The sequence below is a fragment of the Dendrobates tinctorius genome, unplaced genomic scaffold (genome assembly GCF_039654945.1).
Source record: "Dendrobates tinctorius isolate UK_male_01 unplaced genomic scaffold, ASM3965494v1 ptg000084l, whole genome shotgun sequence".
Lineage (NCBI taxonomy): Eukaryota > Metazoa > Chordata > Amphibia > Anura > Dendrobatidae > Dendrobates > Dendrobates tinctorius.
Genome location: NW_027361752.1, coordinates 33,457,816 through 33,529,904, shown reverse-complemented (window position 1 = coordinate 33,529,904; position 72,089 = coordinate 33,457,816).

The following is a 72,089-nucleotide window of genomic DNA, read 5'->3' as shown; positions in this document are numbered from 1 at the left end:
TAGCGGTATAGTACAATGAAAAATACTTCACTTCTTACATCACATGACTGATATCCATTTTAAATTCTCCAATAGCTCCAAAAACGGACAGTATATTACTCCATACAGTATTATGGCCACCACATAGTGCGCTATACAGAGTAATGAGGCCCATATATTTCTCCATACAGAATCATTGGACCCATATAATGTTTGAAACAGCATATGATGAGCTCCACATAATGCTACAGTATATGTTGGTCCCCATGGATGAAGCTCCACTGTGTTATTGGCCCAAATAATGCTCCAAATATAATGGGCCCCATTTCTAATGCTCCAGCGCATAATGGGCCCTGTAAATGCTGCGCCAGTGTCTGATGTCCACCTTTGGAATGCTCCAGTGTATGGTGTGCCTCATATATCTATTAAATAAGTCTCCTCGCTAGGGAATCCCTATACTAATCTGGACTCCTCGTCGTCCCCATCTTCCATCTCACTGCACTTGGACTGTTTAGGCAGAGGGCGTACAGACGTGATGTCATCGCGCTCTCTGACCAGAATGTCACTGTCAGGAAACGCGGAAGACGTCACGGCGGTGGAGCAGGGAGAGGTAAGTATTTCAACTTTGCAAGTGCTGTGATCCTGAGCAAGCAGGGGAGCCCACTCGTTGGTGACGGCACCGGCACAGGGCCCCTCATAGTACGCCGGTGTGTCTGACGGCGGATGTGCACCCCCACCGTCAGAGACACTTGATTCTACAATGAGGGACCTTGTGCCAGTGCCGTTGCCAAACAGTGTGCCCATCCACCTGTTCAGGGCACTGGCACTCGCATGGGTGCGTGCGCCAGGTGCTGACCACGGCCCTGTGGGGGGAGGCAGCCCTGTTAGGGAGGTGGAAAAATTGGCATATGTTGATGTTGGACATTCAGCAGCTGCAAATTGAGTAATTGGAGAAGTCTGCGGAAGAGGAGGACAAAAGCAAGCCATTTTTCTGGCAACCTACGTGTCAGCAGGGGAGGGTGGGACAAAATCCTTTGAAACCCATGCATGGTTCATTTTAATGAAGGTTAGATCATCAACATTTTGGGTCCACAGACGGGTCCTTTTTTCTGTCAGGATTGATCCAGCAGCACTGAAGACTTGTTCAGGTAACACACTAGCAGCAGGGCAAGCGAGTTCCTGTAAGACATATTGTGCCAATTCAGGCCCAGGTGTCAAGTTTACTGGCCCAATAGTCAAAGGTGAGGGAGAACATCGATATGGAAGGAGAAGTAGTTTGTTACCATAGTTGACAACTGCTGTCTCCTGTCACTTTTGATCGATGCAGTATTACCAGTCGTGTGAGCGGTATTTGAAAAATCAGTCCACAAAATGGTCATGAAAGCCCTGTGTCCAACGCCACTTCGACTGTGTGCACCACGAACACCTCTTTCATGTTGCCCCCTACGGCTTGTTGGAAAAACATCACCGCTGCTGTGTGCTGGGAATGCCTCAAACAAATGGTTTACCAGAGTTGCTTGTTTGTTAGCCAATATTAGCTCTAGGTTCTCCTGTGGCATGATGTTTTGGAATTTGCCTTTATAGCGTGGATCCAGGATGCTGGCCAACCAGTAGTCGTCATCTCTCATCATTTTGGCAATGTGGGGGTCCCTTTTTAGGATCTGCAAGGCATAATCAGACATGTGGGCCAATGTTCCAGGTGTCAATGATGCACTGCGAGTGCTGGGTGGAGGAGCACTTTCTGGCAAATCCACATCCAGAGGAGACTTAATAGCTGTCTACAAATATCTAAAGGGCTGTCACATTGTAGAAGGATCAACTTTATTTTCATTTGCACAAGGAAAGACTAGAAGCAATGGGATGAAACTGAATGGGAGGAGACACAGATTAGATATTAGAAAAAACTTTTTGACAGTTAGAGTGATCAATGAGTGGAACAAGCTGCCACGAGAAGTGGTGAGTTCTCCTTCAATGGAAGTCTTCAAACAGAGGCTGGACAGACATCTGACTGGGATGATTTAGCGAATCCTGCTTTGAGCAGGGGGTTGGACCAATGGCCCAGGAGGTCCCTTCCAACTCTACTATTCTATGATTCTATGATTCTATGTAGCTATTCCCTGTCTTGCTGGCCTCTACCTTCAGATGATCAATGGCTAACATTTTTAATGAACGTCAACTTACAAGCGGATGCAGTGGTGCTTTATGATCACCTTTCACAGTTGTGATAGTCACAGACGTGTGACATTCCTGCCACCATTTTTCAATGTCTCCTCTCATGCCAATCCAATACAATCGCCTACAGCCTGTGGCTTCTGTCTTTGGCACTCCAAAATGACCAGACACATCATGATAGATAGTGAGGACCATGTGTACATCTCTCCCTGTGATCACAGTTTGATGGAGACGAGTCTCCACAGACACAGTAATTGAGGGTCTGCATCGCCTCTGCAACATCTACCGGGAGGTTTTCCCGCGATGAGTAATTCCCAAATTTCTGATAACACTCGAATTTCCGTCTGTACTTGTATCCATGTAGATTACAGTAGCGGTGAGTCTGGACTGGCTTACTGAGATTGAAATGTATATGAAGATTTAAAAGTACCACAACTGTTATGAATGAGTCACCGTAGGAGGCACAAACAGAAATACTAGCTAAGTCCAGAAAACCAGAGAAGTTGGCAGCTATCGGATTGCAGACCCCTGAACCTATCAACAACAACTAGCAGTAGCCGTGGGGGGTTCCTACGGTGCCCTAGACCCCTCGATCACAGCCGGAGAACTAAATAGCCTAAAGACAGAAAGGGAAATCTAAACTGCCCCAGAGCAGACCCCAAAGCAAAAGGCAGCCCCCAACATATAATGACGGTGAAGCAAGATGAAAAAACACTCACACAGATAGAAAGGTAGGCTGAGCAAATGATGGGGCCCAAGCTAACTAAATAGGACAGGATAGAAAAGCTGCTGTCTGCAATCCGCCAAAACCCTATCAAAACAAGAGCCAACAGACTGATAGGGAAAAAAGCCCTGAAGACGCTAGGCTTCAAAAAGACTATATCAGTACTCAGGTATTTTCAGAAGACAGAGCAAAAAGGAATTCAGCTCACCCCAGCAGGGAATGGCAGAAATCCAGAAAAACAAGGCAAAACAAAACCAAAACACAAATGCAAAAAGCAGAGCAGAAAACTTAGCTTTTGAGGAGCAGGAATCAGACTGGTCTCCTAGAATCCCTCTGAGAAATCACCAGCAAGGCAGAAGGGCGTCGGCTGCCTTATATCCAGTCAGCAATTCCAGTCACCCAGTCATCATCATCCTGCTCATGTGCTTGGTAATCAGCCTCACTACCTTCCTTCACCAGAAGAGGGAGTTCATCAGACCTCAATGGTGAACGGGAAAATGAACTCACAACACACAACACTGTATACTGTTGTACTCTTTGACTACCTTTCCCTTTTTCTACTTGTTAAATTCTGGTGTAATGCATACTGAGCCTGTGAGTGTCTGTGTCTGACTCCGGAAGTATAGATGGAAATTTACAATTACCCCTAGACTGGATACACCTGGTATGTGCTGATACAGTACCTTTGTTCCAAATTTTGTATTATGGTATCATCCCTAGTAACTGAGTGTGTGTGGTTTACGCCTTCTATATATACGGTGAATCTGAGATACCAATTTTTACCCTGTACTCGATACAGCTTGTATCTTGTTATACAGTACCTTTGTTCGACATTTAGTATTATGGTCAAATCCATACTGAGTAAGCGTCTGAGACTGACTACGGGACTATGTTTACGGAGATTTCAATTGTACCCTATAATATATATACTTGCTATCTTGTTATCCAGTAAGTTTTTTACAACATTTTTTATTATGGTCAAACCCAGACTGAGTGAGCATCTGAGGGTGACTCCGGAAATATAAACCGAGATTTCAAATTTGCCCAACACTGTATACAGGTGTATGCTTGTGTTACATTACCCATTTACAGCTTTTCTTATTCTTGTGTACTCCATACTGGGCCTGAGAGCATTTGTGTCTGCCTCCTGAAATGCATACGGAGATTCAGAATGTTTACACTATACTATATTTACCTTGTATCTGGTGATACTGTACCCTTTTTCACCTTTTTATTTTATTGGGTAATCCATACTGAGCCTGTGAGCGTCTGTGTATGACTCATGAAATATATACGGAGATTTACTGTTATCCCTAGACTGTATAGAGCTGTACGCTTCTGATACAGGACCATATATCTGCTGGTATTTTGGGTCAATTTTCTAAAACATGAGGAAGTATGGTGAAAGAGGATGCGGACGTGGGCGTGGGGGGCCACCTGGTACTGATGGTAGTGGTGGTGCATCTGCAGGTAGTGCCAAAAACACAATATCAGCTAAGGCAGGAGGTGTTGAGCCTGCATCATGGTGTAGCTCTGGAAGGCCTGTAAGGCTCCGTTTTATGGGAGTAGGTTGACTGCTTTTAAAGCCGGAGCATCAGGAACTGTTTTTGGCTTACATTGCTGAAACAGCCTCCAGCTCTATCGCCTCCTCTTCTTAAGTTTAAAAAAAATGCAAGGACTGAGTCGAAAGTACAGGCTTCTGGTCAGGAGCAATCACTTTCCTTGTGTCCTTCACCCACAACAAAAGTGAAGGATGAGGCAGCACACACTTCAGATTACTCCATGGAGCTCTTTTCACATACCATGCCTGGGTTAATTAAAAATGGGGTCAATCATATACTGGAGCATTCCAAATGGGGGACATCTGACACTGGAGCATCATCCATGAGGCCCATCATATAATGGAGCATTCCAAATGGGGAAGATCAGACACTGTAGCAGCATCTATGGGGCACATGATACACTGGAGCATTAGAAATGAGGCCCATTATATATGGAGCATTATTTGGGCCCATAAGACAGTGGAGCATCATCCATGGGGACCATCATATACTGTAGCATTATGTTGAGGTCATCATATACTGTATGGAACATTACTCAAAGCAAAAAATGCCTAGTAGACAAGCAGCTTCAGAAAATATACATCCAAAACAAGCAAGGAAGCAATGCCTAGAAGTTCAAACTTTATTGAGACATGATTAATCATAAAATCACTTCATGGAAAACATGCCCCTTGATAAAGCTACCGCGAAACACACGTCGGGGTCCTCCTGCCCGCACCATAAGGTAAATATGCCCTGATAGCAACGCTGTTTCTCTTAATTACTAGCTTGGAGATCTGTACTGGGTTTTATACTGTTTCTTTTTGCACATGCTCATACTGCTTTATCTAGCCCAGTATTCAGCTATCTCCAGCTTGCTCCTATGGTTGAAATTTTTCATGGTTATATTCTTATATGCCTATAGTGATCATGTAATTATGATTTACGCACTTATGTACTTTATTAGCCCAAATTTGGCTTTTATTTAATTACAAAGGCTTTTTTTCATATGACTATTTTATAACAAACACCTATAGGAGCATATTTGTGTATATATCTATGCTGTTTACCCAACGGTGCAGTTACTGTTTGTTGTGTCACTCCATTTTATTCTTATCATGTTTTCCATGAAGTGATTTTATGATTAATCATGTCTCAATAAAGTTTGAACTTTTAGGCATTGCTTCCTTGCTTGTTTTGGATGTATGGAACATTATATGTGACCAATTGTTCTGTATGGAGAAATATATGGGCCTCATTATTCTGTATGGCTCACTATGTGGTGGCCATAATACTGTATGGAGTAATATACTGTCCTTTTTTGAGCTATTGTACAATTTAAAATAGATCAGTCATGTCATGTAAGCAGTGAAATATTTGTCATAGTACTATACCTATATTTCTGTGCCGTATCGGAGCATCATGAGTTGTGGTATGTGTTAAAGGGGCACTCTTTTCCCCAGTGCACATGAAAACCTGGAGCCAGCCCTATCCCCCCACAACTTTATCCAAATAACCCCCAGTTTTCAGTGTGTAACTTTTATTATAAAGTAAATTAAGGTTGACAAGCTTCAGGAATAAGAATTGATGTTTTTGGCATTGAAATGGGCACTGTAGGTGCGTTTCCTGTCCTCCACTCCCTGCCGACTTTGCTTCCCCATTGACTTGTATTGGGTTTCGTGTTTCTGTTGCACCCCTGACTTTTACCTATAGTCGGCCGATTTAGTTCGACCCGACTTTTGAGAAAGTCGGGTTTCATGAAACCCGACTCGACCCTAAAAATGTCAAAGTCGCTCATCTCTACCTGCAATCATATTGTCTGTACTGTCCATCAGTCTCCTGTTCAGGCTAGCCAGTGACCTTGATTACATCTACCTGCATCACTGAGCCTGAGCTCTGGCATCGGCAGCTGCAGTCCCAGCACCTGCCTAGGAGTGGTACCTGGCAGCTACTTGCAGCCCAGTCCGTCTCCACCATCAGGAGCTTCAGCGAACACCAGGTAGCCGCTTTTAACTACACCTCTTGCTAGGAAGGTCCGGCCCTGTGGCACATTGGGTCTACGAACACATGCGGCACCTGTGGGCGTGACACTTGGAAGGGACAGAGTTGAGCTAGTGTTCGCCCGATAGCTAAGTTGCATGGCCACTTGTTAAGAGTCCCTGCTTACCTAGGTTATGAAAACCACAGGCACAAAGTTCCTGTGTAAAAGCATCATCAGATATAATAAAAATTTCCATCAAACATTAGTAGCGCAGAGCGATCCAAACTCATGTGTGCTAATTTTCCTGTCTCTGCTAAAAAGCACAAATTGAAACAGAACAGACAGTAAACTTTTGTAAGTCCCTTGGCTTATGTACGAAGTGGTCACATGTGACCCATTTCCATAAAACTGCCACCAACACCAATGAGACCGCAAGCCGCTCCTGGCTGCACTATCACATATGATATGCTCACTGATCTAGCCAGGATTAATACTCCAAACTTGAAAACTTTAGTCAGGTAGTTTGGCAACTTACAATATGACAGCTGTGTGTGGATTACGGCTCCATCAGAGGAAAGCTCATGTTTGTCAGGACTGTAAAAATGTTTGCATACCACCCGTCCCAGCCTGACATTAATTGCTGCAGGAAATTTAGCTTTTAAGCTTCCAAAATGAGGTTCTGAATGTGAAAAACCTTGAAAAAATATGTTGTTAATTCCATTTGACTACATGGAATAGATCTGTTTACCAAAACCCTTGTGGATGTTGTCAGGTTCTTGTAAATGTTGTTTCCTCCATAAATAACGGACATTACGGTACCAGATTACTAACAAGGCGCGTGTTGGATTTATGTGTCGAATGGAATTGCCTCACTTTTTTTAAAGTCAAGGAAGCTTTGATAAAGGAGATGAAAAATATCTTGTTGTTTTGGGTCTACATCAACTTTATAAACCTTCTGCAGCCTGATCCTACTGTCTTGTCCACCGTCGTCTTTCTAACTCACTGATACTAGAAGAGGAGGCAGATGGAAGAGAATAACATATGACTGCAGGATCAGACTACACAGTCTTTGTTTGTAGTCTATGACCATGAAAAAACATAGTTTCTACTTTTTTATGTTGCTTTTTAACACCGGGAACTATAGACCTCACAATAACCATTGCAACTACACTGTCTGTAAACACAGACAGACATGGTGTCTGCAAAAAAATATGTCTGTTTTGAGACTATCAGATGGGGAACCATGATTTAAGGGAATTGGGCCACCTTGGTCTAAAGGGTAGTAGTGCGATTGCAACCTCTCTACCACAATGGTTATAGCCATGTCTATAGTCACAGTTTGTCTATACTTTTACTAGTAATACTTGTCGATAGTAGTCCTAGGAGCTTAAGATTCTTCACTAGAGTTGAGCGACTTTTGGTTTTTTAGGGTCGCGTTTCGTTTCGTGAAACCCGACTTTTCCAAAAGTCGGGTCGAGCAAGATCGTCCGATTATAGGGAAAAGTCGGGGTCGTCCCGAAACACGAAACCCAATGTAAGTCAATGGGGAATAAAAGTCGACAGTGAGAGGAGGACAGGAAACACACCAACAGTGCCCATTTGAATGCCAAAAGCATCAATTCTTCTTACTTAAGCTTGTCAACCTTAATTAACTTCATAATACAAGTTACGCACTGAAAAATGGGGGTTATTTGGCTACAGACTGTGGGGGGGGGGGGCTGGCTCCAGGTTTTCATGTGCCCTGGGCGAAAGAGCGCCCGTTTAACACATACCACAACTCATCATGCTCCGATACGGCAGAGAAATAGCGGTATAGTACAATGAAAAATACCTCACTTTTTACATCTCATGACGAGGCCCATCTATTTCTCCATACAGAATCATTGGTCCCATATAATGTTTGAAACAGTATATGATGAGCCCCACATAATGCTACAGTATATGTTGGTCCCCATGGATGAAGCTCTACTGTCTTATGGGCCCAAATAATGCTCCAAACATAATGGGCCCCATTTCTAATGCTCTAGTGTATAATGGGCCCTGTAAATGCTGCTCCAGTGTCTGATGTCCACCTTTGGAATGTTCCAGTGTATGGTGGGCCCCATCTATCATTCTCAGACGGTGTTAGGCCCAGTATGGATTGCACGTGATTGCACAAAGGTTAGAAAGGGTACCGTATCCCCAGATAACATGTATGGATAGCGTACACATTCAAAATATATGTCTCAGGAGGCAGGCTCAGACGGTGTTAGGCCCAGTATGGATTGCACGTGATTGCACAAAGGTTAGAAAGGGTACCGTATCCCCAGATAACATGTATGGATAGCGTACACATTCAAAATATATGTCTCAGGAGGCAGGCTCAGACGGTGTTAGGCCCAGTATGGATTGCACGTGATTGCACAAAGGTTAGAAAGGGTACCGTATCCCCGGATAACATGTATGGATAGCGTACACATTCAAAATATATGTCTCAGGAGGCAGGCTCAGACGGTGTTAGGCCCAGTATGGATTGCACGTGATTGCACAAAGGTTAGAAAGGGTACCGTATCCCCAGATAACATGTATGGATAGCGTACACATTCAAAATATATGTCTCAGGAGGCAGGCTCAGACGGTGTTAGGCCCAGTATGGATTGCACGTGATTGCACAAAGGTTAGAAAGGGTACCGTATCCCCGGATAACATGTATGGATAGCGTACACATTCAAAATATATGTTTCAGGAGGCAGGCTCAGACGGTGTTAGGCCCAGTATGGATTGCACGTGATTGCACAAAGGTTAGAAAGGGTACCGTATCCCCGGATAACATGTATGGATAGCGTACACATTCAAAATATATGTCTCAGGAGGCAGGCTCAGACGGTGTTAGGCCCAGTATGGATTGCACGTGATTGCACAAAGGTTAGAAAGGGTACCGTATCCCCAGATAACATGTATGGATAGCGTACACATTCAAAATATATGTCTATACATCAGGAGGCAGGCTCAGACGGTGTTAAGCCCAGTATGGATTGCACGTGATTGCACAAAGGTTAGAAAGGGTACCGTATCCCCGGATAACATGTATGGATAGCGTACACATTCAAAATATATGTCTCAGGAGGCAGGCTCAGACGGTGTTAGGCCCAGTATGAATTGCACGTGATTGCACAAAGGTTAGAAAGGGTACAGTATCCCCAGATAACATGTATGGATAGCGTACACATTCAAAATATATGTCTATACATCAGGAGGCAGGCTCAGACGGTGTTAGGCCCAGTATGGATTGCACGTGATTGCACAAAGGTTAGAAAGGGTACCGTATCCCCGGATAACATGTATGGATAGCGTAGACATTCAAAATATATGTCTCAGGAGGCAGGCTCAGACGGTGTTAGGCCCAGTATGGATTGCACGTGATTGCACAAAGGTTAGAAAGGGTACCGTTTCCCCGGATAACATGTATGGATAGCGTACACATTCAAAATATATGTCTCAGGAGGCAGGCTCAGACGGTGTTAGGCCCAGTATGGATTGCACGTGACTGCACAAAGGTTAGAAAGGGTACCGTATCCCCGGATAACATGTATGGATAGCGTACACATTCAAAATATATGTCTCAGGAGGCAGGCTCAGACGGTGTTAGGCCCAGTATGGATTGCACGTGATTGCACAAAGGTTAGAAAGAGTACCGTTTCCCCGGATAACATGTATGGATAGCGTACACATTCAAAATATATGTCTCAGGAGGCAGGCTCAGACGGTGTTAGGCCCAGTATGGATTGCACGTGATTGCACAAAGGTTAGAAAGGGTACCGTATCCCCGGATAACATGTATGGATAGCGTACACATTCAAAATATATGTCTATACATCAGGAGGCAGGCTCAGACGGTGTCAGGCACAGTATGGATTTGACGGCCCAGATTACACAGCGGAGGAGCAGGGAGAGGTAAAGATTGCAAATGCTGGGGCCCTGCCCAAGCAAGGGGGGCCCACTCGTGGGCGTCGGTACTGGCACTGGGCCCCTCATAGTACAGCGGTGTGTCTGACGGCGGGTGTGCACCACCGTCAGAGACACTTGATTGCACTATGAGGGACCCTGTGCCAGTGCCCGCGCCCAAGAGTCGGCCTACCCACCTGTCCAGGGCAACGGCACTCGCACGGTGTCGTGCGCTAGGTGGTGACCCCGGCCATGGGGGGGGAGGCAGCACAGTTAGGGAGTTTTAGAAAGTGGCATATGTTGATGTTGGACATTCAGCTGATGCAAAAGGCGAAATAGGTGAAGTACCAGGAAGAGGTGGACCAAAGCAAGCCATTTTTCTGTCACCCTATGTGTCATCAGGGGAAGGTGGGACAAAATCCTTGGAAACCCTTGCGTGGTTCATTTTAATGAAGGTTAGATCATCCACATTTTGGGTTGACAGACGGGTCCTTTTTTCTGTCAGGATTGATCCAGCTGCACTGAAGACTCTTTCCGATAGCATACTTGCAGCTGGGCAAGCGAGCTCCTGTAAGGCATATTGGGCCAATTCAGGCCAGGTGTCCAGTTTAGCGGCCCAATAGTCAAAAAGGAATGACCTGTGTGGGAGAACATCGATATGGGAGGAAAAGTAGTTTGTAACCATAGTTGACAACTGCTGTCTCCTGTCACTTTCCATCGATGCAGTATTACCAGTTGTGTGAGCGGTATTTGAAAAATCAGTCCACAACATTGTCATGAAACCCCTGTCTCCAACGCCACTTCTGCTGTGTGCACCATGAACACCTCTGCCAAGCTGCCCCCAGCCCGTACGGCTCGTGTGAGAACCATCACCGCTGCTGTGTGCTGGGAATGCCTCAAGCAACCGATTTACCAGAGTTGCTTGTTTATTAGCCAATATTAGGTCAAGGTTCTCCTGTGGCATGATGTTTTGTAATTTGCCTTTATAGCGTGGATCCAGGATGCTGGCCAACCAGTAGTCGGCATCGTTCATCATTTTGGCAATGCGGGGGTCCCTTTTTAGGATCCGCAAGGCATAATATGACATGTGGGCCAATGTTCCCGGTGTCAATGATGCACTGCGAGTGCTGGGTGGAGGAGCACTTTCTGGCAAATCCACATCCCTCCAGTCACGCACAAACCCTGTACCAGACCTTGCCACGCCAACATTTTCACTTGCCCCACGAGATGCATCCTCCTCCCCTAAGTAATCATCCCCATCATCATCCTCCTCCTCCTCTTCTTCCTCCACCTCGTCCAGGAGAGGTCCCTGAGCAGACAATGGCTGAATGTCATCAAGGATTCCCTCCTCCTCTTCCTCCTCGTCAACATTGGCTGCAGACGCCTGCTCCTTAAGGTGCGTCAAAGTTTGCATGAGCAGACGCATAAGTGGGATGCTCATGCATAGGATGGCGTCGTCTGCGCTTACCAGCCGTGTGCATTCCTCAAAACACTGAAGGACTTTACAAAGGTCTTTCAGCTTCGACCACTGCACACCTGTCAACTCCATGTCTGCTCTCAAAGTGCCTGGCCGTGTATCCTCCCACAAATGCATTATGGCCTGCCTCTGCTCGCACAGCCGCTCCACCATGTGCAGGGTGGAGTTGCACCTTGTTGCAATGTCGATAATGAAGCGGTGGTTGGGAAGGTGGAGCAATCGCTGCAGCTTCTGCATACGAACGGAGTGTACAGGCGACCGGCGGATGTGCGCGCACAGTCTTCGCACCTTCTGGAGCAGGGCTGTTAACTCCGGATAATTTTTGAGGAAGCACTGCACCACCAGGTTCAAGGTGTGAGCCAAGCAAGGTATGTGGCTGAGTTTTGAAAGGGCTATGGCTGCCACAAAATTACGGCCGTTATCACTAACTACCTTGCCTGCCTCAAGATGTACACTGCCCAGCCATGACTCAGTTTGTCGCTTCAAGTACTCGGCCAGCACCTCGGCGGTGTGTCTGTCGCCCAAACATATCATCTGCAACACAGCCTGCTGACGCTTTCCACTAGCTGCTCGATAGGGGGACACATCGTGTGCAACAGTGGAAGCTGCAGATGGAGTGCTCGTACGACTGCGCTCTGTGGACGAGCTTTCACTTCTGGAGGAGGAGGAGGAGGGTCGAACGCCTACAGCCAACTGTTTCCTATACCGTGGGCTAGGCAGCACTGTCCCACCACCGCTGTCCCCTGTGGACCCTGCATCCACCACATTAACCCAGTGCGCAGTGATGGACACGTAACGGCCCTGGCCATGCCGACTGGACCATGCATCAGTTGTGAGGTGCACCTTTCCGCTCACTGACTGCTTGAGTGCATGGACAATGCGGTCTTTCACATGATGGTGGAGGTCTGGGATGGCTTTGCGAGAGAAGAAGTGGCGACTGGGTAGGTCATAGCGTGGTACTGCATAGGCCATGAGTTCGCGGAAAGCTGTGCTTTCCACCAACCGAAAGGGCATCATCTCAAACGAGATTAGTTTGGCAATGTGGGCGTTCAAACCCAGTGTACACGGATGAGAGACTGAGTACTTTCTTGACCTACTCATAGTGTCTGGGAGGGTGAGCTGGACTTGAGAGCTGCATATGGTGGAAGTAGCGGTGGACAGGGCGGACTGAGAGAGGGTTGATGATGGTGATGGAGTTGGTGTTCTTTCTGATGGCCTAGAATCAGTCTTTCGTTGATATAACAGTGGGATTCCCTGACTGCTGTGGTCTTGCAACGACACCTCAACATTTGCTGCTGTGCTAACCGGTGGGTTTACAGTGGGGGAAACAATGTAGCGTTGCTGACTACCTTCGTTGTGATCAGTTGCACATGTGGCACTTGAGGTTTGGTGTTGTGTCCACGCTTGCAAGTGCATGCTGGTTAAATGTCTAAGCATGCAACTGGTATTCAAATTTTTCAGATTTTTCTCTCGGCTAAAGGTCTTTGCGCACTTCTTACAGATAACCTTGGCCTGATCATGAGGATTTTGTTCAAAAAAGTGCCACACTGCACTCTTCCTACTTTGGCAGACATTTTGCGGCCTAGCACGCTGTGATCTTTTGACCTTCTGGACAAGCTGTCCAGCAACTCTTTTGATGTTTGGAACCTGTCTTTGGAGTGCTCCGGGCCTGCCAGATAACAGCTGTTGCGATGTCGATGTCTGCTGTGGATGCTCCTCATCTGAGCTATTGGAAGCAGCACCCTCTTCCCCCAATGGATGCCAATCTGGGTCAACAACTGGGTCATCCATCACCTCCTCTTCTATGTCATGTGCACCTTCCTCTGTGTCACCGTGTATGGTGGTATAGTGTGCGGGAAGGGGCACCTGAGTCTCATCAGGGTCAGAATCTGGCTCTGTACACTGCGAGGACAATGTAGTGCTCTGAGTGAATGTACCAGCAGAATCATCCATCAGCGGCTGTGCATCAGTTCACTCCATGTCAGATTCATCTTGGCCTGGGTAATTCACCATTTCACTTGATAATCCAGGCATGGTATGTGAAAACAGCTCCATGGAGTAATCAGTAGTATGGCCTGCGTCATCCTTCAATCTTGGTTGGGGTGAAGGAAACAAGGAAAGGTGTGGTTCATGAACATGAGCCTCCAATGACGACTCAGTGCTTTTACTTTTTACAACTGAAGAAGAGGAGGCGATAGAGCTGGAGGCTGAGTCAGCAATGTAAGACAAAACTTTTTCCTGATGCTCTCGCTTTAAAAGCGGTTTTCCAACTCCTAGAAAGCTAAGTGTTCGAGGCCTTATGTAGCCAGACGATGACGCAGGGTCAGCACCTCCTGCATTCGGTCCTATTTTGCTCTTGCCACTACCATCAGATCCACCACCAACACCATCATTACCAGCTGCCAACCCCCGCCCAATTCCACGGCCTCTTCCACCAGCCTTCCTCATTTTTGGTAGAAATGTAGACAAAATCCAACAAACTATATAGTAATGTAAAACAAGGTACAAGGTGTCTATAGGACAGGGGAGATTTTGAATTTCTGCAGACACTTGTGGACACTGGACACTTTTGGATTGTGTGAGGCCCACTGATATCTGAGCGCTATGTCACAGGCTCGATGGCACAGCTGTGACCAAAGTGACTAGAGGATAAGGGAGATTTTGAATCTCTGCACACACTTTTGGACACTGGATGGACACTTTTGGATTGTGTGAGGCCCACTGATATCTGAGCGCTATGTGACAGGCTCGATGGCACAGCTGTGACCAAAGTGACTAGAGGATAAGGGAGATTTTGAATCTCTGCACACACTTTAGGACACTGGACACTTTTGGATTGTGTGAGGCCCACTGATATCTGAGCGCTATGTGACAGGCTCGATGGCACAGCTGTGACCAAAGTGACTAGAGGATAAGGTAGATTTTGAATCTCTGCACACACTTTTGGACACTGGACACTTTTGGATTGTGTGAGGCCCACTGATATCTGAGCGATATGTGACAGGCTCGATGGCACAGCTGTGACCAAAGTGACTAGAGGATAAGGGAGATTTTGAATCTCTGCACACACTTTTGGACACTGGATGGACACTTTTGGATTGTGTGAGGCCCACTGATATCTGAGCGCTATGTGACAGGCTCGATGGCACAGCTGTGACCAAAGTGACTAGAGGATAAGGGAGATTTTGAATCTCTGCACACACTTTTGGACACTGGACACTTTTGGATTGTGTGAGGCCCACTGATATCTGAGCGCTATGTGACAGGCTCGATGGCACAGCTGTGACCAAAGTGACTAGAGGATAAGGGAGATTTTGAATCTCTGCACACACTTTTGGACACTGGATGGACACTTTTGGATTGTGTGAGGCCCACTGATATCTGAGCGCTATGTGACAGGCTCGATGGCACAGCTGTGACCAAAGTGACTAGAGGATAAGGGAGATTTTGAATCTCTGCACACACTTTTGGACACTGGACACTTTTGGATTGTGTGAGGCCCACTGATATCTGAACGCTATGTGACAGGCTCGATGGCACAGCTGTGACCAAAGTGACTAGAGGATAAGGGAGATTTTGAATCTCTGCACACACTTTTGGACACTGGACACTTTTGGATTGTGTGAGGCCCACTGATATCTGAGCGCTATGTGACAGGCTCGATGGCACAGCTGTGACCAAAGTGACTAGAGGATAAGGGAGATTTTGAATCTCTGCACACACTTTTGGACACTGGATGGACACTTTTGGATTGTGTGAGGCCCACTGATATCTGAGCGCTATGTGACAGGCTCGATGGCACAGCTGTGACCAAAGTGACTAGAGGATAAGGGAGATTTTGAATCTCTGCACACACTTTTGGACACTGGACACTTTTGGATTGTGTGAGGCCCACTGATATCTGAGCGCTATGTGACAGGCTCGATGGCACAGCTGTGACCAAAGTGACTAGAGGATAAGGGAGATTTTGAATCTCTGCACACACTTTTGGACACTGGACACTTTTGGATTGTGTGAGGCCCACTGATATCTGAGCGCTATGTGACAGGCTCGATGGCACAGCTGTGACCAAAGTGACTAGAGGATAAGGGAGATTTTGAATCTCTGCACACACTTTTGGACACTGGATGGACACTTTTGGATTGTGTGAGGCCCACTGATATCTGAACGCTATGTGACAGGCTCGATGGCACAGCTGTGACCAAAGTGACTAGAGGATAAGGGAGATTTTGAATCTCTGCACACACTTTTGGACACTGGACACTTTTGGATTGTGTGAGGCCCACTGATATCTGAGCGCTATGTGACAGTCTCGATGGCACAGCTGTGACCAAAGTGACTAGAGGATAAGGGAGATTTTGAATCTCTGCACACACTTTTGGACACTGGACACTTTTGGATTGTGTGAGGCCCACTGATATCTGAGCGCTATGTGACAGGCTCGATGGCACAGCTGTGACCAAAGTGACTAGAGGATAAGGGAGATTTTGAATCTCTGCACACACTTTTGGACACTGGATGGACACTTTTGGATTGTGTGAGGCCCACTGATATCTGAGCGCTATGTCACAGGCTCGATGGCATAGCTGTGACCAAAGTGACTAGAGGATAAGGGAGATTTTGAATCTCTGCACACACTTTTGGACACTGGACACTTTTGGATTGTGTGAGGCCCACTGATATCTGAGCGCTATGTGACAGGCTCGATGGCACAGCTGTGACCAAAGTGACTAGAGGATAAGGGAGATTGGATTGCTTTTAAAAAAGCAGTTTGCGGAGCAGTGGGTAAACAGCAATGCAGGAATGTCAGGAAGCCTTAGAAGGCAGCCCAACAACCAACACCACTGATACACCACTATATAGCCTCCCCTTGCACTGCACACACAGTGACTGGTGTGTTGTGCAGGCCAAATTGCTAGCAGCAGAAGCAGTTTTTTTGTCTTCTCAGCAGGACAAAAAAAAAAATTGGGATTGCTTTTAAAAAAGCAGTTTGCGGAGCAGTGGGTAAACAGCAATGCAGGAATGTCAGGAAGCCTTAGAAGGCAGCCCAACAACCAACACCACTGATACACCACTATATAGCCTCCCCTTGCACTGCACACACAGTGACTGGTGTGTTGTGCAGGCCAAATCGCTAGCAGCAGAAGCAGTTTTTTTGTCTTCTTCCCTGCCTAACGCTCTCCCTACAGAATCAGCAGCAACCTCTCCCTATACTAAGATCGGCAGAAGTAAGATGGTGGTCGGCGTGCACGCCCTTTTATACCCCCTGTGACGCCCACCAAAGCAAGCCAATCACTTGCATGCCCTTCTGAAAGATGGTGGTGACCCGTGCCTATGTCATCACGTTGCCCACAGTGTCCGTGGATCCTGATTGGCTGAAAAAGAGCGCAAAACAAACTTTTGAAACGCGACTTTGGCGCGTAAGTCGCCGACCTCGTGGCCGACCTTATCCTAGGGTCGGGTTTCGTTTCATGAAACCCGACTTTGCCAAAAGTCGGCGACTTTTGAATTTTTTCGACTCGTTTCGCTCAACTCTATTCTTCACTATATAATCACTTTATTAGTAAAGGGTTGCTACAAACTGAGTCTTTTATGGCACCAATCACAGGTGGGGGCTATGGAAACCATCAAGACTGACTGAGCTATGCTACATACCAGTGGCATAACCAGAAGCAAAGTATCCAAAAAGTTACCCAACTACCACAGGTCTTTATTTTATTGGTATTGTCAAATGAGCCAAAGAGTATTTTGGGGCCCCCTTGATATCTAGGACCTTGGTATGACAGCAACCCCTGCACCTATTATAATTATGCCTCTGCTGCTTAAATGACACTCATAGAAGTGAATAGAAGCTGGGCCCAGCCTCCTGTTGTTGGCTCCTAGATGGAGTTATTCTTGTGTAAGCTATTAATGCCTAAAATACAAATAAACCTTTAATGAACATTACCCCATAATAAAATAAAACACAGTAATCAAATAAATAATCTTCTAGTTGCTATGTCCACCTGTACTTTTAAGTGGATATTTGCGGCCGGTAAATTTATTAAAAGGGAACTGTACTTTCAATAAACAAACTTTGAATAATTCAATAGTACAGAAACTTTGTAATACATCTTAGAGAGATCAGCTTTTTTACCAATTTATCAGACACTTCTTATTCTTCCCCTGAGTCCTAAACTTGTCATACACTCTTAAATTTTTCTTGCTTAGATAAGGCAGACTGCAAGCTCAGTGTAGTGTAATGTTACCTAGCCACTGAGCTCTAAGGAGATTGGGGGAGAAGGAGTGAGGAGCAGGGAGAGGAAACAGGTAAGAGGAGACAGAAAAAAAATTGTCCTCAGCATTTACTTTACCTCAAGGTGCATTCTCATCCAGACAGTTAAGAACTGCTGTGTAATTTCTTCCATACTGCAGATGATTCTGTCGGTCTGCTAAAAAGAAATGAAGAGCAGGAATTCCTGCTGTGTATGGGAGACAACATACTAGCTAGCCTTCTCTCTACAGCTGAGAATCAATTGCAAACTAAAATATTGTCATTCCCACACGTGGCACACGTGGTTAGTGGGCCCACTGTGCTACACGACCTGGCTTTCCTAGGAAGGGGCATAGCTAAGCAGCTACCCAGTGTTCACTGGAGCGCTTAATGGTGGAGTCAGGCTTGAACTGCAGGTAGCACTCCTAGACAGTCCCCGGTACTGCATCTGCTGACTTCAAGGGTCAGGTTTGCTGACAAGGACTCGGGAGTCGGGAAGGATACTGACATGGATTTACACACAGGACTGGATTTGGAGACTGGATTTAGATGTCTGGATATTCTGAGTACATGTACAGATACTGGACACACAGGGATCGGGGTAGCTGGTTAAGGCACTGTCCACACACGGTCCAGGGAACGAGAGGCACTGGCTGCACAAGCTTCAAGTAATAAGGTTCATGCACTGGCCGCACAAGGGCCCAAGAGAAGCAGGTTCAGGCACTGACCATACAAGAACCAGGGAAGCACGTTCAGGCACCGGCCGCACAAGGACCAGAGGTACGAGTTAATGACCTAGCCACACAAGGACCAGGTGACCTAACAACTCACTAGTTCCACATTAGCTAATGAATACATGTTGCTTAAGCATCTCCCAATTGGGGAGGTTGACTTTTATACAGGATGCCTCCTAGCCATTGGCTAAGGCTAGTTTAACATTACGTTAAGCAGCCCGTTCAACGCATAGCATTGACGGGCTGCATTAAAGGTATAGTATAACATGATCGCGTTGCGCTATACCCGCTAGCACAGGTGAATCATCTGTGCTAGCACAAAAGATTCATCTGCGCTAGCGGTGATGGAGCCTCAGACGCTGCAGCCCGCATCCGAGGCTCCTTCACTGAATGACGGCATGTCGCGAGCGTGTGCCGCTTTACGTCATGTGTCTCAATGCGCCCGACAATTGGGGCTGAATGGCAGTGTTAACGGACTGCGTTACACCGCATTATACAGCGGTGTAACGCAGTCTGTCTAATGGACTGCCTAGCGTAATGTCAACCCAGCATAAGGGCATCTTAGCAAGTGCGCACGCTGCAGATTTAAGCACAGGGGAGCAACACTGCAGGAACTGTGGCATGCACAGACAAATGAGAAGCAGGATACACCTTGGAACATGCTGTATGGCCCGGGCAGTAAGTATGTCAGTGTCCCTGCATGGAAAAAAAGGGGAACCATGAAGGGACACAAGTAATAACTTTACAGTTCCCACTATTATGCCCCCTCCTCTTCAAGAACTCATATTCACAGGTTTTCATGACATCTCTTCAGGAATATGTTCACTCCATTGTACATAATGAAAATTGACATCTCTCATCATCTTTGCGACTAGGATGCTTCTCTCCATCAAGCCATCCTCAGAGTGAGACAAAGCTGGGGTAGTATGCCACCTTGATGTATTTAACCACCAATCGGATTTCCTCCGCTGAGTTTGGCAGATCGCAGAGACTTGGAAAATGCCATCGCCTTGATATTCCCTTCAATCAACCACCTAGAAACTGAAGATACGTCCTCTGGGTCCATCTTCAGCCTGGTCTCCAAGACAACACATCCTCAAGGCCAGATGGTTCCTGAGAGCAAATCAATGGAACAATCATCTGGACTGTGTGCGGACATGACCTCTGTTTCCATTCCATCACAGGCATCAGCACACAGCAAGTTGGCGACTAGCAGACCTGGCAAGGAAAATGAAAACACTGGGGACTGAACTGGACATTTAGGTACCAGACACTGCTTGTTACTGCACTCCACTGTTACTCTCCAGCAAAATACTTCTCAGCATCTCCAGACTAGAACGAGCACTGGAGTTCTCAGCTCTAGAGGACATAGGTAAAGTGGATGGAATACACCAGACAGCATATAGAACACGATCTCCTCCGTATGCAATGCTCCTATCTGGATCTCTAGTTGTTCAGAAATGACTTGCCTGCTTTTGGGTAGGGCTCATCCTTCACCTGACAAATCCCTTAACAGATTCTGGGGCTCTCAAACTGGAATCTGATACAGACATTCTAAGGCTTGCAGCAAGAACTTGCCAGCTGAACCGAAACTTTCACTTGCTATGGATACAGTCACATTCATAGGTATAAAGCAAATACCTTATCTTAGGTTTTGTCTATTCAATGGCCACAGTCTGAACATGGAGCTGCACTTTGCACTTATAACTACATTTTCTCCAGCTCATTTCTTTGGTTTAATTTTTACGGTATTGACATGCTCTAACTGTGAAAAAGAACCAGTCAGAGATTCATGCTGCTCATGATTGCAGCCAGGTATATTTTTCACTGAAATGCTTGCGTTTTTAACCATAGCCAGTGACATGACTAGTCCAGCACCGATTCACTTATTGCTGCACCTCTCTAGTTGATTGACAAATTTATCTCATTTGTGTACATAGAGAGAAACCTGTCAATCACCTGGAGCATTGCGGAGAGAAGGCAGGGGTGGCACCAGACAAGTCTGGTGTCTGCCAATAGTCCCCGTCGGGATCTTAAAACTATACATTGATTCCTCATTTGTGAAAATCAAGGACATGTTTTGCAATATTTGATTACACTGTAGGTTAAGTTGACAAGCAAACTGCATCTAAACATGCTAGAGAATTCTTCTTCTGCACAGCATATGCATAACATGTTCATAGCGTATGATGGATGTTAAAAGAGAGTCCAGTTTTATTTGTAACCGTTTGGTTAGTGTTAGGGATCAGCGAACATGCTCGGAGATACAAGGATATCACTCAGGTATCTGGGTGCTCCGATGTGCTGGGCACTCCGTGTACATTAGCCGTCAAAAAATTTGTCTGTATCCAACTAGTCATTCATACAATATTAAATGCTTTCTATAACATTTTGGTTGGATATCACACTCCAAAAAAGCACTTACAAAATTGTCTGGATTCAATTTGTCATCCATACAGTATTTGTTTCTTTCTGTTACATTTCGAAGGCACTCCAAAAAATGTAGAAAAATATATCTGTATTCACTTAGTTATCCATAGAACATTAGGTGTTTTCTGTTAAATTTTGGTTGTATGAAACACTCCAAAAAAGCATTAAGAATTAGTCAGTGGTACATAAGACTCTAAAAAGCATTGAACAACTTTGTCTGTATTCAATTAGTCATCCATAGAGTATTAGGTTCTTTCTGTGACATTTCGGCGGTATATAACATTCAAAAAAAGCATTGAAAAATGTATCTGTATTCAGTTATTCATAGAGTATTAGGTGCTATCTATGACATTTTGGTGGTATGCCAGACTCCAAAAAGCAATTAAAAATATGTCTGTGATCAATTAGTCATCCATAGAGTATTAGGTGCTTTATATTACTTTAGAGTGGTATATAACACTTCAAAAAAGTTTTGAAAAATTTGTCTGGATTCAATTATTCATCCTTATAGTATTATGTGCTTTGTGTTAAATTTTGGTGGTATATAACTGTTAGGCATCAGGTTTCTTCCTCTGCACAGGAGGAATCCCGAGCCTTGCCTTCTGCAGGCTCCCATTCAGTCTCGACCGCAGAGGGAGCTGCTCAGCAGAGATGTCAATCCCAGTGTCTTGCTCAGGCTAGTGCTGTCAGGTTGGTTGCTGCTGCCACCTCTGGTTCAGCTATAGCAATCCGCACTAGCCAGCAGCAAGCAGCTCTGGGGCTAAGTCTTCCTTACAGCCTACTGAGCATGCCCGCAAGACGACCTCTCATTGGAGATTGGAGGTCACATGCTCAGGTCCTCAAGCAGCTCCGATTGGGCCATCAGGAAGGTCCTGGAAGACCGTGCCTATAAAAGGATCACATGGCCGCACAGCCGTGCGCTAGTATAGACCGTATGGAGTGAGTGTTGTGTGCACGTATGTACGTCTCAGGTGAATGACTCATTATGAAACCCCTACCCTTGGTACGCATGTGTTGATCAGCCTTGCCAGTTAGTGCCTAGGCTGAGAGTGCAGTCAGGAGGCTGAGTCAGGGACTGGCATTAGCACCGAGTAGTGGCTTGCCAGTATGCCACTGTGCACTTGGTCTGCACTCCACAAGAGTCAGCGTCTATTTAGTGGTGATCGCAGGTGTGACGCCACACGTTTTGCTGGTCTAGAGGATCTTTGACCCTGTGTCTTTGGGGCAGCGTTCTGTGATCTTTTGCTAGCACTCACTTTGCCGAGTTCTGTGAGTTTAACAGGCTACGGCATTTATATTCTGCAGTATTGCGGCTCTGTGAGGTAACAGGGTCCGCCTCAGTACACACCGGGTGACATTAACCCATGTGAGTTCTTCTATTGTACCGCCATATAGCTTCTGCCATTACCGAGAAGCAGTTAACATCTCTGTACGTTGGAACCCGGGCAGCGAACACACCTCATTACCATCTTATCATTATTTGGTGCCTTCCACTAGCCCGTAACAATAACACTCCAAAAACGTATTGAAAAATGTTTCTGTATTTAATTATTTATACATAGATGCTCTCTGTTACATTTCAGTGGTACATAAGACTCTAAAAAGCATTGAACAAATTTGTCTGTATTCAATTAGTCATCCATAGAGTATTAGGTTCTTTCTGTGACATTTCGGTTGTATATAACATTCAAAAAAAGCATTAAAAATGTATCTGTATTCAGTTATTCATAGAGGATTAGGTGCTTTCTATGAAATTTTGGTGGTATGCAGGACTCTAAAAAGCACTGAAAAATTTGTCTGTGATCAATTAGTCATCCATAGAGTATTAGGTGCTTTATATGACATTAGAGTGGTATATAACACTCAAAAAAAGCATTTAAAAATTTGCCTTGATTCAATTACTCATTTATAGAGTATTTGGTGCTTTCTGTTAAATTTCGGTGGTATATAACACTCCAAAAAAGAGTTGAAAAATTTGCCTGTATTCAGTTAGTCATCCATAATGTATTAGGTGTATTTAGGTAGTTTATTACACTTCAGAAAAGCATTGAAAAACTTGTCTGTATTCAATTAGTCATCAGAGTGTTAGGTGCTTTATGTGACATTAGGGTGATATATAACTCTCCAAAAAAGTGTTGAAAAATTTGTCTGGATTCAGTTACTCATCCATACAATATTAAGTGCTTTGTGTTAAATTTCAGTGGTATGTAACTCTAAAAAAAGTACCAAAATTTTTATGGATTCAATTCGTCATCCATACAGTTTAAAGCGGTTCTTGAACATTACAGTGGTATATAACATTTTAAAATCACTTCCAAAAATATTTCTGAATTCAATTATTCATCCATACAGTTTACCGCAATCCAAAATAACATTCCAATATTTTTTATATATTCCATTAGCTATCCATACAGTTTAACATGGTTCTTGTAATATTATGGGGGTATATAAAACTAAAAAACTTACAAAATTGTTTATGTATTCAATTATTCATCCATACAGTAAAACATTCTTTGTGTAAAATTACACTGGATTGCTATTTTTAAAAAACGCTTAACCCGGTACAGTTCACAAGATATTTTTGTTAGAAAAAATGACTATTGTCATACATACTGAAGAACCTGCCTTGTGTGAAATTTTGTTGGCTTGAAATAAAAAACAAAATTGCTACAGATGTACAAATTTGGTAGTTCAAAAAATTGTCTATTGTCATATATACCATAGAACTTGGCTTGTGTGCAATTTTGATGATTTGAAATAATTAACAAAATTGGCCTGCTGCACGTGTCCATATTTTGTTGTTCAAAAATTGACTATTGTCACATAGACTGTAGAATTTTTTTGTGTGCAATTTCGTTGGTTTGACATAAAAAAATGGCTTGTTACTGGTGTACAAATTTGGTACCTTGGTACTCGGATCCCAGCCACCTCTACTTCTCCCAGTGTGGCATCCCCGCCTTATAACAGAAAGTGTCCAGGAATAAAACCCTTGTCCTTACCAACATGGTTACTGTGATTGTCCATTTAACGACCGACACATGGACAAGTGATTGTGGCCAGGGACGCTACATTTCACGGACGGCACACTGGGTGAATATTGTGGATGCCAGGTTGGATTGGATAACAATGAAGATATGAAGGCTGAAGAAGTGGAGAAGAAGAAACAGAAACAGGCTGAGGAGGGGAATGGATGGGCTGAGGAGGGGAATGAGGAGGAAGAAATAAAGGAGGAGGAGGAGATGGAGAGCAGTCATTGCCATGGAGACAGGGAAGTGTTCGCTGTAGGGATCTTGGTACATATGGCAGACTGTATGTACCTCTGCCTTTTCCTGCAACCCTCTGGAAACATTTTTAAAAATTTCCAAGCAATACCTGGCCCACAAAACCATGTACTCCTTAATTCCTCTGTGACCTTCAGCTATTGGGTCTCAATGCTGGACACTTGGCATGAGCTGTCCCTCTATGCCTTGGAGGTTTTGTGCTGCCCTGTCACTAGCATCTTGTCTGAGCGGGTTTTTATTGCCACCATTGAGGTCATAACAGACGCTTTTGACTGTCAACAGAAAGTGCTGATAAGCTCACTCTGATAACAATGAACAAAGCCTAAATTACACTGACTTTTCCAGACTACCAAATGACAATAAGGTGTTTTTAATGCTTAATATTTGAATGAGACCCTCCAATCGTTGCCTTCTAGGGTCTACGGATGATTGGATGGCCCTACTTACATACTTATATTTTATCCTGGATTTGCACTTTGTGCAAAATCTTTATGAGTGTACAAGTGCCACAACTACACTTTCTTAATTTTTTTATGAGGAACTCCAATTGGTGCCTACAAGGGTGTACGGACAACCCTGCTTGTAATTATTGTCAGGCTTTTCACTGTGTGCAGAGGTTTAATGAGTGTAGGAGTAATACAAATACACTTTGTTCACAATATTTAAATGAGGCACTACAGTTGGTTCCTTCAAGGGTGTATGGATGACCATTCTTCTAATTTTTCGCAAGATTTGCACTTAGTACACAGCCTTTTTGAGTCTAGGAGTACCACTATATTTCAATTTGACCAGAATGTGTATGGGGCCATCCTTTATGTCTAATACAGGGTGTATTTGAGTCCTTCTGAGTTCCTAATTTTTGTCACTTTTTGCTTTCTTCATAGATTACACTTTATTTTCCAATTTTTTAATAAAAAAGTAAATTTTGTTTAACTTTAATTATTATTTTTTAAATCCTTTTTAAAATTTGCCTTATATATGTCATTGTACAGGAAAACATGTTTCTTAACATTTTGTTCCTAGAAAATGTAATTTTTCACCGATTTTGAAGTGGAGTGTGACACCATTGTTCTCAGCAGCAATCTGGGAGTCAGAGATTCTTTCAGAAGTTCTTCCCATGCTGTTCTCCTTCCATTCAGCCCTTTTTCCATCCATTTCAACATTTTCACTGCCCCCCCAGATCTCCTTGTAGGGTCTGGTGGAAAAATGCTCGTATTTCCCTTTGACTCCCATTATACTCTTTACTCAAAACAAGCATCCGAGCATTAAAAATTGCTTGGTTCAAGCAATGAGCAGCTGAAGATTTTAGTGCTTGCTCATCTGTACACAGTATATATTGGTGCTGCCTACAATTGCTTTAAAGGGGTTGTTGTGTAAAAACAAGTAGCCAGTTAGCCTCAGGATAGGTGATAACTTGCTGATCGGTGTGTGTCTGACCGCTAGGTCCCGCATCGATCGAGGAACTTTTATCTCTTTCAACATGCAGCACCACGTCGGACGTCGGACACTAGACCACTGCTCAATTCAGTCTCTGAGGGTCTGCCGAACGCTTCACACCACTGGATAGGTGATAACTTATTTTCATTGGACTTTAATTTTCAATAGATCTGAAACACAGGAAGCAAAGACCAACCTAGGCAACTCTTTGGGCATCTAAGACATAGGTTTAATTTAAGATCATTAACAGTGCTATGAATGCAATTCCTGAATATGTACCTTGTCTCACAACAACATGTCCGATGGACAAGGCATAAAATTTCTTCCCTGGAAATATCATTTTAAGGTTTACTTTCAAGTTGGAAATCATATCTCCAATCCCAGGGAAATAATTCTGCACACAACCCTCACCCACTTGAGCTGCACTTGGCTGTCGGCATACTAATCATAGTCTGAAAGCGCATGTAAAAGCTAAAATGCCAATTTCATTAACAGGAAGGAGAAGCAATTTCATATAATTACCCCAGACGTGTACAAATTATTGTCTCTCCATGCTTCACTTTAGTTCACTCTTCCATGAACCGATTTTAATAAAACTTTGCATCCGGAGAGACACTTTCGATTCTGTTCGGTTGTTTGTGAATTTAAAGTTTTCAGAACTAACAATAAATCATCTGTCGCCGTAAAACGATTCATCTTGTTAGTTGGTGGCAGCTGAGCACAAAACAACCACGTTCTGGTCCGGAAGATGAAATTTTGCTTCCTTCCGATCACTATAATAGAGATGTCATAAATGTTCAGGAATGAGCTCGTTAACTTGTCTGTATCATACATATGGATTTATGTAAAGTATATTCTTACACTGACATGAGAAAGTATTTGCCAGATGCCCTGCTATTTTATATCTATCATTGCCAAAAGTGTTTCAGTGATTCTTTATAAAGCTGTAGATGTGTATTACATGTAGCACAGCCAGAATTATGTGACATGTTTATTCATTGTATTCCTTCTTTCTGCATTTTTTTGTAAATGTCCATTTTCTCTTTCTTCTCTCACAGCAGAGGCTTATCTATAGAAGTTGAAGAAAGGATACTGCAGCTGCATCCCCCTCCTCCTCCCTAACTTGTATGTTTATTTATTTTTACTCATTTATATATCGTGTAAACCTTCTCAAATGAGGTGAATAAACCAAGACCAAAATATCCAAAATATTCGGAATTTTTTTAAAAAATGCTTTATTGCTTCTTTTTTTAAAAAACAGGGAAAAAGAGTCCAGCAAACAATAGACAAAATGTAGTACCATACGGGAATAGCGTTTTACAAAATATATACAAGGGCCATATTGTGTAAAAAACAATCATACATAATCCTACTGATCATTATCTGTCCCTATTGGGGCTCACAATATAAATTCCCTATGAGCATGTCTTTGGAGTGTGGGAGGAAACCGGAGGAAACCCACGCAAACATGGGAAGAACATGCAGGCTTGGAACCAAAATCTACAGGCACTTTATGTGACTGCAGATTTGTGACTCCTCACATTGTGCACAGTGTGCTCTTTGAGGATTCTCCGATGATGGCACTGTAAACAGCAGGCGTGTGACCACAAGTATACGATTTGCATACATTCGGTCACATGCTGACCAGACATGTGGTGCCTTGCTCAATGCAAGTAAATTGGGCAAGGCCAGACACTTCTAATCTGAATGTGGCTGACAGTATACAAATCACATACGGACAGCAGTATGAGAATCCTGGCAGCATGCACTGTGCACACTGTGAGGATTCATACATCTACCATCACATAGAGTGATAAAAGACTTAAACCTCAAGCCTGGACAACCACTTTAAAGGAATTTTGAGACTAGATCAAGGTGATGTTCACCAGTAAAGAATGTGTTATACTCTCAACTGGATTTAAAGTGTTGTCCAGGCTTGGAACTCAACTCTGCAGTCACACTATGACACTGCAGGCTTGTGAACCCTCACAGTATCCACACTGCATTCGGTCAGGATTCTCCAATGTCAATAACGGGAGAGGTTAATCTTGTGACAGCAAGCATGCGATTTACATATTTCCCAGCCACATTCCGACTAGCCTCGCTTTAGTCACTTGACTAGGATGAGGCCACACACGTCTAATCTGCATATGACAATATGAAAATCACAGACAGTCAAGTGCCCACCCACTCTAGGCGCCAAAAAATCCTGACACTATGCTGTGCGGATTCAAAGGTCTGTATAGAGTGACTGCGGACTTGAACCCCAAGTCTAGACAACACCTTTAAAGTAGTTTTAAAAATAGACAGAAGGGATGTTTGCCAAAACAGAGCGTAACCTTTGAAACTGTTAACTGGCTGCAGTGACCAAAAACCAGGGGAAGAGTCTTGAGGAGATCATTTGCATATTCCCAGTGCCTTCTGGGATAAGTGAAGAGTCTCCGCGAGCTCAACGATCACTGGGTTTTGGCCGTTGCAGCTGAAAAGAGGAAATCGGAAAACCAGGGGAAGAGTCTTGAGGAGATCATTTGCATATTCCCAGTGCCTTCTGGGATAAGTGAAGAGTCTCCGCGAGCTCAACGATCACTGGGTTTTGGCCGTTGCAGCTGAAAAGAGGAAATCGGAAAACCAGGGGAAGAGTCTTGAGGAGATCATTTGCATATTCCCAGTGCCTTCTGGGATAAGTGAAGAGTCTCCGCGAGCTCAACGATCACTGGGTTTTGGCCGTTGCAGCTGAAAAGAGGAAATCGGAAAACCAGGGGAAGAGTCTTGAGGAGATCATTTGCATATTCCCAGTGCCTTCTGGGATAAGTGAAGAGTCTCCGCGAGCTCAACGATCACTGGGTTTTGGCCGTTGCAGCTGAAAAGAGGAAATCGGAAAACCAGGGGAAGAGTCTTGAGGAGATCATTTGCATATTCCCAGTGCCTTCTGGGATAAGTGAAGAGTCTCCGCGAGCTCAACGATCACTGGGTTTTGGCCGTTGCAGCTGAAAAGAGGAAATCGGAAAACCAGGGGAAGAGTCTTGAGGAGATCATTTGCATATTCCCAGTGCCTTCTGGGATAAGTGAAGAGTCTCCGCGAGCTCAACGATCACTGGGTTTTGGCCGTTGCAGCTGAAAAGAGGAAATTGGAAAAACTTTGGCTCATCTTTCATCGTTTTTAAGAAATCTCAAGATGAAAGAGGCCAGGAGCCATTTGGTGAGCTGCATTTCTTGCTACATGTTCACAGATTTACCAGTGGAAAAGCCAAACTTCACATGCCACAAATGCAAGCTTGTGTCCCTGTTGGAGGAAAAGTTGCAAAATCTCGAAGAGAGGTTAGCTACGTTGAAGATCATTAAGGAAGGTGAAGAGTTCTTGGACAGAGCACAATTATCTCTTCATGTTACAGAAAGAGAAGAAATTCGAAGTGCACCTGAAGAAACAGAGGAATGGAGACATGTGACCCAGAGAAGCAGGAGGATCAGGAGGCAGTCAGCACCCATACTGCTCAGGAACCAGTACCAGGCTCTCACGCAGGAAAACGATGAAGAAATACATCAGGATAAGACTTTGCCAACAAACAGCAACCTTGTACGCCCTCAGAGTCCTCCTGGATGGAGAAAGAAAAATGTTGTGAAGAAGAAACGGAGAGTGGTGGTCATGGGGGATTCCCTGCTGAGAGGAACAGAGGCCGCTATCTGCAGACCGGATATAACTACAAGAGAAATGTGCTGTCTTCCAGGTGCAAAAATTAAAGATGTGTCTGACAGGATATCAGGACTCTTCAGACCTACAGATGACTACCCATTCCTGCTACTACATGTGGGGACAAATGACACCGCAAGAAACGACCTGGAAACCATCTGCAGAGACTTTGAAGACTTAGGCAAGAAAGTGAAAGAACTGGGAGCGCAGGTGGTCTTCTCTTCTATCCTCCCAGTGGATGGCCATGGAACAAGGAGGTGGAATAAGATTCTGCAGGTGAACAACTGGCTACGTCGATGGTGCCGTCAGCAACGATTTGGATTTCTGGATCACGGAGTGAACTACTTATACGATGGACTACTTGCTAGAGATGGGGTGCACCTTACGAAGACTGGAAAGCATGTATTTGGAAGTCGCCTTGCTACACTTGTAAGGAGAGCTTTAAACTAGAACAACATGGGAAGAGAAGCAAAAGACCAGAAAAAGCCATACACCTGACAAATGCTATTGAGAACTCTGCTATTAGAAGTGGAAAGGAAGAACAAAGACAAAAGAATCTAATTAATAAAAATATTGGAGAAAGAGAAACCAATCACAAACTAAAATGTTTCTATACTAATGCACAAAGCATGGGCAACAAACAAGGAGAATTGGAACTACTAACACAGGAACAGAAATATGATGTAATTGGAATCACTGAAACTTGGTGGGACAATACACATGATTGGAATACAAGACTAGAAGGATACAACTTATTTGCAAGAAACAGACTTGATAAACGAGGAGGGGGTGTCGCATTGTATGTTCGAAACGCGTATATCTGCACAGAGATTGAAGCTTCAGAGACTGGGAGTTCTGTGGAAACTGTTTGGGTAAGAATACAAGGACAGAACAATGGAAAGGACACCATTGTAGGCATTTACTACAGGCCGCCTGTGCAAGCCGAAGATATAGATGAACTCTTTATGCATCAGATGGCCAAGTTCTCCAAAAAATATGACATAGTTGTCATGGGAGATTTCAACTATCCAGACATTTGTTGGGAATCTCTCTCAGGCAAAACTAACAGGTCAAGGAAATTCTTATCCTCTCTTGCTGACAACTTTATCTTCCAAAAGGTAAGGGAGAAAACAAGGGGAACTGCTACCTTGGATCTAATCCTTATAAACAGGGAGGAAATGGTTGAGGAGGTAAAAGTGGCTGGGACCCTAGGAGGTAGCGACCATGCTATTTTAGAATTTTGGATTACTAGAGGTGGAAGACCTGTGAAGACTCAGACGTCAAGGTTAGATTTCAGAAAGGCAGATTTTAAGGGATTCAGAAAGAGAATTGGAGGGATCCAATGGCTGGATATCTTTAAAGACAAAAATGTCCAGGAAGGATGGGAAATCTTGAAAAATGAAATTCTCAAAGCACAGTTGTTAACAATTCCGAAAAGAGGGAAGAATAGGAAGCATTTAAGGAAACCAGGATGGATGAACACAGAACTTAAGCACATGCTAAAAAGGAAGAAAAAAATGTTTATAAAATGGAAAGAGGGAGGCATATCTAAAGAAGAATATAATGCTGTCTGCAGAACCTGCAGGGCACAAATCAGATTATCTAAAGCTGAAAATGAACTGAGGCTTGCAAGAGATGTCAAAAGCAATAATAAAGGATTTTGGGGATATGTCAAAAGTAAAAGAAAAGTCAAAGATGCTATAGGATTTTTACAGGATGAAAATGATGAAATGGTAAGACAGGATGTTGAGAAGGCTGAACTTTTAAATTCCTATTTTGCATCTGTTTTCTCTCAGAAAGGAAATGCAACATCAACTGTTATTCACTGTCCTATTAAGGGAATAGAAGAATCCAGGATATCTATAAACAGAAAGATAGTGAGGAAACACTTAGCTAACCTAAATGAATTCAAGTCTCCAGGTCCAGATGAATTACACCCCAGAGTACTGAAGGAGATAGCAGAAGAAATTTTTGAACCCCTCTCCATAATCTTTGAAAATTCTTGGAGAACAGGAGAAGTGCCAGAAGACTGGAGAAGAGCAAATGTTGTTCCTATCTTCAAAAAGGGGAAGAAGGTGGACCCAGGCAACTATAGGCCGGTGAGTCTGACTTCTATACCAGGAAAGATCTTTGAACAAATTATTAAACAACATGTATGTCAATACCTGGATAAGAATGAAGTGATTAAACAGAGTCAGCATGGGTTTCTAACTAATAAGTCATGTCAGACTAACTTAATTTCCTTCTATGACGGTATCACTGATTGGGTGGATCAAGGAAATGCTGTAGATATAGTATATCTTGACTTCAGCAAAGCATTTGACAAAGTCTCTCATACAATCCTTATTGAAAAAATGACTAAGTATGGAATGGACAAGGCAACTGTTAGGTGGATTCATAGCTGGCTTAGTGATCGGACCCAAAGAGTGGTCGTAAATGGCTGCACATCCAGTTGGAAGAATGTCTCAAGTGGGGTACCACAGGGCTCTGTCCTGGGCCCTGTATTGTTCAACATCTTTATCAACGATTTAGATGAAGGAATTGAGGGTAAACTGATTAAATTTGCTGATGACACAAAGCTAGGAGGGATAGCTAATACTAGAGAAGAGAGAGAGAGGATTCAAAAAGATTTAAATAAACTGGAGAAGTGGGCAGCAACTAACAGAATGGTTTTTAACAGGGAGAAATGCAAAGTACTACATCTGGGCAATAAAAATGAAAAAAGCATATATAGAATGGGAGGAATAGGGCTAAGTGACAGCACATGTGAAAAAGACTTGGGTATACTAATAGATCACAGACTGAATATGAGTCAACAGTGTGATGCAGCAGCAAAAAAGGCAAATGCAATTCTAGGATGTATTAACAGAAGCATACAGTCTAGATCACGTGAAGTCATTATTTCCCTCTACTCCTCTTTGGTCAGACCTCATCTGGAATATTGTGTCCAGTTTTGGGCACCACATTTTAAAAAAGACATCAACAAACTGGAGCAAGTTCAGAAAAGAGCGACCAGAATGGTGACCGGTCTGCAAACCCTGTCTTATGAGGAAAGGTTGCAGGATTTGGGAATGTTTAGTTTGCAAAAGAGAAGACTGAGAGGAGACTTAATAGCTGTCTACAAATATCTAAAGGGCTGTCACATTGTAGAAGGATCAACTTTATTCTCATTTGCACAAGGAAAGACTAGAAGCAATGGGATGAAACTGAATGGGAAGAGACACAGATTAGATATTAGAAAAAACTTTTTGACAGTTAGAGTGATCAATGAGTGGAACAGGCTGCCACGAGAAGTGGTGAGTTCTCCTTCAATGGAAGTCTTCAAACAGAGGCTGGACAGACATCTGACTGGGATGATTTAGCGAATCCTGCTTTGAGCAGGGGGTTGGACCAGATGGCCCAGGAGGTCCCTTCCAACTCTACGATTCTATGATTCTATGATCAGGTAATCAATGGACAAGACATCATCTATGATGATGGGATAGTTTGGAATTTTAGAACTAAGTAATTGTTTTTTCTTTATTTTATCGCATTCCATTTCCCTATCTGGGGCCTATGTTTTATAATTCTGGAAATTTCATTTAAAAAAATTTGGGTTGTCCGTATTCTGTCCCCAGGGCCTGTGGCTGCAAATATGGCTCTGTGAGATGCTGGATCTCTTCACCTTACTTACAATTGGCGACGGTCGCAGATAGCTCAACTCAGCTGCTGACACACATGTTATGAAGAATCCAGAAGAGACTTTGATTTCTTTAAGAATTCTTATTGAATGCATACAAACAGCAGCAAGTAAAAAATACTTTCTTTTATACAGTTTGAAAGCACATGTGCCTTTAATGAAGCCAAGATGGAGACTGAGACACAGGGGGAAGAAGAAGGAAGTGACATCACACCAGTAGAGGGAGACAGAAGGAACAAACTTGTTGGAAAGGGAGGATTTCAGCTATGCAAAACACAGGAACACATAGTAACAATAAAACAATATGAGAGACTGCAATTTAGCATGTAAATGTAGAAGACAGTCTGTAAAATGTCTCATTCATGGGACATTACACTCCCCATCTGAAATCTTTAGATTTCATAATTCTTATAATGTCCTCTGGGGATGTCACTGTAAACCTGAAAAACAAAGGGAAAACAAGCATGCAAGTAATAACAACAACAACAACAACAGTTGTAGTCCAATTGGCATGGTCCAATCTTCAGTTGGAGGCATGAAGTCCTCAACAGCGGAATAGACCGAGTCCAAATGTAAACCCATCTTCAGATTGGGGGCATGAAGTCCTCAACAGCGGAATAGTCCGAGTCCAAACGTAAACCCATCTTCAGACTGGGGAAGCCACAATGTGCAAACACTTCCACCAACCCAATAATCCACTGGAGAAGGTTCAAATGTTAGAGTGTTCCAACGCAGCTGGAGGAATATATGGTGGTAGGCTCCTCACCGTGAGCTGTATCCATAAACAATGACTTTCGTGTGATGTCTTCTGACCATCTTGAGAAGCGCTCAAAGCAGAGAGACCTCAGTTTCAATTTTGGCATCACAGAAGTGTAGTGAGTAGAAAGGATTGGTCTGATCTCTTTGTCAGACTCTGGTTCCACCAGCGCGTAAATGTTGTTGAAGTCCCTTGAGCTTGAATCCTCGTACAGGAACCTTGGAGGTGACACCCACGTGTTGTCATTGAGTTTAGACGCGGCAGTGAGTCTCGCCCCTCGGTCAGCTGGATTCATGTCAGTAGGAACGTAGTACCACTGGTCAGGGGTAGAAAGGCTTCAGATACGCTCTACTCTATTGCTGACGTAGACATAAAATTGTTTTGTTCGGTTATAGATGTAACCAAGTACCACTTTACTGTCTGTATAGAAGGTAAATGAATCAATAGCAATGTCCATTTCATCCCTTATAGCTTCAGTTAACTCCACTGCTAGAATGGCAGCACAAAGTTCGAGTCTTGGAACAGAGTGAGAAGGTTTCGGGGTTAGTTTTGCCTTACCGAGGATGATTCCCCAATGCACCTTGTTACCTTCTTCCAAAGTCTTCAGGTAGGCTACAGCAGCTATAGCCTATGTAGAATCGTCGGAGAAAATGTGGACTTCTCTTCTGATGGTGGCCGAAAGGGTGCCTAGGGAATACCAACGTGGGACTTGGAAATGCTCTAAGATCTTCAGAGACTTCTTCCTCGCCTCCCACCTTTGTTGTTTCTGGGATGGTAGCAGAGTGTCCCAATCCATACTCTCGGCTGTCAACTGTCTCAACAGTATCTTGCATTGAATGGTGATGGGTGCAATAAACCCGAGAGGATCATAGATGTTGTTCACAACAGATAGGACTCCTCGTTTAGTGAAAGGTTTATCACAAGCTGACACCTGGAAAGTGAACGTGTCCTGCTTAATATCCCAAAGCAGACTGAGGCTGCGTTGCATGGGAGGAATGTCAGAACACAGAAGAAGATCCTTTACACCAGCAGCGTGATCCTCAGATGGAAATGCTTTCATTACCTTTTCACTGTTGGAGATGATTTTGTGGAGTCTAAGGCTAGTTTCACACTAGCGTTTTTCTGCACTGCGTCTGTTGCGCACATCAAACGCGTGACAAAATCGCATACTAATGCTTGCAAACGCTGCATATTATTTTAGCATAATCGTGCTCATAAAGTGAAAAAAACACAGCGTGTGTATGAGTTGTTATGTGTTTTCCAAGCGTTTGCGTTTATTTTGCACATGAAGGCACAAGTCACCAGAGGGAAATCCATGAACAATTATTGCAACATACTACACCAATTGGACAGCAGTGGGTGTGTGTATGGGAATTTTTTAAATAGACCCTGTTTTCAGCTACAGTGTTCACATAATAGCTTGCTTTTATCTTGACAACATGGATCTGCGATGGAAGACTTTTCGCTTCAACTTAGATCTGGACATCAGGATGGCTCAGGCTTATGCAGTAGCTTGCCACAAACAAAGGGAGAGAGGCAGAGACGACGTCAGCATCGGCGTTTGTGGATACATCCAATTGTTGAACTCCGTGAGAGCCGTGGAGCGTACCACACCCTCTACAGTGAGCTCCAGGCAAACCCGGAGAAATTTATGGACTATACACGGATGTCCCAACAAACCTTCATGTATTTGCTTGGTCGTGTCCAAGATGCCATCCGGAGACAGGACACACATCTCCGTAATGCGATTTCTCCTGAGGAACGGCTACTGGTGACTTTACGGTATGTAATGATATTTGCAAAAAAATGCCTGCCTAATTTTTATGGTTCTGCCATGTAATATTCCATAGCATGCATATTTCTGGGTCAGCAATGTAAAAATAAGTGTTTTCTTTTATGTATATCAATTTACACCTTTGTTTTTGTCTGCTTATCAGATTCCTGGCAACTGGAGAGACCTTATCTTCACTACACTTTTAGTTCCGGATCGGAATCTCCACCTTGTCAGGTAATGTTGTGGACACCTGCCGGGCTTTGTGGAATGTTCTTTGTTCTGAATATATGCCCCTGCCCACCATAGAAAAGTGGATAGAAATTGCTGACAAATTTTGGACAATCTGCAATTTCCCCAACTGTTTGGGAGCTGTTGATGGCAAACACATCCGGATAATCAAACCCAAAAAAACCAGGCTCGGAGTACTATAATCACAAAAAGTACTTCTCTACAGTACTCATGGCCATTTCTGATGCAGACTGTAAGTTTTTAGCAGTGGACATTGGTGCATTTGGCCGTGGGAATGACTCACAGGCCTTTAAGAACTCGGACATGGGCCGCAGGTTGTATGGCAACCGATTTAATTTCCCCATGCCACGTCCTCTTCCCCACACCGAAGCTCCACCACAGCCCTTTGTAATGGTTGGCGATGAAGCATTCCAGATATGCCAAAACCTGCTGAAACCCTTCTCCAGCCGGGACTTGGACCACCAAAAAAAATATTTAATTATAGGCTGACCAGGGCAAGAAGAACTGTAGAGTGTGCCTTTGGTATTCTGGTCTCCAGATGGCGCATTCTTGGCACAGCAATTAATCTTAAATTGGAAACTGTTGATGAGGTGGTGAAAGCTTGTGTGGTTCTCCATAATTTTATGATGTGTAAAGCAAACCCAAACTTTGAACTTGATGAACCAGCTTCAAACCCATTGCCTGATTTCAATCAGCACCCTCTCAGGTCATCCGTCGAAGTTGGGCAAATGAGGGACCACTTTGCGGCTTACTTCATCTCAGATGTTGGTCGAGAGGAATGGCAGGATCAAATGGTGTAATTAAAAACTTTTACTGTGTTTGCGGTTAATAAACATGTCTTTATACCTATACCCAGTGCAATATTTTGTTTTACACTGCAATACAATATCCATCTCTTCCCATGTATTCTTGTGAATTCATGATGCTGCGTCTTGTGCATCAACAATTTCACTCCAGAGTAGGTGAATAAACACACCCTTTTTGTATGATCTTCATCAATTCCAAAGTGTGTTCATTTGTAGCGACCACAAATAATATTTTAAGTCCAACAAAAATCATAAGGTTGAAAAGTCACAACATTTTTGCACCACTTCAAGTCTCGTAAATCTATGCCAAAGTATGGGTGGGACTGGCAACTGGATTAACATTTCTGACCCGGCATATACAAGGGGTAGGATGCACCAAATTCATTAAAAGGCATGCACTGCTTAATGAATTAGGCTCATCTTACTTTAGCACAACCATCATTAAAAAAAACCTGTCAACAGGATTTTGTTACGCAAAGTATACACATGGTGAAGAAATTTGTGTTTGTGGATTTTGTGTAATGAGGGTTTGATATTTTCGTATAATCATAGCTTCGTGTATCGGGGTGGGACTATAGGTCAAGACTGTGGTTAAGGTCTTCAACTCTGCCAGAGCCCCTCAACTGTTTTTCTCTTTTTATAATCCTCCTGGTTTAAACATCATGTAAGCGGTGGCTCATGCTCAAATTGACCTCCTGGCGGTCTTCAGTAAAATGTCGCCGGTGGCGAAGCATGCTCAGATTGAGATTTCAGCTCCTCATTGTGCAAAGATCTAAATCTGTGCATGCGCCACCTCTGGCTCCATTTTCCTAAAGACTGCCAGGAGATCAATATGCGCATGCACCGCCCGCGGTTAGGACGTCGGCAGAGGGACGTTTAAACCAGAGGGATGATAAAGACAACAGGAGCAACAGAGAGGCTGTGGCAGAGCCATAGACCCTGCCCACAGGCCCACCCCACAGTATCACCACGATGCATGAAGATATTATAATAAGAAAAAATGCTAAACCCTGATTACACAAAATCCACAAAACAGATATTTTCACCATAGGTATCAATGTGCAAAGCAAAAATCAGGCCGCGTATTCCCACAAATTACAGCTGATCTGCCAAACGGACACTCTGCAATCAGTCTCTATAGTTAAAGAGAGTCTGTCACCAGATTTTTGCCACTTAATCTGAGAACAGCATAGTTTAGAGACAGGGACCCTGATTCCATCGATGTGTCACTTGCTAGGCTGCTTGTTGTAGTTTTGATTAAATCACTATTTTATCAGTAGCAAATTATCACTAGAGAATTAATAATCCTGCTGTCATGTAGTCCTCCATATTAATGAGCTCTGTATAACCCCACCCCCTCCTGTCACGCGGGGCTTAGGACAACTAAGGCAGAAATACCCGGGGCCCCTGTGGTGTCCCTTTCACTAGGGGAAACCCTGTCTGACCCTCAACCCAGGGTTTTTGCTGAAGGTGCAAATGCCTGAGCCTCCACCCTTTCCTTATCTCCTGCTCAGCCCTGCACTTAACCCTCCACCCTCCACCCAGTGAGGAGACACACCACCAAAGCTCCCACACAAATAAGACAGACAGGGAGAACTTAAACTGCACCGCGCCGCATACACACAGGACTATACAGTAATGTGAACAGGGCACAACTAAACACAAATATGGGAAGGAGAAAGGATAACGACGGATCATACGACACCAGATACAAATCTCTCTCTCTGCAACACCTCCACTCCAGACCGGAACCACTTGGTATGAAAACACAAGCTATAATCGGCGACGCCCATATGCCAGTATAACTATTTAAAGACCGTGGGCGTGACTAACCTTCCAACCTGGTCTCCAGCAGGATTAACCCCCCAGAGCCTGAAGATCAAGCCGGCGCCACTGAGGCTATAGTGGCTGGAGGTGGAACTACCTCTGCCTGCCGGACGCTGTGGTGTGAACAGCGTCCGACATGACAGTACCCCGTCTTCTACGAGGGACCCCAGGGCCCTCAAGACTCATAGGACCCGGCTTGTCCGGATGACGACGGTGAAAAGAACTGACCAGCCGATCCGCATGTATGTCTGAGGCTGGAACCCAAGACCTCTCCTCCGGACCATACCCCCACCAGTGCACCAAATACTGAAGAGTACGGCGTACTACTCGAGAGTCCACTACCTTGGCGACCTTGAACTCTAAATCGCCATCCACCATGAGTGGAGGTGGCATCGGCGTCGTGTCCACCAAGCCTACCACCTTTTTCAATAAAGCCCTGTGAAAAACGTTATGTATTTTGTACACCGCAGGAAGTTCCAACCGATAAGCCACTGGGTTAATGATGGCAGAAATCCTAAAAGGCCCAATAAACCTTGGACCCAGTTTTAAAGATGGAATTTTGAGTTTTATGTTCTTCGTAGCTAACCACACCCATTCACCCACACACAGGTCCGGACCTGGCACGCGTCTACTGTCAGCCACCCGTTTGTACCTGGCACTCATGCTCAACAAACGCTGTTTCACCCGCCTCCAGACTGATGACAATTGGGCTCCTAGCTGATCCTCCTCCGGGACACCCCCGGAGTCACCCTGACGTAAGGTACAAAACTGAGGATGTTGACCGTACACACAAAAGAATGGAGACTCTCCTGATGACTCTTGGCGGTGATTATTTAACGCGAATTCGGCCAGAGGAAGGAAAGTAGACCATTCCTCCTGGTTGTCGGACACAAAACATCGTAAATACTGTTCTAGATTTTGGTTCATGCGCTCAGTTTGTCCATTAGACTGTGGATGAAATGCCGATGAATGTGACAACTTGATCCCCAACCTTGAGCAAAAAGCTTTCCAAAACCTCGCCACAAATTGCGTACCCCTATCAGATACTATGTCAGATGGTACTCCGTGGAGTCTGACCACCTCCTTCACAAATACCTGAGCCAACGTCTTAGCATTGGGCAAAGAAGACAACGCCACAAAATGCGCCATCTTTGAAAAACGGTCAACCACCACCAGGATGACCGTGTTCCCTGCCGAGGCTGGCAAGTCAGTGATAAAATCCATGGAGATTTCTGTCCATGGCCTATTGGGTACCCCCAGAGGCTGTAGCGTGCCAGCAGGACGGGTTCGGGGTGACTTAGCCCTAGCGCACGTGATGCAAGCTGCCACGTACGAGACCACGTCCTGCCGGATTTTGGGCCACCAGAAACGACGCGATACCAGCTCTAAGGTGCCCTTCACCCCTGGATGACCAGCCAGTACCGAATCGTGGTGTTCCTTCAACACCTTAAGCCGAAGATGCAGGGGTACAAATGATTTGTTGGCGGGAAGTCCTGGTGGTACCTCCTCTTGGGCCTCGGCAATCTCCGCCTCTACCTCCGTCGTGAGAGCCGAGACCACTACCCCTTTCTGGAGGATGGGTACCGGCTCTTCCCGAGGTTCTCCCCCCGGAAAACACCTAGACAAAGCATCCGCCTTGGTGTTTTTAGCCCCGGGACGGTACGTCACAAGAAAATTGAAACGAGTAAAAAACAATGCCCAGCGAGCCTGCCTAGGAGACAGACGCTTGGCCGACTCCAGATAGAGCAGATTCTTATGGTCGGTGATAACTGTGACCTGGTGAGCCGCCCCCTCCAAGAAGTGTCGCCATTCCTCAAAAGCCAGTTTGATGGCCAACAACTCCCTGTTGCCGATATCATAATTCCGTTCGGCCGGCGACAGCTTCTTGGAGAAGTAGGCGCATGGATGCATCTCGCTCAAGGACGAGCCTTGAGACAGTACTGCCCCCACTCCCACCTCCGACGCATCAACCTCTACCACAAAAGGTTTAGACACGTCTGGGTCTGGTTGCACCAGAATGGGGGCTGAAGCAAAACTATTCTTCAGATGCTCAAATGCACGTATAGCCACCTCAGGCCAGTTCGCCAGATCGGCACCCTTTTTTGTCATGTCCGTGAGCGGTTTGGCGACAGTCGAAAAGTGTTTTATAAATTTCCTATAATAATTCGCAAACCCAAGGAACCGCTGGAGTGCTTTCAGACTCTCCGGCCTCTCCCATTGCAGCACCGCTTGCACCTTAGCGGTGTCCATTTTAAAACCGGCTGCGGACACAATATATCCCAAAAAGGGCAACTCCTGGACAAAAAATAAACATTTTTCCAGCTTAGCATAGAGCTGGTTCTCCCGGAGCAACTGTAACACCTGCCTAACATGCTCCAAATGAGTGTCCCGATCGCTAGAATAAATGAGGATATCATCCAGGTATTCAATCACAAATCTCCCCAGGACATGAGCAAATACATCATTAATAAAATGTTGGAAAACGGCAGGCGCGGTGGTCAACCCAAACGGCATAACCAGACTCTCAAAATGACCCTCAGGAGTGTTAAACGCCGTCTTCCACTCATCCCCCTGACGGACCCTTATGAGGTTATACGCCCCCCTGAGGTCCAGCTTGGAAAACCATTTCGCCCCCGCTACCTGGTTGAACAAATCCGGGATCAACGGCATTGGGTAGGGATCACGGATAGTAATCTGGTTTTACTCTCGGAAATCCAGACACGGGCGTAACCCCCCATCTTTCTTCTTAATGAAGAAAAACCCCGCGGCTACAGGCGAGGACGAAGGCCGGATGTGCCCTTTGCTCAGACTCTCCGCGATGTAGTCTTTCAGAGCTTGCCTCTCAGGACCAGAAATATTAAACATCCTGGCCTAAGGTAATTTGGCCCCGGGTTTTAACCTAATCGCACAGTCATAGGCTCTATGTGGAGGCAGTTCTGAGCAACCCTTCTCAGAGAAAACATCCGCGAAATCCTGCAAAGCCTCCGGCAGGCTGGGCGTCACGGCGGACACACATGTGGCCAAGCAATTGTTTTGGCAGAAACCACTCCATTGCACTATGTCCTGAGTTTTCCAATCAATTACCGGGTTGTGCCTGGACAGCCATGGAAAACCCAGGACCATTTGAGCTGGGAGATTACGGAGGACCCTACATGTAACCGACTCAGAATGTAGGACCCCAATGTGGAGTTTCACCTCTGCCACAAACTCAGTAATCTCTTCTTGAGGGAGGGGAACAGCATTAATGGTCACCACCTGTATGGGGTGAGGAAGTTTTTCGATCTTAAACCCGGCGGTGTGTGCAAACTCCTCATCTATGAGATTGGTAGCGGAACCGCTATCCACAAACACTGATATAGGTAGCTCTCTGCCGGCGATAATAACCTTGGCAGGGAGCATACATTGAGATACCATCATGGAGGATATGCATACGCTCAGTTGGGTCTCCTCCATACCCTCTGAGCTTAACAGTTTTCCGCCGATGTGACCCTCTTAGGTAGTACCGGGCAAACGTTAACATAATGACCTCTTTTACCACAGTAGAAACATGCTCCGGGCTTCCGGAATCCCGGAGCGCGAGGCTGAACCTGTGCCACGCCAGCAATCTGCATAGGTTCAGGGGACTCATCTACTTCAACTACACCTGCACCTCTGCTTTCCCCCAGAGGTAGCGTCTCCTGTGCCCCCTGACGAAAACGGCGATCAATACGTATCACCAAACTCATGGCAGACTCCAATGATGCCGGAGTCTCATACATCAGGAGGGCTTGTTTCACCCTCCCTGATACCCCATGAATAAACTGGCTCCGCAGTGCTGGGTCATTCCACTGTGTGTCTACAGCCCAGCGGCGAAATTCCGAACAATAGTCCTCTGCCAAGCGCTCCCCCTGGCGGAGGACGCGGATTTTAGATTCCGCTAGAGCCAGTCGGTCAGGGTCATCGTAAATGAGCCCGAGGGCAGAAAAAACATTATCGACCGAATGAAATGTAGCAGAGTCAGCTGGTAAGGAAAATGCCCATGCTTGGGGGTCACCACTCAGTAATGACAACACCAGCCCTACTCGCTGGGCCTCATTACCTGAGGAGATTGGCCGCATGCGGAAGTATAATTTGCAGGCCTCCCGAAATACGACAAATTTGCTGCGATCGCCTGAAAATCGTTCTGGCAGCGGAAACTTCGGCTCTGCACCGATACCTGCAGATGCCGTTTGCACCTTTGCTACTACCAGGCCCTGCTGCTGAACTGCCCCTTTCAACTCGGAGACCTGTAAGGACAGCGCCGCCAACTGGCGGGTTATGGAATCCATGGGGCCATGGACTCCTGAAAAAATGTGGGCCGATTATAATGTCACGCGGGGCTTAGGACAACTAAGGCTGAAATACCCGGGGCCCCTGTGGTGTCCTTTTCACTAGGGGAAACCCTGTCTGACCCTCAACCCAGGGTTTTTGCTGAAGGTGCAAATGCCTGAGCCTCCACCCTTTCCTTATCTCCTGCTCAGCCCTGCACTTAACCCTCCACCCTCCACCCAGTGAGGAGACACACCACCAAAGCTCCCACACAAATAATGACAGACAGGGAGAACTTAAACTGCACCGCGCCGCATACACACAGGACTATACAGTAATGTGAACAGGGCACAACTAAACACAAATATGGGAAGGAGAAAGGATAACGACGGATCATACGACACCAGATACGAATCTCTCTCTGCAACACCTCCACTCCAGACCGGAACCACTTGGTATGAAAACACAAGCTATAATCGGCGACGCCCATATGCCAGTATGACTATTTTAAGACCGTGGGCGTGACTAACCTTCCAACCTGGTCTCCAGCAGGATTAACCCCCGAGAGCCTGAAGATCAAGCCGGCGCCACTGAGGCTATAGTGGCTGGAGGTGGAACTACCTCTGCCTGCCGGACGCTGTGGTGTGAACAGCGTCCGACATGACACCTCCAATGATTGGCAGCTTTCTGCCTGTGCACAGTGTACACAGAAACCTACCAATCAGTGGTGTGGGCGGGGTTACTCCGAGCTCAGCATTCAGAGAATTGGTCAATCAGCAGCAGATAAAACCGGAATTATAACAAAACTATAGCAAGCAGCCCAGTAAGTGACACATCACTAGAATCTGGGTATTTGCCCCTATGTTATCCTGCTTTCAGATGAGATAAGAAAAACCTGTTAATAGATTCTCTTTAAGAGACCTTTCTAACAAAAAGCGGTTGTCCTCAGTGGAGAACCTCTTTATGTGAAGAAAATCAGTTAATGGGAAAACTCCATCAATTGATTTCTTATAAATATCAATACATTGTAAGATTTTTCTTTCTGCTAGTTATTCTTGTGCTACATACTTTGCAGGGATTAATAGAAGCAGATACTCGGGATAATGCAGAGAAATGCCCGGACTGATGGCGCGGTGGTGAAAGAGCGCTAATGTCAATGTATTCATATGGATTCATGTGGAAGTGTACTTAGGCTGACGGATGCTTCCTAAGAGCCTGTAATCTCTATCTCTCATAATTATCTTCAAGAGATCATTCAACAAAGAGAGACATTGTCTAAAAACGTCTTGTAAAGCACATGTAATATGAAGTCCTAGATCTTGGTGTCTGTCAAGCATGGCTGACCTTTTGGATGTGCCATCTATGGATCTCAATAGTAAAGAGCCCCTTCCAGGTATAAATTAGAGAGCAATAAAGCCCCCAGCACACTCATCAAGCAATAATCCACATTCAGTGACTCACTACATCTTTATCTCTTGACATTTATATTGCGAACAACAACCATGGATGGACAAGTAAAATCCAATGAAATGCATATATTGTGATAAGATTAACTCCTTTTTTTAGGGCTCATGCAGACGACCATATTATCGGTCCAAGTGAGATCCGTCAAAGCATCGGACCAAGGATATGCTTTGGGTTTGTCCGATTTTTTTTTCATCGGACAGAGCCGTTCCGAGATAAAAATCGCTGCGTGTCCAAGTTTGATACGATAGCACTCGGCCCTGCAAGTCAATGAGCCTGTAGAGAAAGAACACCGTGAGCACAACTCAAGATGGTGCTAAGGTTAGGTTCCCAAACTATTAAAGCAACAAATATGAACCTAGCACTCAACTTAAAGGTATTTGTAAGGCGGTTTATTGTAGTACACGAAAAAAGACGTTTCGGTCAATGTGACCTTCTTCAGTTACGTGTGGTATATAGATTGTGTAGAGCTTATAGGCATCTATCAGAGAGGACGATGGTGCTTTAGGCATTGAGGAGAATGATCTCTCTAAGGAAATGAGCTTGTCAGTACAGAGGAGAGGGGCAAACGTGCCTCCAGATGCGGTGTCCACCGGCCATCTCATGAGCCTGTAGAAACCATTGGACTGCACATGGATGACATCTGAGTGAAGTCCGATGTTCACGGTCTGGCAAAATTAAGAAGATAAGAGAACTTTATTTTCTCCTCATCCAAGAGAATGGAATCACACTGTGCTCACACTTAGATCACGCTTTGAACACAGTTTGATCAGAGTGTGGTTTGCATAATCGAACCAATTCTCTTTGATGAAAGGATATATGCTCTTGTAACCCTAGCCTGACACTGTCCAATTAGTCTCCGACTGGCACTACCTTTTCTTTAAAGATCGCTTTTTATCAATCATCTCGTTATCATCACTGACAGTATTAGAGTAAAAAAAAAAAAAAAAAATTCACCAAATCGGCCAGATTTCAACGGGAATTCAATTCGCAATTACAGTGTCGGCACTGTAATTTGTTCTCTTTAAATTGAATGTCCCTTATTTTCTGGGGTCCTTAGTACATAATAACTGTAGGGTGTATAATAAAATCCAACACTCTCCTCACTGGTCACCTCCGCGGCTCACTGTCTGTACATCTCTTTTTACCACCTCTTTGCGTTGAAATACCTGTAGTCAAGGCCGAAAGTTCAGATCTAGAGTGGATGTTATAAGAACGCAATGCACATCCTGACATGACAACACTTCCGCGATCTTACAATGCGCATGCACATAGATGTCCTGGGCCAATTCGTGGCTTTAATTCTCGGCATAAAGTGCCTGTCGTAAGGTCACGACTAGTGATGAGCGAGTATGCTCGTTACTCAAGTTTTACGAGCATGCTCGGGTGGTCTCCGAGTATTTTGGGCATGGTCGGAGATTTAGTTTGTGTTGCTGCAGCTGCATGATTTGCGGATGCTAGGCAGCCTGAATACAAATGGGGATATCCTAGCAAGCATGTAATCCCCACATGTATTCAGGCTGTCTAGCAGCCGCAAATCATGCAGCTGCAGCAACACAAACTAAATCTCCGAAAATACTGAGAACACCCTTGCATGCTTGGAAAACTCGACACACTCACTCATCACTAGTCTTGACAAGAGTGTGCTTTGCATGTCCTGATAATTGTGTAAAGTATAGCGTGGCACTACTACAAGGTGCACAAGTAGGTTACCCAGACCCAAGTGAATAATAAAGTAACTTGGCACTCAACTGAATGATCCTTTTTGAAAATAAGTTTTTATTGTGGCAGTCACAAAGGACATTTCGGCCTACAATTGGCCTTCGTCAGTCCGACTGCTGCAGATGATGAAGTTAAAAGTGGAGAATTATATAAGATCCTATTACAAGGCAGTGATTTTGGAGGTTACTGCAATGACCAACTGTCTATAACACGTGTAGTGCTCTGGTGAATCCAGAAGAAATTGGAACAGGCAATGGAGCTTAAGTCTCTAGGGGCTTTATGCCTGTAAGAGTTTATGCCTGGTGGGTAAGGGTTAATATCTTTTGATACTTGAACCAATTAATGTTAGAGAAAAATAAATTTCTTATAATCCTAAGAGGTTAATGCCTGAGACTCTTTAATAGTCTTGTATCAGTAGATCAGGTTACATGAACACGTGCAGGTGTAGTGCCTAGGCGTATGGACCTGGACACAGTATCCGCTGCTAGCCCTTAAGCTCCATTGCCTGTTCCAATTTCTTCCGGATTCACCAGAGCACTACACGTGTTATAGACAGTTGGTCATTGCAGTAACCTCCAAAATCACTGCCTTGTAATAGGATCTTATATAATTCTCCACTTTTAACTTCATCATCTGCAGCAGTCGGCAGACTGACGAAGGCCAATTGTAGGCCGAAACGTCCTTTGTGACTGCCACAATAAAAACTTATTTTCAAAAAGGATCATTCAGTTGAGTGCCAAGTTACTTTATTATTTGCATGTCCTGATGTCACGACTTTGAGCATATGCAGAGATGTCCCATTTTTGTTCCCAGTATTCCTAACCTAGCATGAAGATGACCGGGTTTTCAGCACAGGGGGCGTTAAGAAGAGGTGGTGACTCATGAGGACCATATGGAGTAGAGCATGCAGTGGAGGTGGGCAGGAGGTTAGTGGTAATATTCTTATATATTGTTTATATTTTTTGATGGTACTCTTTAAGGATCATTGCAACATGCTCAGCCCCACAATGAGTTATTGAAGATCAGTTTGTCATGATCCAGACCAGGTTTTGAGTCCTGTCTTTCCATGTTCCCAGTCTGGTCATTTCAGGGGTTAACTTTTCTCAGCCTCTCTCTGGTTTCAGGGTTGCTATTTAGCTCCGCTGCTTCCTGCAGGTGGTGTCAGCTATAGTTCTGCCTTTGGCGTGTGTATCTGACTCTGGTATATCCTGATTTGCCCTGCTGCGATCCCTGACTTGCCCCATGTCTGTATATTCCCTCTGTCTGTCCTGACTCAGTGTTTCTTTGTAAGTTTGTTGACTCCCTGGTTTTGACTTGGCTTGCATTTGGACCTGCTTCTCTCTCCTGTCTTTGCCTTATCCGCTTCCGACTTTTGCTGACCCCCTAGCTTGTTTCTGACCATGTGCACTGCTGTGACCTCTGGTACTTCTGCTCCTGACTGTTTCTGATTCGACTTGTCTGACCTCTCTTTCGCCACCTGGTGGAGCTTTTGCTGTGTTCAATGTTGCTACGCTGTGTGTGCAACCTCTCTTCCCTCACCAGCACCCCCTGGTGGAGGTTGCGCTATACTACACTGCAGTAGCATGACACATTTCTTCCACATTGTTAGAATGTTTCTTTAAAAACAAGCTGTATAACTTTATAGTAAAAAGGAAAACTCTTCCCTTAAGTTTAACCAAAAAAGTAGAACAGATTGTTCTATCATCTAGACAACAAAATCTTAATTTGTAAAATTTGTCACTTTAGCTGCTCCCGTTCTTATTTACGTTTCCCGGTTGAGCTGTATGACAAATAGCTTTGTAATGCTTATTTCTCCTGGTTGTTATGATGTGAATAGAAGTGAACGTTACAGCACGGTCCGATTGCAGCATGAGATCATCCAGTGCAACGTATTTTTCTACTGTCAGTTTACGAGCGCATCGATGACAGATTTACTGAAAAACTTGGAAGATGAACAGAATTCTTAATATTTTCATTCAACTCTTAGCAATGTGCTCTGTGCAACATATTATTCCTGTTAAGAGATAAAAATGGGAGGCAAAGCGATGCTTTGACTTCTTAAGATACATACACTATGACTGGAATCATTTCATAGAGGATTAGAGAAACCATTAATACTTTCTGGTACAATTACAGAACATGTCAACTTTACAAATCCCTTTTGCCGACAAGCAAACAATGAATGCTTCAGTTTGAGCAAGATGCCACTGAAAGGCATTACTTTGCTCGGCCTACGCCTCATGTCAATACTTCACATTACACTGATTATTATCCATAAGGCATTTTCTAAAAAGGAACGTCAGGTAGACCATACAGCGCCTATTACATTAAATGACTGTTGACCCAGTGGTTATCACTGTTCCTGTGCCGCATTTGAGTCCCATGTTCTTATCTAGCCGGGGCAACACCGGCATGGAGGTTATATGTCCTCCACTTTTTTGCAATGATTTTACTCTTGGTCATTTGCTTTCTTTCCAGGCTCCAAAAACATAATGACTGGTTGATTTCTAATTTACGATAGATAGTGTTCTGTAAGTGGAAAACTGACCAAAGTGAGCGATGAAGATCTTTTTAGGAGAGGACATATTCGAGCTAGGAACTCTGAGAAAGTAAAGAAGGTCCACTCGTCCTCATCTATCAAAGAGGGGAGCAGATAACTTTTTCCCCTCTGGAGGACCCAAAGTATTTGTCGGTTATATTTAAAGCTCGTTAGTAGAGATGGGCGAACCTGAACAGAAAAGCTTGGCATCCGTACTGAACATCTACTGTTGGGACACCGACACCAGGAAGTCCGTTTCACTGTTCGGGTTGACCCCCTCAGACAGCGGGTGTTTCTTGCTCTGCGTTGTGCATGACAGCGCGGTAAACACTGCATCTGATCTGCGGTACCACAGGTCAGAGAGTCGCGGTTTCTGCTCAGTCAAATGACCGTGAGCCTGCAGCAGTGATCGGAGGTAAAAAGTTTACCTCTAGTCATTGGCGGTGGCTGATGGGACTATTGTGCCCATCAACCTGAAAATCCAGCTCACCAGACATGGCATTCCAACATCGGAGCACAAGACCGCTGTGTCAAAGCGCACAATCCAAGGCAATGAGAAAAAACTTTGTCCAGCTCCACGATGTAGTGAAAAATATTCTTTATTCACTCAATAGAAATGAGGTTTAAAAGCCAGCATGAGTTACAAGGCATGCGATCGATCTACGTGTTTCGAGTGGCTAAGCACTCTTAATCATGATACGCAGCTTTGTCCATGGGTAGATCTTATATACTCTATCCGGTCTACACACCGGTTAAATAATTATTTAAAACAAATATAAAACAAATAGAGAAAAAACTAACAATCACAATTAAATATAACAATTTGATTCGTTAAGATACAATATTATCGCCTTCAGTGGTATTTTATCTTTTTTTTTATTTCTTAATTTTTATTCATTATTCTCTTGTTATTATCCATGAAAAAATGAAGCAAACTTCTGAAATAGAAGAGAAACATAACAGATCTCAATGTTGCAATCATTCACAAAAGATAGATACAATTTTTTCAAAGTGCATGCGGTTTTCAATTACATGTCAAATTTTTATTTCCAGTTTGCGTTTTTTAGCATCCATAATCTTTTCCTAAAGAATATTTTTCACTACATCGTGGAGCTGGACAAAGTTTTTTCTCATTGCCCATCAACCTATGCCTGCTGTCACTAATAACAGCGAGAGTAGGCGCCGCTGATGGGAGTATTCATCAGTCACCTACTGCACTCTAAATAAATAAGCCTGATGTAAGCCTGACATCGGTGTGCAAAATTTATGAGGGCGTTATAAGAGATAACCTGTAGAGGTATATTGCAGAGAATAATATAACTGACGACCAGCACGGATTCATGAAGAATAAGTCGTGTCTAACTAACATATTGGGTTTCTATGAGAGGAGTGCAAATCTGGATGTTGGTAATGCAGCTGATGTGATTAATCTGGACTTTGCAAAGGCATTTGATACAGTTCCACATAACAGCCTTATACTTAAGCTATAAAACCAAGGAATGGGGGGAAATATATGCAAATGGGTAAGGAATTGGATAAATTGCAGGAAACAAATAGTCATCATAAATGTTATGTTCTCTAAATGGGAATATAGTCAGCAGTTGGGCCCGAATGGATCTGTACTGGGAGCAGTGGGGACTGCAGGGATCTGTACTGGGAGCAGTGGGGACTGCAGGGATCTGTACTGGGAGCAGTTGGGCCCGCAGGGATCTGTACTGGGAGCAGTTGGGACTGCAGGGATCTGTACTGGGAGCAGTGGGGACTGCAGGGATCTGTACTGGGAGCAGTGGGGACTGCAGGGATCTGTACTGGGAGCAGTAAGGACTGCAGGGATCTGTACTGGGAGCAGTAAGGACTGCAGGGATCTGTACTGGGAGCAGTGGGGACTGCAGGGATCTGTACTGGGAGCAGTAAGGACTGCAGGGATCTGTACTGGGAGCAGTGGGGACTGCAGGGATCTGTACTGGGAGCAGTGGGGACTGCAGGGATCTGTACTGGGAGCAGTGGGGACTGCAGGGATCTGTAGTGGGAGCAGTAAGGACTGCAGGGATCTGTACTGGGAGCAGTGGGGACTGCAGGAATCTGTACTGGAAGCAGTAAGGACTGCAGGGATCTGTACTGGGAGTAGTGGGGACTGCAGGGATCTGTACTGGGAGCAGTTGGGCCTGCAGGGATCTGTACTGGGAGCAGTGGGGACTGCAGGGATCTGTACTGGGAGCAGTGGGGACTGCAGGGATCTGTACTGGGAGCAGTGGGGACTGCAGGGATCTGTACTGGGAGCAGTTGGGCCCACAGGGATCTGTACTGGGAGCAGTTGGGACTGCAGGGATCTGTACTGGGAGCAGTGGGGACTGCAGGGATCTGTACTGGGAGCAGTAAGGACTGCAGGGATCTGTACTGGGAGCAGTGGGGACTGCAGGGATCTGTACTGGGAGCAGTAAGGACTGCAGGGATCTGTACTGGGAGCAGTGGGGACTGCAGGTATCTGTACTGGGAGCAGTGGGGACTGCAGGGATCTGTACTGGGAGCAGTGGGGACTGCAGGGATCTGTAGTGGGAGCAGTAAGGACTGCAGGGATCTGTACTGGGAGCAGTGGGGACTGCAGGGATCTGTACTGGAAGCAGAAAGGACTGCAGGGATCTGTACTGGGAGCAGTGGGGACTGCAGGTATCTGTACTGGGAGCAGTGGGGACTGCAGGGATCTGTAGTGGGAGCAGTAAGGACTGCAGGGATCTGTAATGGGAGCAGTAAGGACTGCAGGGATCTGTACTGGGAGCAGTGGAGACTGCAGGGATCTGTACTGGGAGCAGTAAGGACTGCAGGGATCTGTACTGGAAGCAGTAAGGACTGCAGGGATCTGTACTGGGAGCAGTGGGGACTTCAGGGATCTGTACTGGGAGCAGTGGGGACTGCAGGGATCTGTACTGGGAGCAGTGGGGACTGCAGGGATCTGTACTGGGAGCAGTAAGGACTGCAGGGATCTGTACTGGGAGCAGTGGGGACTGCAGGGATCTGTACTGGGAGCAGTGGGGACTGCAGGGATCTGTACTGGGAGCAGTGGGGACTGCAGGGATCTGTACTGGGAGCAGTGGGGACTGCAGGGCTCTGTGCCAGGATCAATTCTTTTTAACTTCTTTATTAATGACCTTATGGTTGGGATTGAGAGTAAAGTGTCAGTCTTTGCTGACGACACCAAACTATGTAGGATATAGAAATCTGACCTTGACATTACAATATTGCAAAACAATCTGTATAAGATGACTGAATGGGTAAACACTTGGCAAATGAGTAGAGTTGAGCGACTTTTGGTTTTTTAGGGTCACGTTTCGTTTCGTGAAACCCGACTTTTCCAAAAGTCGGGTCGAGCAAGATCGTCCGATTATAGGGAAAAGTCGGGGTCGTCCCGAAACACGAAACCCAATGTAAGTCAATGGGGAATAAAAGTCGGCAGTGAGAGGAGGACAGGAAACACACCAACAGTGCCCATTTGAATGCCAAAAGCATCAATTCTTCTTACTTAAGCTTTTCAACCCTAATTAACTTCATAATACAAGTTACGCACTGAAAAATGGGGGTTATTTGGCTACAGACTGTGGGGGGGAGAGCTGGCTCCAGGTTTTCATGTGCCCTGGGCGAAAGAGCGCCCCTTTAACACATACCACAACTCATCATGCTCCGATACGGCAGAGAAATAGCGGTATAGTACAATGAAAAATACCTCACTTTTTATATCTCATGACGAGGCCCATCTATTTCTCCATACAGAATCATTGGTCCCATATAATGTTTGAAACAGTATATGATGAGCTCCACATAATGGTACAGTATATGTTGGTCCCCATGGATGAAGCTCTACTGTCTTATGGGCCCAAATAATGCTCCAAACATAATGGGCCCCATTTCTAATGCTCTAGTGTATAATGGGCCCTGTAAATGCTGCTCCAGTGTCTGATGTCCACCTTTGGAATGTTCCAGTGTACGGTGGGCCCCATCTATCATTCTCAGACGGTGTTAGGCCCAGTATGGATTGCACGTGATTGCACAAAGGTTAGAAAGGGTACCATATCCCCAGATAACATGTATGGATAGCGTACACATTCAAAATATATGTCTCAGGAGGCAGGCTCAGACGGTGTTAGGCCCAGTATGGATTGCACGTGATTGCACAAAGGTTAGAAAGGGTACCGTATCCCCGGATAACATTTATGGATAGCGTACACATTCAAAATATATGTCTCAGGAGGCAGGCTCAGACGGTGTTAGGCCCAGTATGGATTGCACGTGATTGCACAAAGGTTAGAAAGGGTACCGTATCCCCGGATAACATGTATGGATAGCGTACACATTCAAAATATATGTCTCAGGAGGCAGGCTCAGACGGTGTTAGGCCCAGTATGGATTGCACGTGATTGCACAAAGGTTAGAAAGGGTACTGTATCCCCGGATAACATGTATGGATAGCGTACACATTCAAAATATATGTCTCAGGAGGCAGGCTCAGACGGTGTTAGGCCCAGTATGGATTGCACGTTTTTGCACAAAGGTTAGAAAGGGTACCGTTTCCCCAGATAACATGTATGGATAGCGTACACATTCAAAATATATGTCTCAGGAGGCAGGCTCAGACGGTGTTAGGCCCAGTATGGATTGCACGTGATTGCACAAAGGTTAGAAAGGGTACCGTATCCCCGGATAACATGTATGGATAGCGTACACATTCAAAATATATGTCTCAGGAGGCAGGCTCAGACGGTGTTAGGCCCAGTATGGATTGCACGTGATTGCACAACGGTTAGAAAGGGTACCGTTTCCCCAGATAACATGTATGGATAGCGTACACATTCAAAATATATGTCTCAGGAGGCAGGCTCAGACGGTGTCAGGCCCAGTATGGATTTGACGGCCCAGATTACACAGCGCAGGAGCAGGGAGAGGTAAAGATTGCAAATGCTGGGGCCCTGCCCAAGCGAGGGGGGCCCACTCGTGGGCGTCGGTACTGGCACTGGGCCCCTCATAGTACAGCGGTGTGTCTGACGGCGGGTGTGCACCACCGCCGTCAGAGACACTTGATTGCACTGAGGGACCCTGTGCCAGTGCCCGCGCCCAAGAGTCGGCCTACCCACCTGTCCAGGGCAACGGCACTCGCACGGTGTCGTGCTCTAGGTGGTGACCCCGGCCATGGGGGGGGAGGCAGCACAGTTAGGGAGTTTTAGAAAGTGGCATATGTTGATGTTGGACATTCAGCTGATGCAAAAGGCGAAATAGGTGAAGTCCCAGGAAGAGGTGGACCAAAGCAAGCCATTTTTCTGTCACCCTATGTGTCATCAGGGGAAGGTGGGACAAAATCCTTGGAAACTCATGCGTGGTTCATTTTAATGAAGGTTAGATCATCCACATTTTGGGTTGACAGACGGGTCCTTTTTTCTGTCAGGATTGATCCAGCTGCACTGAAGACTCTTTCTGATAGCACACTTGCAGCTGGGCAAGCGAGCTCCTGTAAGGCATATTGGGCCAATTCAGGCCAGGTGTCCATTTTAGCGGCCCAATAGTCAAAGGGGAATGACCTGTGTGGGAGAACATCGATATGGGAGGAAAAGTAGTTTGTAACCATAGTTGACAACTGCTGTCTCCTGTCACTTTCCATCGATGCAGTATTACCAGTTGTGTGAGCGGTATTTGAAAAATCAGTCCACAACATTGTCATGAAACCCCTGTCTCCAACGCAACTTCTGCTGTGTGCACCACGAACACCTCTGCCAAGCTGCCCCCGGCCCGTACGGCTCGTGTGAGAACCATCACCGCTGCTGTGTGCTGGGAATGCCTCAAGCAACCGATTTACCAGAGTTGCTTGTTTATTAGCCAATATTAGGTCAAGGTTCTCCTGTGGCATGATGTTTTGTAATTTGCCTTTATAGCGTGGATCCAGGATGCTGGCCAACCAGTAGTCGTCATCGTTCATCATTTTGGCAATGCGGGGGTCCCTTTTTAGGATCCGCAAGGCATAATCTGACATGTGGGCCAATGTTCCCGGTGTCAATGATGCACTGCGAGTGCTGGGTGGAGGAGCACTTTCTGGCAAATCCACATCCCTCCAGTCACGCACAAACCCTGTACCAGACCTTGCCACGCCAACATTTTCACTTGCCCCACGAGATGCATCCTCCTCCCCTAAGTAATCATCCCCATCATCATCCTCCTCCTCCTCTTCTTCCTCCACCTCGTCCAGGAGAGGTCCCTGAGCAGACAATGGCTGAATGTCATCAAGGATTCCCTCCTCCTCTTCCTCCTCATCAACATTGGCTGCAGACGCCTGCTCCTTAAGGTGCGTCAAAGTTTGCATGAGCAGACGCATAAGTGGGATGCTCATGCTTAGGATGGCGTCGTCTGCGCTTACCAGCCGTGTGCATTCCTCAAAACACTGAAGGACTTTACAGAGGTCTTTCAGCTTCGACCACTGCACACCTGTCAACTCCATGTCTGCTCTCAAAGTGCCTGGCCGTGTATCCTCCCACAAATGCATTATGGCCTGCCTCTGCTCGCACAGCCGCTCCACTATGTGCAGGGTGGAGTTCCACCTTGTTGCAATGTCGATAATGAGGCGGTGGTTGGGAAGGTGGAGCAATCGCTGCAGCTTCTGCATATGAACGGAGTGTACAGGCGACCGGCGGATGTGCGCGCAAAGTCTTCGCACCTTCTGGAGCAGGGCTGTTAACTCCGGATAATTTTTGAGGAAGCACTGCACCACCAGGTTCAAGGTGTGAGCCAAGCAAGGTATGTGGCTGAGTTTTGAAAGGACTATGGCTGCCACAAAATTACGGCCGTTATCACTAACTACCTTGCCTGCCTCAAGATGTACACTGCCCAGCCATGACTCAGTTTGTCGCTTCAAGTACTCGGCCAGCACCTCGGCGGTGTGTCTGTCGCCCAAACACATCATCTGCAACACAGCCTGCTGACGCTTTCCACTAGCTGCTCGATAGGGGGACACATCGTGTGCAACAGTGTCAGCTGCAGATGGAGTGCTCGTACGACTGCGCTCTGTGGACGAGCTTTCGCTTCTGGAGGAGGAGGAGGAGGAGGAGGATCGAACGCCTACAGCCAACTGTTTCCTATACCGTGGGCTAGGCAGCACTGTCCCACCACCGCTGTCCCCTGTGGACCCTGCATCCACCACATTAACCCAGTGCGCAGTGATGGACACGTAACGGCCCTGGCCATGCCGACTGGACCATGCATCAGTTGTGAGGTGCACCTTTCCGCTCACTGACTGCTTGAGTGCATGGACAATGCGGTCTTTCACATGATGGTGGAGGGCTGGGATGGCTTTGCGAGAGAAGAAGTGGTGACTGGGTAGGTCATAGCGTGGTACTGCATAGGCCATGAGTTCGCGGAAAGCTGTGCTTTCCACCAACCGAAAGGGCATCATCTCAAACGAGATTAGTTTGGCAATGTGGGCGTTCAAACCCAGTGTATGCGGATGAGAGACTGAGTACTTTCTTGACCTACTCATAGTGTCTGGGAGGGTGAGCTGGACTTGAGAGCTGCATATGGTGGAAGTAGCGGTGGACAGGGCGGACTGAGAGAGGGTTGATGATGGTGATGGAGTTGGTGTTCTTTCTGATGGCCTAGAATCAGTCTTTCGTTCATATAACAGTGGGATTCCCTGACTGCTCTGGCCTTGCAACGACACCTCAACATTTGCTGCTGTGCTAACCGGTGGGCTTACAGTGGGGGAAACAATGTAGCGTTGCTGACTACCTTCGTTGTGATCAGTTGCACATGTGGCACTTGAGGTTTGGTGTTGTGTCCACGCTTGCAAGTGCATGCTGGTTAAATGTCTAAGCATGCAACTTGTATTCAAATTTTTCAGATTTTTCCCTCGGCTAAAGGTCTTTGCGCACTTCTTACAGATAACCTTGGCCTGATCATGAGGATTTTGTTCAAAAAAGTGCCACACTGCACTCTTCCTACTTTGTCAGACATTTTGCGGCCTAGCACGCTGTGATCTTTTGACCCTCTGGACAAGCTGTCCAGCAACTCTTTTGATGTTTGGAACCTGTCTTTGGAGTGCTCCGGGCCTGCCAGATAACAGCTGTTGCGATGTCGATGTCTGCTGTGGATGCTCCTCATCTGAGCTATTGGAAGCAGCACCCTCTTCCCCCAATGGATGCCAATCTGGGTCAACAACTGGGTCATCCATCACCTCCTCTTCTATGTCATATGCACCTTCCTCTGTGTCACCGTGTATGGTGGTATAGTGTGCGGGAAGGGGCACCTGAGTCTCATCAGGGTCAGAATCTGGCTCTGTACACTGCGAGGACAATGTAGTGCTCTGAGTGAATGTACCAGCAGAATCATCCATCAGCGGCTGTGCATCAGTGCACTCCATGTCAGATTCATCTTGGCCTGGGTAATTCACCATTTGACTTGATAATCCAGGCATGGTATGTGAAAACAGCTCCATGGAGTAATCAGTAGTATGGCCTGCGTCATCCTTCAATCTTGGTTGGGGTGAAGGACACAAGGAAAGGTGTGGTTCATGAACATGAGCCTCCAATGACGACTCAGTGCTTTTACTTTTTACAACTGAAGAAGAGGAGGCGATAGAGCTGGAGGCTGAGTCAGCAATGTAAGACAAAACTTTTTCCTGATGCTCTGGCTTTAAAAGCGGTTTGCCAACTCCTAGAAAACTAAGCGTTCGAGGCCTTATGTAGCCAGACGATGACGCAGGCTCAACACCTCCTGCATTCGGTCCTATTTTGCTCTTGCCACTACCATCAGATCCACCACCAACACCATCATTACCAGCTGCCAACCCCCGCCCAATTCCACGGCCTCTTCCACCAGCCTTCCTCATTTTTGGTAGAAATGTAGACAAAATCCAACAAACTATATAGTAATGTAAAACAAGGTACAAGGTGTCTATAGGACAGGGGAGATTTTGAATTTCTGCAGACACTTGTGGACAGTTTTGGATTGTGTGAGGCCCACTGATATCTGAGCGCTATGTCACAGGCTCGATGGCACAGCTGTGACAAAAGTGACGAGAGGATAAGGGAGATTTTGAATTTCTGCAGACACTTGTGGACAGTTTTGGATTGTGTGAGGCCCACTGATATCTGAGCGCTATGTGACAGGCTCGATGGCACAGCTGTGACAAAAGTGACGAGAGGATAAGGGAGATTTTGAATTTCTGCAGACACTTGTGGACAGTTTTGGATTGTGTGAGGCCCACTGATATCTGAGCGCTATGTGACAGTCTCGATGGCACAGCTGTGACAAAAGTGACGAGAGGATAAGGGAGATTTTGAATTTTTGCAGACACTTGTGGACAGTTTTGGATTGTGTGAGGCCCACTGATATCTGAGCGCTATGTGACAGGCTCGATGGCACAGCTGTGACAAAAGTGACGAGAGGATAAGGGAGATTTTGAATTTCTGCAGACACTTGTGGACAGTTTTGGATTGTGTGAGGCCCACTGATATCTGAGCGCTATGTCACAGGCTCGATGGCACAGCTGTGACAAAAGTGACGAGAGGATAAGGGAGATTTTGAATTTCTGCAGACACTTGTGGACAGTTTTGGATTGTGTGAGGCCCACTGATATCTGAGCGCTATGTGACAGGCTCGATGGCACAGCTGTGACAAAAGTGACGAGAGGATAAGGGAGATTTTGAATTTCTGCAGACACTTGTGGACAGTTTTGGATTGTGTGAGGCCCAATGATATCTGAGCGCTATGTCACAGGCTCGATGGCACAGCTGTGACAAAAGTGACGAGAGGATAAGGGAGATTTTGAATGTCTGCAGACACTTGTGGACAGTTTTGGATTGTGTGAGGCCCACTGATATCTGAGCGCTATGTCACAGGCTCGATGGCACAGCTGTGACAAAAGTGACGAGAGGATAAGGGAGATTTTGAATTTCTGCAGACACTTGTGGACAGTTTTGGATTGTGTGAGGCCCACTGATATCTGAGCGCTATGTCACAGGCTCGATAGCACAGCTGTGACAAAAGTGACGAGAGGATAAGGGAGATTTTGAATTTCTGCAGACACTTGTGGACAGTTTTGGATTGTGTGAGGCCCACTGATATCTGAGCGCTATGTCACAGGCTCGATGGCACAGCTGTGACAAAAGTGACGAGAGGATAAGGGAGATTTTGAATTTCTGCAGACACTTGTGGACAGTTTTGGATTGTGTGAGGCCCACTGATATCTGAGCGCTATGTCACAGGCTCGATGGCACAGCTGTGACAAAAGTGACGAGAGGATAAGGGAGATTTTGAATTTCTGCAGACACTTGTGGACAGTTTTGGATTGTGTGAGGCCCACTGATATCTGAGCGCTATGTCACAGGCTCGATGGCACAGCTGTGACAAAAGTCACGAGAGGATAAGGGAGATTTTGAATTTCTGCAGACACTTGTGGACAGTTTTGGATTGTGTGAGGCCCACTGATATCTGAGCGCTATGTGACAGGCTCGATGGCACAGCTGTGACAAAAGTGACGAGAGGATAAGGGAGATTTTGAATTTCTGCAGACACTTGTGGACAGTTTTGGATTGTGTGAGGCCCACTGATATCTGAGCGCTATGTCACAGGCTCGATGGCACAGCTGTGACAAAAGTGACGAGAGGATAAGGGAGATTTTGAATTTCTGCAGACACTTGTGGACAGTTTTGGATTGTGTGAGGCCCACTGATTTCTGAGCGCTATGTCACAGGCTCGATGGCACAGCTGTGACAAAAGGGACTAGAGGATAAGGGAGATTGGATTGCTTTTAAAAAAGCAGTTTGCGGAGCAGTGGGTAAACAGCAATGCCAGCCTGTCAGGAAGCCTTAAAAGGCAGCCCAACAACCAACACCACTGATACACCACAATATAGCCTCCCCTTGCACTGCACACACAGTGACTGGTGTGTTGTGCAGGCCAAATTGCTAGCAGCAGAAGCAGTTTTTTTTTCTTCTCAGGACAAAAAAAAAAAATTGGGATTGCTTTTAAAAAAGCAGTTTGCGGAGCAGTGGGTAAACAGCAATGCAGGAATGTCAGGAAGCCTTAGAAGGCAGCCCAACAACCAACACCACTGATACACCACTATATAGCCTCCCCTTGCACTGCACACACAGTGACTGGTGTGTTGTGCAGGCCAAATCGCTAGCAGCAGAAGCAGTTTTTTTGTCTTCTTCCCTGCCTAACGCTCTCCCTACAGAATCAGCAGCAACCTCTCCCTATACTGAGATCGGCAGAAGTAAGATGGCGGTCGGCGTGCACGCCCTTTTATACCCCCTGTGACGCCCACCAAAGCAAGCCAATCACTTGCATGCCCTTCTGAAAGATGGTGGTGACCCCTGCCTATGTCATCACGTTGCCCACAGTGTCCGTGGATCTTGATTGGCTGAAAAAGAGCGCAAAACAAACTTTTGAAACGCGACTTTGGAGCGTAAGTCACCGACCTCGTGGCCGACCTCATCCTAGGGTCGGGTTTCGTTTCATGAAAACCGACTTTGCCAAAAGTCGGCGACTTTTGAAATTTTTCGACCCGTTTCGCTCAACTCTACAAATGAGATTTAATGTAGATAAATGTAAAGCAATTCACCTAGGACGGAGTAACCCTACTGTGCATGTACATTAAATGGGAGTGTACTCCTGACTACAGAACAGGAGAAGGGCTTGGATATTCTTGTTACAAGTAAGCTGAGCAGCAGTACTCAATGTCAAGCAGCAGCTGCAAAAGTAAACTAGATTTTAGTATGCATAAAAAGGGATAAAATCCCCAAATCCCTATGTATTATTACCAATTTATAAATTGCTGGGAGGCTACATCTAGAGTATTGGATCCAGTTTTAGGCTCCAAATTTTAAAAAGGATATTCAGAACTTAGAGTTATTTCAACAACGGGCAACTAGACTATTACAAGGGAAGGAAGGCCTCTCATATGAGGAGAGGTTGGAAAATTTGGGCTTGCTTATCTTAGAAAAAAGACGCCTCAGGGGAGATCTCATTTACATGTACAAATTTTTAGTGAAGGAAATAATTATTTGATCCCTTGCTGATTTTGTAAGTTTTCCCACTGACAAAGACATGAACAGTCTATAATTTTAAGGGTACGTTAATTTTAACATTGAGAGATAGAATATCAAAAATAAAATCCAGAAAATCACATTGTGCAAATTATATAAATTTATTTCAATTTTGCAGTGAGAAATAAGTATTTGATCCCTCTGCCAAACAAGACTTAATACTTGGTGGCAAAACCCTTGTTGGCAAGCACAGCAGTCAGATGTTTTTTGCAGCTGATGATGAGGTTTTCGCACATGTCAGGAGGAATTTTGGTCCACTCCTCTTTGCAGATCATCTCTAAATTATTATGATTTTGAGGCTGTCGCTTGGCAACTCGAAGCTTCAACTCCCTCCATAAGTTTTCTATGCGATTAAGGTCTGGAGACTGGCTAGGCCTCTCCATGACCTTAATGTACTTCTTTTTGAGCAACTACTTTGGGTCATTGTCTTGCTGGAACACCCAGTCACGACCTATTTTTAATGTCCTGAAGGAGGGAAGGAGGTTGTCACTCAAGATTTTAAGGTACATGTCTCCATCCATTCTCCCATTGATGCAGTGAAGTAGTCCTGTGCCCTTAGCAGAGAAACACCTGTTATGATTGGGTCACCGAGGAGGATAGCAGGAACAGGCTAAGCCACCAGAAACACAGAGAGGTTTGAAACTAAGCGGATTGCAAACCCCTGATCCTATCCACACAACTAGCAGTAGCCGTGGAGCGTACCTACGATGCCCTAGACGCCTCGGCACAGCCGGAGAGCTAACTAAGCCTAAAGCAAGAAAGGTGAAATCTAAACTGCCCTGGAGCAGACCCCAAAAGGAATAGATAGCCCCCAAAACATATATTGTCGGTGAGACAAGATGAAACACAAACGCTGGCAGAAAAACAGACTGAGCAAACGGTGGGGCCCAAACTGACTAGACAGGACAGGAAAGGAAAGACACTGTCTGCAATCACGCAAAAACCCTGAAAAATCCAACACATCTGATGTACAAAAAAAACACTGAAGTCACACAACTTCGCCCCCAGCTCTCAGGTGTGAACTGGAAGCAAAGCAAAAGAGACCAATATAGCAGGGGACTGAATAAACTGACACAGGCTGTAGCATATGAACGGTTGTCCAGCACAGCCCCCAGAGGAGCAAGCTGAACCCGAACAACAAGCAGAGAGAGACAAAACCAGATCAGATGCATAGGATTAGAAAATGAACCACTTAGCTGAAAAATGCAGGATCAGGGCAGGAGACATCAGACCTCTGAATGAACAGGAAAGCAATCACCAGCAGGGATTGCAGGAAGTCTGCAGACTTAAATACTCCAATCAGTAACCCCAGAGCTCCAATCGTCATCATCATCACCAGGTGGCAGACCTCTGTCAATCTGGCCAGCTCCACTACCTCCAGTAACCACCAGAGGGAGCAGGGGGAGCTCCGGCTCAAAAGTCTGAGCCAGGGAATTCACAACAAACACCCCCAAAACATAATGTTTCCACCTCCATGCTTGACAGTACTTTTTTTCACATAAATTTTATTTAGCCTCAGTTTTTTCATTTTCACATGGGCAATAGGATAAAATGGATCCTAAAATTTGTTGGGCAATTTCTCCTGAGCACACCAATACCTCATATGTGGTCAAAAACCACTGTCTGGGTGCACGGCAGGGCCCGGAAGGGAAGGAGCGCTATTTGACTTTTTGATCGGAAAATTAGCTCCAATCGTTAGCGGACACCATGTCGCGTTTGGAGAGCCCCTGTGTGCCTAAACATTGGAACTCCCCCACAAGTGACCCCATTTTGGAAACTAGACCCCCAAGGAGCTTATCTAGATGTGTGGTGAGCACTTTGAACCCCCAAGTGCTTCACAGAAGTTTATAACGCAGAGCAGTGAAAATAAAAAATCATTTTTTTTTTGGCTCAAAAATGTTTTTTTAGCCCGCTATTTTTTATTTTCACATTGGTAACAGGATAAATTTGACCCAAAAGTTGCTGTCCAGTTTGTCCTGAGTACGCTGGTACCCCATATGTGGGAGGAAACCACTGTTTGGGTGCACGGCAGGGCGCAGAAGGGAAGGAGCGTCATTTGACTTTTTGAATGGAAAATTAGCTCCAATCGTTAGCCGACACCATGTCGTGTTTGGAAAGCCCCTGTGTGCCTAAACTTTGGAGCTCCCCCACAAATGACCCCATTTTGGAAACTAGACCACCTAAGGAACTTATCTAGATGAATAGTGAGCACTTTGAACCCCCAGGTGCTTCACAGAAGTTTATAGCGTAGAGCCGTGAAAATAAAAATATTTTTTTTCCTCAAAAAATGATTTTTAGCCCATTATTTTTTATTTTCACAAGGGTAACAGGATAAATTTGGACCCCAAAAGTTGTTGTCCAGTTTGTCCTGAGTACGCTGGTACCCCATATGTGGGTGGGACCACTGTTTGGGCACACGTTGGGGCTCGGAAGGGAAGTAGTGGCGTTTTCAAATGCCGACCTGATGGAAGGGTCTGCGGGCATCATGTTACGTTTGCAGAGCCCCTGATGTACCTAAACAGTGGAAACCCCCCATAAGTGACCCCATTTTGGAAACTAGACCACCCAAGGAACTAATCTAGATGTGTGGTGAGTAGAGTTGAGTGAAACGGGTCAAAAAAATTCAAAAGTCGCCGACTTTTGGCAAAGTCGGGTTTCATGAAACGAAACCCGACCCTAGGATGAGGTCGGCCACGAGGTCGGCGACTTACGCGCCAAAGTCGAGTTTCAAAAGTTTGTTTTGCGCTCTTTTTCAGCCAATCAGGATCCACGGACACTGTGGGCAACGTGATGACATAGGCACGGGTCACCACCATCTTTCAGAAGGGCATGCAAGTGATTGGCTTGCTTTGGTGGGCGTCACAGGGGGTATAAAAGGGCGTGCACGCCGACCGCCATCTTACTTCTGCCGATCTTAGCATAGGGAGAGGTTGCTGCTGATTCTGTAGGGAGAGCGTTAGGCAGGGAAGAAGACAGAAAAACTGCTTCTGCTGCTAGCGATTTGGCCTGCACTACACACCAGTCACTGTGTGTGCAGTGCAAGGGGAGGCTATATAGTGGTGTATCAGTGGTGTTGGTTGTTGGGCTGCCTTCTAAGGCTTCCTGACAGGCTGGCATTGCTGTTTACCCACTGCTCCGCAAACTGCTTTTTTAAAAGCAATCCAATCTCCCTTATCCTCTAGTCACTTTGGTCACAGCTGCGCCATCGAGCCTGTCACATAGCGCTCAGATATTCATTGGGCCTCAAACTGCTTTTTTAAAAGCAAGCCCAATTTTTTTTTTGTCCTGCTGAGAAGAAAAAAAAACTGCTTCTGCTGCTGATAGCAATTTGGCCTGCACAACACACCAGTCACTGTGTGTGCAGTGCAAGGGGAGGCTATATTGTGGTGTATCAGTAGTGTTGGTTGTTGGGCTGCCTTTTAAGGCTTCCTGACAGGCTGGCATTGGTGTTTACCCACTGCTCCGCAAACTGCTTTTTTAAAAGCAATCCAATCTCCCTTATCCTCTAGTCACTTTGGTCACAGCTGTGCCATCGAGCCTGTCACATAGCGCTCAGATATTCATTGGGCCTCACACAATCCAAAAGTGTCCAGTGTCCAAAAGTGTGTGCAGAGATTCAAAATCTCCCTTATCCTCTAGTCACTTAGGTCACAGCTGTGCCATCGAGCCTGTCACATAGCGCTCAGATATTCATTGGGCCTCACACAATCCAAAAGTGTCCAGTGTCCAAAAGTGTGTGCAGAGATTCAAAATCTCACTTATCCTCTAGTCACTTAGGTCACAGCTGTGCCATCGAGCCTGTATCATAGTGCTCAGATATTCATTGGGCCTCACACAATCCAAAAGTATCCAGTGTCCAAAAGTGTGTGCAGAGATTCAAAATCTCCCTTATCCTCTAGTCACTTAGGTCACAGCTGTGCCATCGACCCTGTCACATAGCGCTCAGATATTCATTGGGCCTCACACAATCCAAAAGTGTCCAGTGTCCAAAAGTGTGTGCAGAGATTCAAAATCTCACTTATCCTCTAGTCACTTAGGTCACAGCTGTGCCATCGAGCCTGTCACATAGCGCTCAGATATCAGTGGGCCTCACACAATCCAAAAGTGTCCAGTGTCCAAAAGTGTGTGCAGAGATTCAAAATCTCACTTATCCTCTAGTCACTTAGGTCACAGCTGTGCCATCGAGCCTGTCACATAGCGCTCAGATATCAGTGGGCCTCACACAATCCAAAAGTGTCCAGTGTCCAAAAGTGTGTGCAGAGATTCAAAATCTCACTTATCCTCTAGTCACTTAGGTCACAGCTGTGCCATCGAGCCTGTCACATAGCGCTCAGATATCAGTGGGCCTCACACAATCCAAAAGTGTCCAGTGTCCAAAAGTGTGTGCAGAGATTCAAAATCTCACTTATCCTCTAGTCACTTAGGTCACAGCTGTGCCATCGAGCCTGTCACATAGCGCTCAGATATCAGTGGGCCTCATACAATCCAAAAGTGTCCAGTGTCCAAAAGTGTGTGCAGAGATTCAAAATCTCACTTATCCTCTAGTCACTTAGGTCACAGCTGTGCCATCGAGCCTGTCACATAGCGCTCAGATATTCATTGGGCCTCACACAATCCAAAAGTGTCCAGTGTCCAAAAGTGTGTGCAGAGATTCAAAATCTCACTTATCCTCTAGTCACTTAGGTCACAGCTGTGCCATCGAGCCTGTCTCATAGTGCTCAGATATTCATTGGGCCTCACACAATCCAAAAGTGTCCAGTGTCCAAAAGTGTGTGCAGAGATTCAAAATCTCCCTTATCCTCTAGTCACTTAGGTCACAGCTGTGCCATCGAGCCTGTCACATAGCGCTCAGATATTCATTGGGCCTCACACAATCCAAAAGTGTCCAGTGTCCAAAAGTGTGTGCAGAGATTCAAAATCTCACTTATCCTCTAGTCACTTAGGTCACAGCTGTGCCATCGAGCCTGTCACATAGCGCTCAGATATCAGTGGGCCTCACACAATCCAAAAGTGTCCAGTGTCCAAAAGTGTGTGCAGAGATTCAAAATCTCCCTTATCCTCTAGTCACTTAGGTCACAGCTGTGCCATCGAGCCTGTCACATAGCGCTCAGATATTCATTGGGCCTCACACAATCCAAAAGTGTCCAGTGTCCAAAAGTGTGTGCAGAAATTCAAAATCTCCCCTGTCCTATAGACACCTTGTACCTTGCTTTACATACTATATAGTTTGTTGGATTTTGTCTACATTTCTACCAAAAATGAGGAAGGCTGGTGGAAGAGGCCGTGGAATTGGGCGGGGGTTGGCAGCTGGTAATGATGGTGTTGGTGGTGGATCTGATGGTAGTGGCAAGAGCAAAATAGGATCGAATGCAGGAGGTGTTGAGCCTGCGTCATCGTCTGGCTACATAAGGCCTCGAACGCTTAGTTTTCTAGGAGTTGGCAAACCGCTTTTAAAGCCAGAGCATCAGGAAAAAGTTTTGTCTTACATTGCTGACTCAGCCTCCAGCTCTATCGCCTCCTCTTCTTCAGTTGTAAAAAGTAAAAGCACTGAGTCGTCATTGGAGGCTCATGTTCATGAACCACACCTTTCCTTGTGTCCTTCACCCCAACCAAGATTGAAGGATGACGCAGGCCATACTACTGATTACTCCATGGAGCTGTTTTCACATACCATGCCTGGATTATCAAGTCAAATGGTGAATTACCCAGGCCAAGATGAATCTGACATGGAGTGCACTGATGCACAGCCGCTGATGGATGATTCTGCTGGTACATTCACTCAGAGCACTACATTGTCCTCGCAGTGTACAGAGCCAGATTCTGACCCTGATGAGACTCAGGTGCCCCTTCCCGCACACTATACCACCATACACGGTGACACAGAGGAAGGTGCACATGACATAGAAGAGGAGGTGATGGATGACCCAGTTGTTGACCCAGATTGGCATCCATTGGGGGAAGAGGGTGCTGCTTCCAATAGCTCAGATGAGGAGCATCCACAGCAGACATCGACATCGCAACAGCTGTTATCTGGCAGGCCCGGAGCACTCCAAAGACAGGTTCCAAACATCAAAAGAGTTGCTGGACAGCTTGTCCAGAGGGTCAAAAGATCACAGCGTGCTAGGCCGCAAAATGTCTGCCAAAGTAGGAAGAGTGCAGTGTGGCACTTTTTTGAACAAAATCCTCATGATCAGGCCAAGGTTATCTGTAAGAAGTGCGCAAAGACCTTTAGCCGAGGGAAAATTCTGAAAAATTTGAATACCAGTTGCATGCTTAGACATTTAACCAGCATGCACTTGCAAGCGTGGACACAACACCAAACCTCAAGTGCCGCATGTGCAACTGATCACAACGAAGGTAGTCAGCAACGCTACATTTTTTCCCCCACTGTAAGCCCACCGGTTAGCACAGCAGCAAATGTTGAGGTGTCGTTGCAAGGCCAGAGCAGTCAGGGAATCCCACTGTTATATGAACGAAAGACTGATTCTAGGCCATCAGAAAGAACACCAACTCCATCACCATCATCAACCCTCTCTCAGTCCGCCCTGTCCACCGCTACTTCCACCATATGCAGCTCTCAAGTCCAGCTCACCCTCCCAGACACTATGAGTAGGTCAAGAAAGTACTCAGTCTCTCATCCGCGTACACTGGGTTTGAACGCCCACATTGCCAAACTAATCTCGTTTGAGATGATGCCCTTTCGGTTGGTGGAAAGCACAGCTTTCCGCGAACTCATGGCCTATGCAGTACCATGCTATGACCTACCCAGTCGCCACTTCTTCTCTCGCAAAGCTATCCCAGCCCTCCACCATCATGTGAAAGACGGCATTGTCCATGCACTCAAGCAGTCAGTGAGCGGAAAGGTGCACCTCACTACTGATGCATGGTCCAGTCGGCATGGCCAGGGCCGTTACGTGTCCATCACTGCGCACTGGGTAAATGTGGTGGATGCAGGGTCCACAGGGGACAGCGGTGGTGGGACAGTGCTGCCTAGCCCACGGTATAGGAAACAGTTGGCTGTAGGCGTTCCACCCTCCTCCTCCTCCTCCTCCTCCTCCTCCAGAAGCGAAAGCTCGTCCACAGAGCGCAGTCGTACGAGCACTCCATCTGCAGCTGCCACTGTTGCACACGATGTGTCCCCCTATCGAGCAGCTAGTGGAAAGCGTCAGCAGGCTGTTTTGCAGATGATGTGTTTGGGCGACAGACATACCGCCGAGGTGCTGGCCGAGTACTTGAAGCGACAAACTGAGTCATGGCTGGGCAGTGTACATCTTGAGGCAGGCAAGGTAGTTAGTGATAACAGCCGTAATTTTGTGGCAGCCATAGTCCTTTCAAAACTCAGCCACATACCTTGCTTGGCTCACACCTTGAACCTGGTGGTGCAGTGCTTCCTCAAAAATTATCCGGAGTTAACAGCCCTGCTCCAGAAGGTGCGAAGACTGCGCGCACATCCGCCGGTCGCCTGTACACTCCGTTCGTATGCAGAAGCTGCAGCGATTGCTCCACCTTCCCAACCACCACCTCATTATCGACATTGCAACAAGGTGGAACTCCACCCTGCACATGGTGGAGCGGCTGTGCGAGCAGAGGCAGGCCATAATGCATTTGTGGGAGGATACACGGCCAGGCACTTTGAGAGCAGACATGGAGTTGACAGGTGTGCAGTGGTCGAAGCTGAAAGACCTCTGTAAAGTCCTTCAGTGTTTTGAGGAATGCACACGGCTGGTAAGCGCAGACGACGCCATCCTAAGTATGAGCATCCCACTTATGCGTCTGCTCATGCAAACTTTGACGCACCTTAAGGAGCAGGCGTCTGCAGCCAATGTTGATGAGGAGGAAGAGGGGGAGGGAATCCTTGATGACATTCAGCCATTGTCTGCTCAGGGACCTCTCCTGGACGAGGTGGAGGAAGAAGAGGAGGAGGAGGAGGATGATGATGGGGATGATTACTTAGGGGAGGAGGATGCATCTCGTGGGGCAAGTGAAAATGTTGGCGTGGCAAGGTCTGGTTCAGGGTTTGTGCGTGACTGGAGGGATGTGGATTTGCCAGAAAGTGCTCCTCCAACCAGCACTCGCAGTGCATCATTGACACCGGGAACATTGGCCCACATGTCATATTATGCCTTGCAGATCTTAAAAAGGGACCCCCGCATTGCCAAAATGATGAACGATGACGACTACTGGTTGGCCAGCATCCTGGATCCACGCTATAAAGGCAAATTACAAAACATCATGCCACAGGAGAACCTTGACCTAATATTGGCTAATAAACAAGCAACTCTGGTAAATCGGTTGCTTGAGGCATTCCCAGCACACAGCAGCGGTGATGGTTCTCACACGAGCCGTACGGGCCGGGGGCAGCTTGGCAGAGGTGTTCGTGGTGCACACAGCAGAAGTGGCGTTGGAGACAGGGGTTTCATGACAATTTTGTGGACTGATTTTTCAAATACCGCTCACACAACTGGTAATACTGCATCGATGGAAAGTGACAGGAGGCAGCAGTTGTCAACCATGGTTACAAACTACTTTTCCTCGCATATCGATGTTCTCCCACACAGGTCATTCCCCTTTGACTATTGGGCCGCTAAACTGGACACCTGGCCTGAATTGGCCCAATATGCCTTACAGGAGCTCGCTTGCCCAGCTGCAAGTGTGCTATCGGAAAGAGTCTTCAGTGCAGCTGGATCAATCCTGACAGAAAAAAGGACCCGTCTGTCAACCCAAAATGTGGATGATCTAACCTTCATTAAAATGAACCATGCATGGGTTTCCAAGGATTTTGTCCCACCTTCCCCTGATGACACATAGGGTGACAGAAAAATGGCTTGCTTTGGTCCACCTCTTCCTGGGACTTGACCTATTTCGCCTTTTGCATCAGCTGAATGTCCAACACCAACATATGCCACTTTCTAAAACTCCCTAACTGTGCTGCCTCACCCCCCCATGGCCGGGGTCACCACCTAGCACACGACACCGTGCGAGTGCCGTTGCCCTGGACAGGTGGGTAGGCCGACTCTTGGGCGCGGGCACTGGCACAGGGTCCCTCATAGTGCAATCAAGTGTCTCTGATGGTGGTGGTGCACACCCGCCGTCAGACACACCGCTGTACTATGAGGGGCCCAGTGCCAGTACCGACGCCCACGAGTGGGCCCCCCTTGCTTGGCCAGGGCCCCAGCATTTGCAATCTTTACCTCTCCCTGCTCCTCCGCTGTGTAATCTGGGCCGTCAAATCCATACTGTGCCTGACACCGTCTGAGCCTGCCTCCTGAGACATATATTTTGAATGTGTACGCTATCCATACATGTTATCCGGGGATACGGTACCCTTTCTAACCTTTGTGCAATCACGTGCAATCCATACTGGGCCTAACACCGTCTGAGCCTGCCTCCTGAGACATATATTTTGAATGTGTACGCTATCCATACATGTTATCTGGGGATACGGTACCCTTTCTAACCTTTGTGCAATCACGTGCAATCCATACTGGGCCTAACACCGTCTGAGCCTGCCTCCTGAGACATATATTTTGAATGTGTACGCTATCCATACATGTTATCCGGGGATACGGTATCCTTTCTAACCTTTGTGCAATCACGTGCAATCCATACTGGGCCTAACACCGTCTGAGCCTGCCTCCTGAGACATATATTTTGAATGTGTACGCTATCCATACATGTTATCCGGGGATACGGTACCCTTTCTAACCTTTGTGCAATCACGTGCAATCCATACTGGGCCTAACACCGTCTGAGCCTGCCTCCTGAGACATATATTTTGAATGTGTACGCTATCCATACATGTTATCCGGGGATACGGTACCCTTTCTAACCTTTGTGCAATCACGTGCAATCCATACTGGGCCTAACACCGTCTGAGCCTGCCTCCTAAGACATATATTTTGAATGTGTACGCTATCCATACATGATATCTGGGGATACAGTACCCTTTCTAACCTTTGTGCAATCACGTGTAATCCATACTGGGCGTGAGAACGGCTAGCGAGCTGTTAAGCAAGCTACAGCACCTGTGGTTTGCACACGTAAGTTTTTCATTTTTTCAGGAATGACGGTTAGGCCTAATTCCGGAACTGCAGTTGACCTGCACTTACTGGGAAATCATTGTTCGCGGGTAATAATTGTAATCAGTGATCCCCATCACTAACGTTGTTCAGCGGGTTATCTGCACCTGTAAGCGACAAACGCTGGCCTTTTCAGTGTAGCGCACATGCAGCCACGGACATGTAAGGGCATGACACACCAGTTATTGGCCAATCTCATGTTCCGGAGCCTCACGTGTCCCTCTAGTAAGCCGGACTCGGACCGCGGGGCATGACGGAGTCTCGTTCGTTAACGGAATTAAGCTTGCAATGTGTGCATCTGTTCTGTAGCTGGCATGGTTGAGGTTTCCCAGGTGGAGTCGAATTTAACCGTAGGCTCCACTCCTGGTGGTGCCCTTCTGGACATTCCTTTAAGGTTCAGCTTTGCAACCATACTGCCCACGTAAAACAAACAATTTGCCTTCATGAACGCTGTTTGGAGGGTCATGACTCGTGGGAATAACGCCGCCCAATCAGTTAACCTGCTAGAGAGATCCTTCGTTGCTCCCAAGCATGACATCACACTCCCTAGGAGGAAGGTAATGCCACTGTGGCGACCGTACTCCTGGGGGCGACACAAGTGCACTGATGCCCAGCCACTGCTCGATGAATCTGCTGGTACATTGACCCAGACCACTACATTCCCCTCGCACGCTACACGGCCTGAATCTGACCCTGATGAAACTCAGGTTACCCTTCCCATATACAGTTCCATCTTACACTGTGACAAAGAGGAAGCTGCAGATGAAAGTGCAGGTTCGGCCCACCCGCCATCAGACACACCACCGTACTATCAGGGGCCCTGTGCCAGTGCCGTCGCCAACGAGTGGGCCCCCCCTGCTTGCTCAGGATCACAGCACTTGCAAGGTTGAAATACTGTGCAGTGAGATGGAAGATGGGGACGACGAGGAGTCCAGACTAGTACAGGGATTCCCTAGCGAGGAGACTTATTTGATTGTTTTCAATGTTGGGACAGCAATTTTTGGGGAGCACGTTACTCTGGAGAATGATAGATGGGGCACACCATACACTGGAACATTCCAAAGGTGGACATCAGACACTGGAGCAGCATTTACAGGGCCCATTATACACTAGAGCATTAGAAATGGGGCCCATTATGTTTGGAGCATTATTTGGGCCCATAAGACAGTGGAGCTTCATCCATGGGGACCAACATATACTGTAGC